The following is a 72,089-nucleotide window of genomic DNA, read 5'->3' as shown; positions in this document are numbered from 1 at the left end:
CACAAATTCGTTTTTTCTAAGAGGAGGTTGGCTGTAGCCAATCAGATGTCTCCCTCCTTTACAGCCAATCACGTGAGTGTCTCCCCCACGAGGGGTGATTATGACGTCAGTAAAACGCGCACCGCAGGCAGGCAGCCAGGTAGACCGGTAGACAGGCAGCCCGTGCTGTCGAACGTCTCTGCTGGAAGCCAGAGCGATCGCTCTGCTGGAAGCTAGGACGGCGGAGACGAAAAATGGCCTCTGGCAGTTCAAACGTAAGTAAAAAGTACTCATTTCTTGTGAATATTTTACAAAAGTCATATTCCAGAATTAATGACTGTTTAGCATGAATCGTGACGCTAAATCAGGTCTGAAACCTGTTTTCAGTGACAGAAAGTAAATTGCATTCAGCTGTATTTTTAGTTTGGTTGTTTATCGGCTGTGTTTACCATTTCGGGTGCTACCGTATGCTGGTTAGTTAGATGAATTAGTCCTCAAACACATCATACAGCTTGACATGTTAGAGTTAGCATTACAGAAGCAAGTTAGGTTGAAGTGTCAGGAGTCATTCACGCAGCGGCGTCATCGGCCGTAGCCTACGGCTCCGCTAACGTTAATCTTTCCTCTGTCCTGGACGGTGTTGGAGTTGAGATCATGTTTTATGTTAATCCCGCTACGTATTACCAGCTGTTCGGGAGTAAACAAAGAAAGATGCAGCTGTACATGCGGACAGACTGGCTTCATGTGTCACGAGCGTTCCCGTTCACAACACCTCAGCTGTCCATAGTATTCAACATGGTAAAGGGCTGAGATGAAAACGCACTTGACCCGGGGCATTATTCGCATTAATATATTTATTTTTTAATCTATCTACAAGTGGATGGAAACGTAGCCTACTGTCGGGTCGAAAGTATAGTTTTCTTCCTCTGCACATAACACCGGGCCTGTCTGTCACTCTGCGGGTGCCGCGGTCACACTGTGTGTATATTTTTCATAAAACTATATCCGATGGGCTCCACACCATGACCTTCTGCTTTTCAAACCTGCAATGACAGATGCTGAGCTCTCTGTGTCGCTGTCTCTGCCCTAAAACTTAAAATGAAGTCAGGATTTTCAAGTTTTTCTTTGTTTTTATTTAAGCAGTGTTATACAAGTTCTCACAGAGATTTATTCTGTGCAGCGATTGATCTGGTCCCCTATCTATTCAGGCAATAGTCATAAAGCTCAGAAATCAATGTACTTCTTATGTATTTACTTGTAAGAACGAGTTCATGTTGATACACACTCACATATAAAGATAAATATAACACAAAATATATAAAATAAAGATACTAACCTGATAAACATTTTTTTAAATTGATTTCTTTTTTTTAATATATCCCCTAGGAATCACTGAAGCATGACATCTTTCAGAGACTGCATGACCAACTGATCCACGTCTTGGAGAGGCAACCCCTTGACCTGGAAGGATTGCAGTTTGTTTGCCATCAACATTTTGTTTTGTTCAGTGCTCTTGTTGAACTGGTGGATGTGGGAGAGCACATCCAGACAGCACTGGCCGATCTGAATTCTCTCATCCAGCGAGAGAGAGAGAGTGAACACACATTTGCCACACTTGATGTCCAGCGGGGATCTCCTGGACGCCCACGGTTGACAGTGTCAGTAGACACTCTTTCGCATTTAATTGAAATTGGTCTGCCGTCACATTGTATTGCCAGGCTCCTCGGTATGTCAAGAGCCACACTGTTTAGGCGTATGGCGGAGAACAACCTGTCAATATCACAAACATACAGTGGCTGCAGTGATGATGAGCTGGACTCTTTGGTCACAGCAATTAAGAACACTATGCCAGATGCTGGGTGCAGAGTTGTTCGAGGTGCTCTACTAGCACAAGGACACCGAGTGCAGTGGGACAGAGTCTATGCAGCCATGCATCGTGTGGACAGTCTTGGGGTGTGTGTGTGGAAGAAAATATTCATTTTTGATGTAACAGAAGAACCTCGAGATGTAAATGCCTTCACTGTCCATCTTGAAATGCAAATACCTTTTGTAACCCCTCCCTTCCCACAACTGTATATCTGTATGCCTTGACCTTCATTCTGGGTCAGTCTATGGTTGCAGACACTCTCTGTATCATAGACTCACCGTTTTCCGGAATCCTATTAATTTCACCACACACAGCAAACTTTGGGATCAGAACTTGTGATTTTTCTACAACAGGTGCTGGCTGTCCTCCCTGGGATGTATAGTGAGGAGAACATACTCAGTCCCTTACCCCAAGTACCTGGTCCACATTGACACCAACCACAAGCTAATTAGGTATGGCTGCATGCTGTTAAGATGTAAACATGTAGACACACACTCGAGTGTTTTTCTGTTGTATTTTTTTTGTTTGTTTTTGTAATGTCATACCACCAACCTTGTCTGATTTCTGTTTAGGTACAACTTTGTCATCTTTGGGGGCATTGACGGCTACTCAAGAAAGGTAAGACTTTCATACAACAATAGATACACTGAATAAATGGATAAACAGACAGACAGTAACTTTAAAATACATCTAAAACAAATGCAACGCAAACAAAGCGCATAAAGTACATACAACTGCCTTACACTAGTGAGTTGTGTAGCCTGATTGGCCTGGTGATAAATGATCTGTCAAGTCTTTCAGTTGAACAGTTTTGGGATCTCAATTGCCAAATAATGTTCTATGTTATGTGTAGATCATGTACCTGAAGATAGCAAACAACAATCGGTCAGACACTCACTTGGCCTTTTTCACTGAAGCAGCGAATGAGCACGGGTTTCCTCAAAGGTAATTTTATATACATACTGAACAGAAATTTAAACACTTTTGTTGCTCTTTGCTCCCATTTTTCATGAGCTGAACTCAAAGATCTAAAACTTTACAGAATGAATATTACACAGGTGTCACCTGTGTAATATTCATTGTCTTATCAGCATCTTGATATGACACACCTGTGAGGTGGATGGATTATCTCAGCAAAGGAGAAGTGCTCACTAACACACATTTAGACACATTTGTGAACAAGATTTCAAAGAAATATGTCTTTTGTGTCCATAGAAAAAGTTTTAGATCTTTGAGTTCAGCTCATGAAAAATGGGATCAAAAACAAAAGTGTTGCGTTCAAATTTTTGTTCAGTATAATTTATAAGTCTAAGTTTCAGGGTAGCTGTCAGCCATCTGATGCTCAGTAGAGGTTTGGAGATGTAAACAAAACATGCCCCTAAACATTGAGGAAACATTATTTCAAAATATTACAAATAATAATTTCATGTTTTTTATTTTCAGAGTAAGGGGAGATCATGGAGGAGAGAATGTTGGAGTTGCTGAGCTAATGTTCACAGTTCGTGGCACTGACAACAACAGCTTCATTGCAGGCAAAAGTGTACACAATCAGCGGTAAGTTAACCTTCATTTTGGAAGCTTTTAGTATCACATTAAAGTTAAGATGCCTACATTTCTTAAAATATGAATCAAAACAATGTTTTGGAGAAGTTCTCAATCCACACAGTTGAATATTATTTCTGCTCCTGCTCCTTTCCTTTTACATCTCTTTCTTGGCCCCTCTCCTGCTCTTTTCCTTCTCATCTTCTCTCCTCTGCACATGTTGTGCACCTCTCCCCTTCTTCCTAGAATAAGAGCATTATCCTTTTCTGGCCTATGACTGCCAGAGACCCTTTAATTTTTAAAGTGAAGGAAATGGGACTAAATATTATGGGGAAAATAAATAAATACTTTGAAATGTGTGCAAACCTTGTAAAGAACAGTTCATGAAAAATGTCACCTTGTCCCCAATACAGAATCGAACGGCTCTGGCGTGATGTGTTCATGAGTGTAACTGGAGTGTACTACAACATCCTGCACTCTCTTGAAGAAGAAAACATGCTTGACATCAGCAACATCATACACATTTTCTGCTGCCACTACATCTTCCTCACACGGATCCAGGCCAGTCTGGACGTGTTCTGTGAGGCATGGGACAACCATCCCATCAGAACAGAGGAAAATCTGACACCTAATCAGCTGTGGCAGGTGGGACAGGCCCTGAATCCCATTGCAGATCCTGATCCCCAGGTAAATAATTCTTGTTAAAAATTAGTCTTTTTTTTTTTCTAGAAAAACGTCATTAAAATAGTTACATACAGTCTTTCTTTGTCAGGGTCTGTTCATTCCAGAGATCGAATGGGAGGAGAGTGGATTCATCAATGACATTCATCCCAGCGTCAATGTCCCTACTCTGGAAAGCCCTCTCTCAGACCCTCAAATGATGGAACTGCAGGACAACATTGACCCACTGCAAGAGTCAGATTGTTTTGGGGTGGACATATATCTAAGCACTGTCCAATATGTTGAGAACCTACTTCAGGATACATGAATGCATGCTGTAGATTGACATCTGCATCCTTTTCACTTGAGCCTTGCATACCATCTGTGAAACACAATAAATAAATGTCATTCAATGTAGTGTTTTGTTTTGTTTTTTTAAAGGGTCTCACATCAAAACTGGACAATTATATTTTTCCAAAAACATTTATTTTAGAAACATATCATGCACAAGTTAGGTGTACAAACCGGTGGCATTATTACAACCAAATATGTCACTCCCCATAAGAAACAAGAGGGGCCAAAATATCTATTCATGATCATGTCACAGTAGCACCTTAGCAGCTAGATTTAAGGTAATGACAAAATGGCAATAACTCAAGAACAAGTGCACAGATAGACAAACAGCAACTCAACATCCACATCTCTCATTAACATTTAGTAGGACAAGCTGCCAGAGAATTGGATGTAAGAAGTGTTCTGTTCGTGTTCCAAGGATGGCAAGAAAACCTCTGTAACTCAACAGTTGATGTAGGATACAGGTTTGATATTAGAATGTTGCATGAAGTACAAAAACTTTATGGAATGTGCACCTACACAAGCCCAAAGCCTGAACTAACGGAACTAGGGGCCATCATTAAGTCAAGATGGAACATCATTATTACAACCAAATATCTCACTCCCCATAAGAAACTAGAGGAGCCGAGATATCTGATTCATGATCATGTCACAGTAGCACCTTAGCAGCTAGATTTAAGGTAATGACAAATGGCAATAAATGGAGAACAAATGCACAGATTGAAAAAAAAATGTCAACATAACCAGTGTACTGGTATAAGACAAACACCAACTCAACATCCACATCTCTCATTTACATTTAGTAGGACAAGCTGCCAGAGAATTGGATGTAAGAAGGATGGTAAGAAAATCTCTGTAACTCAACAGTTAATGTAATTTAATCATGTTAATCAGTTAATCATGAATGTTTATCATGAGATCACCTACACAAGCCCAAAGCCTGAACTAACGGAACTAAGGGCCATCATTAAGTCACGATGGAACACTGTGTATGTCTGGTAGTGGCTGGGGAGCTTCAACTTGAGGAAGCAGGTGAGAGCCACAGGGTACTTTGAGGTGACAACCTCAACCACAAGTTTTTTCGTCAGCTGCTCCCACCCGACCCAGAACTTCATGAGATCACGCAGCACATCTGGAGATGCTATGGAAGAGAAAAAATTGACACCTCAAATGCATTGCACCTCATATTTCTGTGCATCAGTACTGCCATCTCAATATTGCTGCAATATGTTTGCTCTTATTCTTAGTCCCAGCATCCAAGCAACTAGGTGCAAAATTAGATGATGAATGCAATACAAGAAACAAGGACCGTTACCTTCCTCTATGAACTTCCTCAAAAATCCAGTGATGAGACTGACTTTCTCCAGTGGAACAGGGTCATCTTCATCCTCGTCGCTGTCACAACTGGGTTGTGGCCAGACAATGTGCTGGATCACAGTCTACAGGGTATCAAATACAAAGGTGTTTCATGTTAACACTGAAACAGCTGTGGAATGATTTTTTTTAAAAGTACTGATGACTTGTTTATGAATTTACACACAACTGTAACAGATTAGAAAAATTAAATTACACAGTCTTTGCAATGGGCTATCCGTGAGTTTCAAATGTAGTCCTACAACCTGCCATGTTGAGGACCCACAGGTGTTTCAAACTAATTAATTGGTCCTACACCAATCAGAAACACAACTCAAATTGAAACACCTGTGTTGGTCCTCAACATGGCAGGTGTAGGACTACATTTGAAACTCATGAATATGTCGAGCTGGCTGAAATCCAGGAAATAGTGGTACTTCCTGGTTGGTACTACCTGAATTTCAACCAGCTCCTTTATTTCCTGTCTTACATGATAGACACACATCAGTTTGCCAGACTAAAAAAAGAAATTAAAAAAATCTGACACACCTGGCTGGCTGAAATTCATGAAGTACCAACCAGGAAGTACCACTACTTCCTGGATTTCAGCCAGCTCGGCATATAGCCCATTGAATACATCCAATAGACAAGAGGGAGCTTACTTGTGAGTTAAGCTCCTCGTGTCTTGGAAAGATTATGTGATGGACATCTGGCCTTTCTGAAAGAAGTGGCCAGATTCCTGTTTGTTTAAGGCCTTTTCGGATCTGTTTGATAGGCTGTTTGATGCGACGAAGTACCTGCAGACAGATTTGACAGGTGGAAGGACAACATTCCTAATAAGGGACAATAAAAGTCTTTAGTCTAAGTCTACCACTTTATCAAGTCACAAATGTGGATTTGTGAAATGCTTACTGCATGTGTAAGGAGTTCCTGGAACAGCCAGTCATGATTGGTGGAGGTTGGAATAGGAAGATCCCAGGACAGGCAAAGATCAGTCACACAGCTGGTTTCTGCTACAGTAAGTTCTGCTTTCTTGAGCTAAATCAGGTAGACAAGACATTCACAAAAAGTAATATTTTAAGAGTGACATGCAAAGATCACTTGAAAGGTACAGAATAAACAGCCCAAATCTGGACAGGAAATGCTTTGCAATTCACATCAAGTGAGTGGTACTCACAAAACCAATAGTTTCACGATGATCAAGATCAGGACAGTCTTGCAGGGTCAGGGCTGCTGCTGCAGTGTCAGTGCTCCCGCCAGTCAACAGAGTCACCACAGGCAAACTGAGTCCTGATAAACCGATACCACTATGCAAGAAAGAATGACCCATCATCCGACCTGCCATCTCAAATAGGCTGCTTTCCCGAAGCACAGCAGCTGCAGAGGGAACCTGATGTTCTTTTTCCCCTTCGAAAATGTTTGTAAGAGCAGCAGAGCCTTAATAAAAAAGGAGAAAAGTATTTACAGATCAGTGCAGATCTTAACAGGTACTGTAATTGGAATCCTACTTTGTCATTCTCACACACTGTAGTCAAAGTATGGACTTTTACCGTCATGTCAAACAGAGTACACCAGTAACTTTTAAATAGTGTAACATTAGCAGAGGTTACAGAGGTGGTCCTGCAGTATAGAATAATGGTCTGTTTGGCTTGTGAATGCTTTTTCTGCATTATACATTTTGTGATCTTTTGTGTTCTGTCTGATCTTTGATATAATCTGTCTGTACTGTTGATTGTCCATGGATGCAATGGGTCTAGCTTAGTCCAAGTCCAAGTCCAAGTTTCCCATGGGAACAATAAAGTATATCTATTATCCAGTGCCATAACATGTTGGTCAAGCTGTTTGAAAACATGCATGATCACAATGACAGACCAAATTCTTTGGAGTTTTATCAAAATGAAGCTGAATGTTTACATGTCAATATTAGTCATTGATGAAATTAGTATCAAAGGAATAGGCTACAAGCAAAAGAGCAAACACATGTTTAAAAATGCACATATTCCTACAGAAGGTAATATGTACACTCTCTACACATACAAACCTAAATTTATATTGAAGCCAGTCTTGAGTTTCTGCATGGCCATTGACAAAACATGTCTGTTGACACCGACGCCAACTGCTGCATCTCCTTGAAAATTAAGATGATCTCGGATTAATCAAACAGAATGATATCCAATACATATATACACACACACATACAGTATATATCTTCTGTAGATTAAGGAACATGCACTCAACTCCCATGATTTAAAGTAAATAAGTATACACTTATTCCACATGACCATCTATAATCAAAGAATGGTGCACTTGTTAGTAATACCTCTCAACCTGCACTTCAAAGGAGCAGCCCAGTTAACATCATGTTGTTTATAGAATGAAATCAATGCGCTGTCCTGTTCTTCTGCATCAAACGTGTCGACTGCCAGAAAGAGATGTGGGCATTCGGCATTATGGCGCAGCAGTTCTTCTCGGAACAACTCACTAGCTTTCAAGGGGTCCAATTCATTCACCCATTCTGAAAATGTAATTTAAAAAAAAAATGAAGAAGAAAGGGGGGGGAGGGGGGGTTGGTGCAAAGGAACTTCCAAATGATACACTCACATCAGCTAACATCACTTAGAGACTACATCTGTCATATAAACAATGACAGTTGCATCTGCATTTTGAAGGATTATTACAGTATCAAACTTAATGTGTATGTTTTAGGATTACTGTTCTTAAAGATATTGGTTGTAGCTCTTTTTTGTCACCTGCTGACACTGGTGTTGGTGTTGGTAAGTGTGGAACTGAGGGTCCTGGCAATTCCTCTCCGTTGGCTGCTTCACTGTGGTCAGCAACAGCCATTCTTATGACAGACAGAATCAAATTTAAAGATTACTTGAAAACAGAGACAAATCATGATCACATTTCAGTTAGACAACTTTTGAATGAGAAAAAAAAACATTCACTCCACAATTCCCACCTCTGGAATTCACAGGATATAGGAGTAATATAGTTAGGGGTCACACACTCTACACATTCTTCATCCCACTCAAAGAAACATCTTAACTTTCCATCTTTAACATAAATCTGTTTAACTTACCCATCACAACAGGTACTTGCATGAGATGGGAGTTCATCTGTAGGAAAAAAATCCTCACAAATTGGGCAAAGCTGGAAGACATGGAAAAGGGTCAAAGGTTTAAAAAAAAAAAAAAGAAAGGAAGGAAGGATGTAATTATAATCAGAAAAATGTCATGACTAATAAACCTCTATGACATGTGATATTTGCTAAGCTAAGAAATAGTACTATGATCACATAGTGTGTCTATGACGTGAATTTGGTGAGATGTGTTGTCAGGGGACACCCTCTCTATCCAAAGCACCGCTGTTCCAAACAATGAAAAAGAAGAAGAATAAAAAAGGTATTATTACTAAATTGAAATTGCAAAGTAACATAAAACAGCACTGATTACCTGCATCTCTGTGGGTGGTGCGTCTGACAGTTCGACGTCCGGTGCGTCTGACAGTTCGACATCTGAGCTCAACATCTCCAAAAGAGAAAAGAAAGGGAAAAAAATGAAGACAGCTGTTGCTATACTGGAAAGTCATGTGCACAAACTTTAATTAAGTACATACTTATTTGACAAATGAGAGAAATATTGTAATAACAGCTTACAGTTGTTGCTACATTGCTACATTCCTCCACATGTAGAGGCAACAGCTGCAGGGGCATTTTGGTGCCACATGTTATACATCTCGAGTGTGGCATCTTGGAGAACTCTTGACAGTCATACGGCAGTGGCTGTGTGTCTAACTGCTCCTGAAGTGGAACTATATACACCATGTTTTTGCCATTGTTGGTTGCAGCTTTGAGGAGACGAATAGAGTAACCTTCTGAGTCGGTGGGAATTATTGAAAGTCTCCGCCGCCCACTACCACCTATTTTAAAATGGAAAAACACAGGTGCCCTTTAAAACCTTGCAGTAACACAATATTAGTATATAGGAGAAATAGCATGCTGTTCCATATTTTAGACCATTCTTACAACATTATAATGTTATATATCCATGCAGAACCTCTGTAAAGTTGTACAACATGAACTAAGGGGATCTGCCATGATCCACCAAAGAGATTGCAGAAAAAATATGCATAATATGTCTTCTTAAAATACGTTGTACCATGTCTGACAACTTACTCTACAACATGAAGAGTGATGTGTATGATAATTCAAGTAGGGCTTTGAATGTGAATAACATTACCTGCCATATTTTACATCAGTGGAGATTGAGAAAAATTCTACCTGTGCTCTTGTAGAACATCCACCCCCCTTTTAATGTTTTTAGTTTGGGGAACTCCTCTTCCAGTACAGCCACAAGCTATGAAACAAAGGCAAGTCAGTAAGTCAGTGAATGGGCCCTTAATGCCCCCTTATCATAAATCAGCATCAATGCTGACTTAAGGTATGGAAATTACCCACTGTACATACAGCTGTGAGGCAAAATACAGGGGACACTATTGGAACAAGGGTGTTAAAAAATGTAAAACCCCCCCCCAAAAAAAAAAAAACAGAGGGACCAGCTAGTGTCAACAACATTATGTAGTCAAGGTAACATGAAATTTAAGTGCTGTCCCATTCCCATCCCATCACAGCATTTGGACCCTTTTAGACTCTCACACTTTACAGCTGATGTCAGTTAAATCTCTGAAGGCTCACGGCCCGAGTTTTTAGGGGCAGAATAGAACTGGGCCCATGACAAGTTATCAAAAATCCAGAAGTCCATCCAACAGTCATACCCACAAAATTGTTGCTAGATAAATATTACAGTATTTTGTCAAAACTTTCATATTGCCCTACATCAAGCGTTCTACAATGCTGTATACAACATAATATGATTACCTCATCGTGTTTTAAGTTGTCTGCCATGTTTATCATTCTTTTCCCAAGGCCTGCATGGGCAAGTTCCAATTCCTCTGAACCTTTTGGGGTCAACTGTGTAGGTTCAGGGAGGACATAAATATGGAAATCCGTCTTCTTCGCAGTCGGGGGGGTGGGTGTGTAAAATCTCCTTTTCCCTCTTGGCTGATTGTTATTGAACATGCCAGGGAATTGCCTGATGTGGAAATGAGAAAAAGATTATGTTAGGTACTGTAAACCAGGCAGTCTACATTACAATGAGACAATTATAAAAATGTATGGCTTTAGTTGATGGTTTTTACTTCATTGTCAATTATCAAGATTACAATTAACTAATTAAAAGTATGCCAAACATCAATATTCAGTAGGCTACTCTAGAAAATAAAAACCACTGTCATGTTAACCTGTGTCAATTAATAAACACTACATGACCATAAGCTTCATCTACATACCAAGATCATTGTTGGACTTGCAGTGATCAATCTTTAACTATACATGCATCACCTTTTCATTGCCTGCTTCACCCTATTGTCGCTTGTTGCTGGGCTAGGGAGAGGGGAGCCTGCTGCCCTGACTGGCGTGCTCTGAGGTGGACCTGAGGTTGTGGAGGGCGAGGACAGCTCCCTCGCCAAGAGCTGTGCAATGGCATGGGCAGCCTCCTCAACTCGAGAAGATAATCCCTGTCAATCAACCAGTTCAGGTCCACTTACGTTAACTTAACTCATACTTAACTCATCATTCCCTCCCAGTGCCCCCAGTGCCCCCAGTGCCAACACTTTTGAGAATTTCTACTTTTTTTAAAACAGCCACAGAATATGTTGTGCTGTGACTAAAATGACATAGAATATCTCAATTCAAAAGGGGGGGTTCTCTTTCACCAGGAAAAAACTGAGTTTGCAGCATGTCCCACCTTTTCATTATCCTCATTATCCCCATTTCAATACAGCCTGTTTTCTCCAAATTCAGCAAGTTAAGGAGACATTTTCAAGCAGTAATAATAGGCTCAATAAATAAATAAATAAATAAATAAATAAATAAAGAAAGTAGTGTGGAGATGTAGGGTCAGACCGGAGACGGAGGTGAGTCTGTCTCCACACAACTAAAAACACAGAGGTTGCTAAGCAACCATGTAAACGCTACAGAACCCGGACACAGCATCTCATTAAAAAGGTACAAGCCCTCTGGTACCTGGGAGAATGTCTCTCCTATCTTCCTGTAGGCTACTTTTTTACAGTCTTATCCAAGTGCAGATGTGAATATGCACCAGAAACACCACTTTGGGAACAGATTTCTTTTACACACTGAATAAAAATAAAAAGCCTCTTTCATTCAAGTGTAAATTTTGCGTGATTGCGTGATCAGTGGGTCGGTGCGTTCATCCTACGGCTGGATAAACGTGAGCACATGGCTTCATCACGGTAGCCGGACGGCAGAGCCTCGTCCTCGCTGTCGCCTTCCATTATGAATGTTGCCTGGTCGTTTGTCGGATAACTTCAATTCGCTTTACCACTTCGACCGCCCAACGAGAAACCATGCTTGCAATGCTAGTTACGCCTCACATGTCTCTAATCATTTTCTCGTCACGATTCATGCTAAACAGTCATTAATTCTGGAATATGACTTTTGTAAAATATTCACAAGAAATGAGTACTTTTTACTTACGTTTGAACTGCCAGAGGCCATTTTTCGTCTCCGCCGTCCTAGCTTCCAGCAGAGCGATCGCTCTGGCTTCCAGCAGAGACGTTCGACCAAAGACGGTTTATAAACCAAGACCTTTCATGAGGAGTCAGCTTCCTGTATGCATGTCACGTGGGCTTCTGCACGGCCACGCCCCTTTAGAGAGACCAGAGGCAGCTTGGAGTGTATTGATTCCTATGGGACAATTTAATGTGAACACCGATTATGATCGGGCCTTTCTCCCCACGGTCACTGAAGCAAATTTTGGACTCATTTTTCACAAGCCACATCTCTTCTGAACAGTTTGACACCAAAATGGTAATTTTCATACGGAGAGATCCGGAGAAAATCCACTTTGTTCAAGACCTGTCTCTGTCTCTACGACACACTCTCGCGAGATTTGGCACAGATCTCCTAGGCAACGTCAAACAAACGGCCGCGAACTCCCGTGAAAATGATTTAAATTATTTTTGGCATGCTAAATATTACTGTTAGTAGTGTAAATATTTAATGTTATCATAAGAAAATATAAATATCTCACTTTCATCTACCTAAAAATTGTATAAATCCACACACACGTTCACAGACGAGGTGGGGTGACGGTTGGCCACGCCCACTTAGAGAGACAGGAAGTGTATACCATTTCATATCATTGGAGCAGCCGCTCATGGAGTATCTTTCCATTTATTGAATATCTTTGGTTCGACAGCACGGGCTGCCTGTCTACCGGTCGCAATATTTTTTTTCGTAGGATGAGTCCGGGAAAGTCCCGCCTTCCCCGCCTCTGATTGGCTGGATGAATTCTCCTTCGATTGACGTCATCTCACAACAGTACTGTAGTAAACTAAAATACACACAACTGAAATATGAAATGTAATCAGATGCCATGGCGTAGCGGTTTGCGTTTTCACCTGCGGTGTGGTGAGGTTCATTACCTTTAATTATCGGTGCAAGCTGTTGTTTGTTGTAGCTGTTGTAGCTCTGCTCCTGTTTTGGAGTTGTTGGATTGTGTATTTGATGAGTTTGATGAGGGAGAGGCAAAACTACCAGTCGCCTCCATTGCAGCTCGTGTCTCTGTCCCACAGATCTCAAAACAGCTTGCACTGATAATTAAAGGAACCTACCCCTAAGACTTAGTGATAGGCACATTTTCCAAAATGTTGAACAATCCACTTAATAGAGTTGCTATTGGCCTTTTCCTTTTTTGTTGCCCTTTGGGTGAAGTATTGCAGTGGACCAGCTGGTGGCAGCCTCTGCTCTGCTCTGTGCGAGGCAGTGTGACCATCAATGAGGAATAGGAAACAAAGCAGTCAACAGTGACTGGCTACCCTGGTGAAAAAAAAGTGTACTTTATTGTATTTCAAGTATATTCGTATTTTGAATAGTATATTGAAAATGTAATTATACAAATTGTACTTTATATAAATATATAAAAATTACACTAACATCACACTTTCACGCTAACACTTTTAACACACTTGAAAATAATTATACTATATTACACTTTATAGAAATATATTAAACTAAAATATACTTAAAGTGAAATGTGTAATTTCTAAAGTGTACTTATTTGAAATTTGTTTTCACACATACTTTTGATATATTTTAAAATGTATGCTAAAATTGTCATTGTAAAATACAATGATAACATATTTTGAAAGTATACATTTTAATATCAACACTGTAATATTAAGTTTGAGTGTATTTTAAGTTACATTTGAGTTTAATTATAAAGTGAAGTTATTTATGCATGCTTTATGCGGCTGCATCTGTGACTTGCTTGGGCAGACGTTGTTTGGTGTCACCCGCTGATTTGCATAGGTACATAAATATCTAGACCCCGAATCTATAAGACTATATGTATACAAATATGTATAAAAAATTGCGTGTATCATTTAGGGGTTTTTATATCCCTAAATGATACACGCAATTTTATGTTTACTGTTTCATTCCGTGTAAACGTTGTGTACACTGACACACCCCTCTGTATCAAAAGTATAGGTCTTTATGATTAAAATAAACTAAATGGATTTTTTTTTTACTACAACTTTGTTGGTTGGACACTCGGATGTGTCTGTGTGTGGTCTTATAATAGATCCATGGTGAGAACCTACAGTAAAATACTCCCCCACCACCACCACACACACACACAGTCCCTGAGAGCAGACAGTAAAGAGGTGAGTGAGAGAGGGACCTCCTCCCCACACACATATGCATTTCTTTATAAAAGAGGAATGTGTTTTAAAATAAAATTATTCCAACTTATATGAGGCAACTTTCCAGAGCTAGCAGATAGCTCGTTGCCTCAACAACTGAAGCAACCAAGTTAACAAGTAGCTAAATATGCTACTGTACATTATCTTTTTATCTTTGGATACTTTTTTAAGTCGTCCTCACACCTCACAATATTAGTAGGCAGCGGTATTACGATATTGTCTCATTTGAGTTGTAAAAGGTGGTGTTTTATATGTCTAACCCCCGCAGAAAGTGGATTAGCGCGCACTGTTAGCATGTAAACAAACGCTACTTCCGGTTCGCACTGGAAGCTGCGCCCATAATTCCCGCAAAGCATCATGGGGGCTAGGAATAAGGTGGATATAATACATCCATGCTCCGACCACGAGCCAATTTTGCCGAACATTTTGTGTTTCCATGGTTTCTTCCAACTTTCCGAGCTTCAACCAATCACGATTTGTGACATGCGTGACGTCATCTGCAAGTGCAGGACCCCGAGCCGATCTGGCAGCCGAGCCAATCTGGTACCTACATCGGCCCACGTAATCACACCGTGATAAACACCAGTCACCGCGGGGAGACAGGCTGTCGTTTAAAAAGTTTGCATTTGTCGGGACGAAGCTTCAGGCCGTGCTTCCACAGGCGTTCAAACACTTCCTCCAAGTGTTTGAGATGTGTGGTGAAGTCTGGTGAGTAGACAATGATGTCGTCTAAATAAACTAATAAAGAGTCTGTGATTTGGCCAGAGAGGCACTGCTGCATTAAACGTTGAAACGTTGCTGGAGCATTGCAGAGGCCGAAGGGCATGCGTTGGAACTCGAATAAACCTAATGGGGTTGTGAAGGCAGTTTTCTCACGGTCTTGTGGATCTACCTCTACCTGCCAGTAGCCGCTGGCAAGATCTAAGGTGGAGAACCACTCGGCCTGGGTCATCGAAGTCAGGGTCTCTTCAATCCTAGCAAGTGGAAAAGCATCCTTGTGAGTCACAGAATTTAACTTCCTATAGTCAACACAAAATCTCCAACTGCCGTCTTTCTTTCTCACCATAACGATGGGAGCTGCCCAGGGACTAGAACTTTCAGTTATAATGCCATTTTGTAACATACCTGCTAGTAGGGCTCGCATATCTTTATACAGCAGAGGTGGTAAAGGTCGGAAGCGTTCTCTTACAGGAGCTGCATCACCGGTGGGGATGGAGTGTTTCACAGCATCTGTCCTCCCAAAGTCTTCCTCATGTGTGGAGAAAACTTTCTCCCACTTTTGCAGCAGGGCTGTTAACTGACCTTGTTCCTCCTGGGTTAGGTCAGGCCGATCAGCCAACTTCGATACTTTGAACACTTGGTCTTCTTCTACCTCATCACAGACATCCACCAGTCTCACCTCCACCATGCCATCAGCATCAGGTATTAGGCTGACATCACGTGCTCCATGGACATCCGTTTCATCCACTTGAAACAGTCTGCCCAGCTTCTGGTAGCGCCCTAGGGAGACAGGGAAATCATGCAAATTGCGGAGGCGGACGGGAAGTCGGCCTTGCTTCAGTTCAACCAGTGTCCGGGCAACAGAAACAGCACCGGGCTCCTGGAGTGCCTCTACCAGTCCATGATAATCACGCCCTTGCGGCCCTGTCTTGGCACGGCCCCAGACCACTACTTCACTTCTCGCTGGTATCGTGACTCCTCGGCGGCAGGCTGGCCAGATGTAGCCCAGGAAACCGTCCCCTGAGGCTACAGTTATGCGGCACACAGCGAAGGCCGACCTCCAGGCATTCTGAAATCTTGGGTTCTGACAGGAAAAAGACACTGGACCATTTGGGTTATTGAACACAGTATCCCAGCATGCTCGTATCACATTCATGCCGATAATGAGGGGGTTAGTTGAAAACTCGTCTTTCACAATAAAAACTCCACGCTGGTCTAATTTATGACCCTCAATGACAATGTCCATTGTGACATAACCCAGGCACGGGATACGAAGGCCATTGGCAGCTTTAAGTTTAATCATGGCTGGGAGTTCTTTAACTGCATATTCAGGGAAATGTTGAGAAAAAATGTTGTAACAATGTGGTCTGTGAGCCCGTGTCTAACAGTCCTGACAGTGTAACCCCATCCATCTTCACTTCAACATGTGGGCATTGTCCACTTAAGGCATCAGTAGGCTCTTGTAACCTCTCACCCTCACCTAACCCCACTGCTCGAGCCTCAGTAGTGGGGTAAGTTTAGCCTCGCATCACCAGGCTCTTCAGACAAGCGAAGAGCCTGGTGTCAGTTACCTCCCAATTAGTCTGCATTCTGGTTCCTGTCAGTAGGGATACCGAAATCACCAAATTCACCAAAATAAAAGTATTCACCAACATAAAACTTATAAAATAAATATTAACTTGTAATACAATAAAAGCAAAATGTTAACTTAATGGCTCGGAGACTTTCTTGTAAATTATATTCCTTAAATTAAAGAGTTTTACCCCATTTTATTAGCTTGGTGCTTTTATTTTGAAGGAAAGGTCTGTCTCTCTCGCCCTGGATCCGTTTCCTACCAAAACAGCGAGTCAACGGCCCCAGACTAGGGTAAGTTAGTTTAAAGGTGATGTTGATTGGTTAGAGTCTCTGCAGAAACGAGCAATGTGACCCACTTGTTGACAACGTCTGCAAATAGGCTTACCATCGGCTGACCACGAGTTGGACGAAGCAGGCACTCTATGTCGTTCCGGTTCTCGTCGCTGTGTGTAGCTGGTCTGCCTTTGTGGGCTTCTTGGCCTGAGTTCGCGGACAAGTTCCTGTGTCCAGTCTTTTAACTGGTCTTTAAGTTCCATCATGATTTCTTTTTTAAGTTCTGTTTTCCAATCCGTTTCCTGCGGGCGAGAATGAGGATTATTTGCCCCCCCCACAGCAGTGCATATTACCTCTGGCCTTTTGTGTCCACATCCATCCTCCTCTAATAACAGGGCTTCCTGTCGAAGGGCATTGAAAGTCCCATCTGGGTGTTGACGGGCATATCTCCTCAATGTTTGGGTTAAAGGTCCTTCCTCCAACCCAAGTAGAAACTGTTCCTTCAAGTGGACATCGGTGGGGGCTCCGTCTGGGTCGGATTGCTGCAACTTGTAATTGAGCTCCCTTAACCTGAGAACATAGGATTGTACAGATTCATCCGGCTTCTGCCGGCATCCATAAAACTGTGCTCTGACAATTGACACTGGAGCCCGCCCACCATAAAGACCATTCAATGCATCAAAGATTTTTGCAGTTGTGTTGCGATTTTCCTCCTCCAACACATTAATTTGCCCTCTAGCTTCCCCTGTTAGTGCCCCCATTAAAACACCCACTTTCTGTTGTTCTGTCTCAACATATTGCACTAGCCCTTTTAACTGTTCTTTCCAATCCTCATATTTGAGCTCCAAATTTGGGCCCCCAAACTTTGGTACCCATGGCGCACCCGGAAACACAGGCATCATCATCATCATTTTTAAAACTGGTTAAAAGGATCCAATAATAAATAAAAATGCGTAAAACAAAAAATACCTTGGTTTCAACTCTGCTCAGGTACCTGATCCTGCCGACAACGCCAGAAAATGTCACGTGGCAATGTTCGAACTAAAAATAATAATTTAGTTAAAAGTGTTGCCGACAACGCCACCTGGGTTGAAGAGCCCAGGACTCTAACTATTTGGCACAGGTTCTTTTTAAAATCAGATTCGAGCAGAGTTAAAAACCACAGTTAAAATGAAAAGTTCACCAAGGTTTATTGTAAACAGTCCAAAGTCTCTTTGCCCGGATTCAGATAGTCCCGGAGGAATCCTTCTCAGGACCAGATGCTGATCTCAATCTTCAGAGGTGATGGGGAGGGGATGAGGCCTTTGAAAGGGACAAAGGAAACAACGAGTGGTCAAGAACAGGGTTCCGAAGTTTAAAAGGGGAAATTCCCACGGTTTAAAATCCCAATAAAATCCAAAGCTTAAAATAGGCAATAGAGAGGTACTTAACCGGGAGAGGGGTATATCGCAACAACACCCCTCTAGTATCCCACGATGCTTCCCTCTCAACTCCGGCCGTCTTCTTCCATCTATGGCCACGCGGGTCCCCTCGGATCCAGCACTCCGCCTAGAGACGCAGAACACAGCCACCAGTTCTCTGTCGACACACCTGTCCACACTCTCACTCCCTCCTCTCGCCTGGCCCTGCAGCCGGCCTTCTTAGTGTCTGCAACTCAATTGGGAAAATAACACTCACGCTTTTCCTGGGTGATAACTTTACGTCATGCACCCAGGCTGGAGTTGTTACGCCGAACAGACACAGGCTGCTGCACTTCAGGTCTGAGGGTCTTTTACGATGGTGGTCTCCTGGTGATCTGGCTGGTTCTCTGCCTGGCGTCCTCTGCTGCTTCACTGCCGCTGCCTAAATAAAAAGGTTATACCTGCACATGCCACCAGCTGCGGCTTGTTGCGGTGATTAGTCTGCTGGCTGTGTGACGTTCAAGGTCAGCTTGTAAAAAAAGAAACACCGATTCAAAGTAATCTCAAATAACGAACTCTATAAAATATACAAAATAACATAACTACTGCAAAATAACACAACATGCAATATAACAAAACACCAAAACTTCACATGCTCTATAAACTTAAATCACAGCAAGAAAACAAAGAATCAAAACATACAACACTAAAACTGACCCCGTCACATCAACTTTCTGCAGATAGTTGTCCTTCTCTGATGCTGATGAAATATTATCTGAAGTGTACAGCTCTTTATAGAAGCTAGAAAATCTTTGATTGACCAAGTGAGGGTCAGATATCATAGCACCAGTTTTTGATGCAATAACTGCTATATTTGTAAATTGATCGTTTGTTTTTAATTTATTGGCTAATAGCCGACTGGGGCGATTACCATGAAAAAAATAATTCATTCTATTTTTATGTATAACAGACTCAGCTCTCTGCGTTAGTAATAAGTTTAGTTCCACTTTTATTTCAGTTAAGGACTTAGCTGCTTGTTCAGAGTAAAGTATTTGTTGAGATCGTTCTAGGTCAGAGATTGAGTTTTCTAATACGCCAATTCTCTGAAGCTGCGCTTTCTTAAGTCTAGAAGAATATGAACTGGCATAATTTCTTATAAAGCCTTTTATTGAGTCCCAAAGATATCTAGCATCATACACAGAGTGGCGATTAATCTCTAAAAGTTCCAGTTCAAATTGTTCACAAAAATCCTGATTTTGCAACAAAGTTAAATCAAACCGCCACCTTGTGGCTCTTCTAGACAAGTTGGAGAACATCAAATGACATACATATGCATGATGATCTGTTAATGTCATATTCCTTATTTCTATGTTTTTAACCACAGAGATAATAGAAGCAGACATAAAAATAAAATCTATCCTTGTAAAGGTTTTATGCGGATTTGAAAAAAAAGTGTACTCCTTAGAAGTGGGATGATGTAACCTCCAGACATCCATAAGATTAAAATCAGAAAGTAGATGTTGTAATGCTTTAGTTGATTGTACATTAGAGTAAGAATTACTTGATTTATCCAATTTTCGATCCAATATAGCATTCATGTCCGAGCCAATTACTAACTCAAAGTCAGAGAGTTCAGCCAATATACTATTCAACTGAGTAAAAAATACCTCTTCATATAAGTTGGGGGCATATATATTGATGAATGCCACTTTTCTTTCATTATTAATACACTTCAAAAAGGCAATTCGACCATCTTTATCACCCCCTTTATCAATGATGGTTATTCGTAGTGCTCTACGTATTAATATTATAACCCCTTTTGTTTTATTTAGTGCAGAAGAGGAAGCACATACTTTATAAAGGTGGTTTTCCAGTCTATTGACATCATCTTTTTGCAGATGTGTCTCCTGGAGCATAGCTAAATCAATGTTGTTTCTTGCTAATAAATCTAAGCAGGCTACTCTTTTATTAGGACCGTTAAGACCCTTGAAGTTGCAACAAAAGATCTTCAAACTACCCATGTTGGTTTTCAAAAGCAAAAAGTTCAGGACAAGGTAATATATAAACAGAGACTGAGTAACAAAATATTTTGATAAACGCTGATTTTATGCCAGAGAGAGAGAGAGAGAGAGAGAAAATCGCCTTACTTATAGACTCTGAAGTCAATGATCACTCATGAGGAGTGGGAGAAAAAAAAATGAGAGCAAAAAAAGGTGTCCTGACCTCGTCATGACTGAAGACAGAAGCCTCTTTCTTAATCGTTGGAGGATAAAAAAAAAAGAGAAAAGAAAAAGGGGTGGTGGGGTAAATTATAAAGCAAAAATTAACTCAATAGGATTAACCCCAAGTCCAACTACACCGCGGAACCGGGGGGGCCAGGGGGGCCATGGCCCGGGTAACTTTTGTGCTCTGATTATTTTATGAATAGCCTAAAAGCTGTAGTAAAAAGTTGTATCTGTGTTTTTAAGAGCCAAGTCACCACCACCACCACCACACACCTTCACTGCTGCCGATAAAAAAAACTGTCACCTGGTGCTGCATTTTGATTTGAATCCGTGAGTCTATCAAGTGCATTGTTTATCAATACGTGAGTGTATGTGCATGTATCACGAAGCGAGCTCAGCCTACCCGGGGTTACTCTCAGCCTATCCAGCTGTCTATGAGCTGAACCTATCCACAACACTGACACTCTGGATCAGCGGTACCAGAACTAGGAAAGGTCCACATGGATGAAACTCACTCTGGTTACACATAATACTCCCATCTTTAGACTGAAAAGCAATTTTGCCTTGGGGTGCACATTGTGGCAAGTGGAACAACACAGCCCTGCCCTGAAAAGCACCCCCCCTGTATTTCTTTTTGGTTGATCCCAGCATCAAATGCTTTTCACAGTCTAGAGATGGGAGTATTATGTGTAACCAGAGTGAGTTTCATCCATGTGGCACTTTCCTAGTTCAAGTTAACCAGGGGTGCACATCGTGGCAAGTAGAACAACACAGCCCTGCCCTGCCTCTCTTATCCCAGCATCCTTTTCATTGCAGGCCACATCCTAGATCAGAATGTTATTGTTTTCGACCATTTTGCCACGTCAAATGCCTTGAAATTGCTCAAAAAATGTCATTTTGTAATTATAGCTGGGGTATATTTCCACACAATATCATGGCATAGCCTACTAAAAGGTGGCTGCTGGCAGTTAGTTTTAAGTTGAATATTTGACAGACAATCGCTCCTTCTCAATACATTAAAAATGTGTTCAAATGCAATAAAAAGAGGCTTAGAAGGCTTAGATCTTCTGTCCTGTGTTGATTCTGAGCAAATAGGTCACATGACCTATTTGGATTGACATCTCTAAATAGGCTATTCATTTATTTCATTTAAATATGAGACTTATAGCTCAATAACTCCCAGGTCATGTGACCTGTTGGCTCAAAATCATACAGGATGGTAGATCTAAGCCTGCTCTATGATACAATCCTTTGTTATTGCATTTGAACACATGTAATATGTTATATTATTTTTTTTAAATATATTTTATATTGTAAATATGAGGATTAGCTCAATAACTCCCAGGCCATGTGACCTATTTGCTCAAAATCACCACAGAACAGAATATCTAAGCCTCCTCCATGACACTCACCTGTTTTTATTGCATTTGAACACATGTAATATTTTATATTATTTTTTTAAATATATTTTATACCTCTTTTTATTGCACACATCTTATATTTTCTCTGAATTTTTAATGTATTGAGAAGGAGCGAAAACTAACTTCACTGCGGTTGAAAACGTGTTGGTTTGCGCTCCTTGTGTTGATTTTGTGTTAAGAAGAACATCGGTTAGGCTACTTGCACTCTTTGGTAGAGTTTTAAACAAGTGGAACTCGCTGCAGAACCACAACTCCAGCATCAGCCCCGCCCACCAGCATCAGCCCCGCCCACTCGCCAGCATCAGCCCCGCCCACCAGTTCCAATTTCATCTCTCTGGAGCGACTGAGCAGAGACGCACACACAGCCCATCTATCTACAGCACCAACTGCATTAAGATATAGGCTATTTTGTGAAAGATGGTGACACAGGCTGTTAGTAAATCAATTTTCATATCACATTGATTACTGTTTTAACATCTGAACTGTATGTACCGGTATATTTATAATGTATGTAGCCTACCTGTTAAATAGATAGAAGTTCAGGGTGTCACTTGTGTAATGATGGTAGCGTAGTTGGTAGGAATGTTAACTTGATAAATATGGGATCGGTGTTCGATCCCCAAGGGAATTTTTTTTTTTAAATTGCATTTTCCATTTTGTATCTATATATGTATATACTTGTGCTGTCAAAGTTAACGTGTTGATTTTGGAGATTAATTTTAAACATTTGACGTGTTAATTAATGCAATTCACGCCGTTTTGTTGGTGGCTGACCCGTTATGTGTGCAGGCAAAAGCATGTACCGGCTGTAGCGCTGTTTTATTCTTCACTTTATTCGGTTTTAATATTTTTTCATGCGAGTAAGTAACCGTTTAGATGACCAATATGCTGTTAGTTTATCCACATGATGATGAAGTTTGCTCCGACGACGGAGCAGTGACGCTCCACCAGCAGCGACCAGCGGAGCATCACGGAGGCAGCAGCTCAGCGGAGCCGGTCGGCCGGGTACACAGCGCCGTCCCCGGGGTAAGTCAGAGTGAGAGCCGAGCAGCGACCGTAGCTTAGCATCACAGAGGCAACAGCCCCGGTCTGCGTAGAGATTAATTCGTTTTTTGTTTTTTTAAATCTATTGACAGCCCTGGTCTGTTAAATAAATAGAAGTTCCAAGTGCCTTACTGTTCATATTACTGTGTAGGCTAATGCACATTTACCAAAATCACTTTTGCCTCTGTGATGCTCCGCTACGGTCGCTGCTCGGCTCTCTGACTTACCCCGGGGACGGCGCTGTGTACCCGGCCGACCGGCTCCGCTGACCGGGCTGCTGCCTCCGTGATGCTCCGCTGGTCGCTGCTGGTGGAGCGTCACTGCTCCGTCGTCGGAGCAAACTTCATCATCATGTGGATAAACTAACAGCATATTGGTCATCTAAACGGTTACTTACTCGCATGAAAAAATATTAAAACCGAATAAAGTGAAGAATAACAGCGCTACAGCCGGTACATGCTTTTGCCTGCACACATAATGGGTCAGCCACCACCGGAAGTAAACAAAACGGCGTGAATTGCATTATTTTTTTTAATGCGTCAAATGTTTAAAATAATCTCCAAAATTAACACGTTAACTTTGACAGCACTAGTATATACATATATATTATAGAGACAAAATGGAAAATGCAATTTAAAAAAAAAAAAAAAAAAAGGTTCTGTTGGGAATCGAACACTGATCTCCCAGCTACCAAGGTAACATTCCTACCAACTACGCTACCAACATTTCACAAGTAATTCCTTGAACTTCTATCTATTTAACAGGTAGGCTACATACATATATGTTATAAATATACCGGTACATACAGTTCAGATGTTAAAACAGTAATCAATGTGATATGAAAATTGATTTACTAACAGCCTGTGTCACCATCTTTCACAAAATAGCCTATATCTTAATGCAGTTGGTGCTGTAGATAGATGGGCTGTGTGTGCGTCTCTGCTCAGTCGCTCCAGAGAGATGAAACTGGAACTGGTGGGCGGGGCTGATGCTGGCGAGTGGGCGGGGCTGATGCTGGTGGGCGGGGCTGATGCTGGAGTTGTGGTTCTGCAGCGAGTACCTCCTCGTTTTAAATAGTGTAACGAACCAATGTCATTCTCTTCTATTCCCTTCACAAATAATAAAATCACGAGGCAGCATTTCCCCCAGTGTTTGTTTGCGATATTCAGGCGAATTGCTTCACTTTTCCAACAGCGGAGTGGCTTAAGCGCGCTCCCGCGAGGGGGTGCTTTTCACGGTAAGGGTGCATACGACGGCACAACACCTGTCTGACGGTCTGACTGTTGTTGACTGCTTGTCAGGAGGAACTACTCCTCGCCCGAATGCGGCATCTACGTATATCTATGTACAGCCCTCATGTGGCGACAATCCGCGGTCGTCTAAACACGGTGACAACACGTAATTTAATTTAACATGTTAACCAGCTAATAAGTAGCATACTTACCCAATCAATCCACTCCTCTTCCTGTTAACACGTTATTCTTGGGACTTCAGATGCTCCAGGATGGTCTGTGTCTGCGTAAATTCAGAGAACAGGGGAGGGACGAGAGCGTTCAAGCAAACTGCTACACGACTGGGCCTGATTATTATGAGGCAGCCTGACGGTGGAGGTCTGCAGCTTGAAACGATCAGTCACTGAGCTCATTGACGTGCAAGTTGTAAAATGCCAGAAAGCGGATGTGCGTCACTGCCGATCCTACGTTAGCTTAGCGGTGGTTAGCCGACCTAACCACTGATACTGTTACAGCTGTGAGCAACCATATAATTCGTGAATGGTCTTGAAATAATCGGGTTAACCGAAGCTTTCTAACCACGTATAGCATGGGACGTTCAGAACAAGTTGTCGCTACCGCCCAACTTCCGGGGCGGTCCGTGGGCGGGCGGAACGACAGAAAGTGTTGAGCAGCTGCAGGATCATTATCCCTGCCAGGGTAGTTCACCCTCCGAAGCTGAAGGTGGCGCTAATGCGCATAATACACTGATTGCTTACCGCTCTTTGGAAAACAACATAAGAGGAGGGTTTGACCCTTGACCCAAGGCGAGCAGTGGTTAGCAGCAACAGCAAACACAGCACGGAGGAAGCGGAGGACGCGGAGGACGCGGAGGACTGCAGCCAGCATCACCGGACTTGCTGTAAGTTTTGAATGTTAATATTAGTATATTGTTAACATACTAACATTTATTGTGGGTGCGTGTCTGTGTTTTTTTATGTGCTCTGCCGCTCTCCGGAAGGAAACGTTGTGCTAGCATAGCAGGGCTGCAGCAGAGGTAACGTTAGCTACGGTAACTGAACTGTCTGCAGTGAGAGATAATGAGAGTGCAACAGGTTTTTTTGGTAGGAGCTTTTCTGGTTGTCGAAGCAACAGTCTTGACATGTTTTCGTTTATTTCGGTCATATTATGCTGTAGAAAAGCGGTTCAACTACCGGGGGACTTTCCTCTTTCAAATACACCCTACACTACGTTATTCGCAGTTAGTATAGAGCATGGCGCAGGCACACTGCAAGTCTGACTGTGTGCGTCTTCTAGGGGCGCTTGTTTTAAATTCTGTGTGAGCACCAGGTGAGCACTGACACACGGAGATTGCTGTTAACACATGACACAGGAAGAGTAGACGCCGCATCGAACGCTGGGGCGCGGGAAATGCGGCCGCCATCTTGGACCGGTCATTCAGTTGAGCAGCAGAAGTAACAGGATGCCAGAACACTGTGCTTATTATTTAACTTACCTTCCAATCAGCAGACCATCGAAAACAGCTGGCTCTGCCTGAGATTGTAAAACAGGCAACATCAGTGACCAAAAATAAGTTAAAAACTACGACGCTGCTCAGTTTTGGTGGACTCAAGAGGTACACTTACCCCTGCCTGTAAATGTTGATATTGACCAACTCCTTCATGTCACACATGCATGCAGAGAAACATAATTTGTTCATTTCGGGGGCAACTGTGTGTCTTTCTGCAAAGGTTTCACAGTTACTGTGTAATGAGTAGCGACGAGTTCCTGGGGTGACGTTACAGCGCCCATTCCCTATTGAATTACTTTTCACAAATAAGGTTGAACATTACTATTGGTTGCATTTTGTGAATCGAATATTTATTTATTTATTCTCTCTCTCGCTCTGGTTTACATATATTTTCATTTTGGTCACCTTGGTGTCTCGCACTCTGTGTTTCCGCAGATCCGCCGGAGCTCCATCTCTCTGCACCAGCCGCTGCCTGCATCGACCCCCCTCGCCGCCTTTCCCCCTGCTGTTAGACTGGCCTGGCCTCCCTTCTCATGGACCAGCGTGCCACCCAGTCCTCCCCATTGAGCTGGCCAGCTCCCCCTGCCTGGGATTCAGGTTTAAAAGGTGTGTTCGGTTGTGTTTTTTTTTGACTGTGGAAGTTACCACATGGTTCCTGAGGATACAGAGCTGGCTGTTAACATTTCACTGCATTACATGTATGTGACACAGTCTCAGCTCAACTCGTAGCCCGCACTCAGTGGCCCAGTGAGCACAGACTTTGCAGAGTAATCAATCGGAATACAAGTCACTTGTTTTCCGCAGCTGGGGCTTCGTGGGCCGTCAGGCACCCCGTTCCCTTAAATACAGATACCGATCCCGTGGGGGGTTGATCACGTGCAGTGATGTGGTGCATGTCAGTCTCTGTTCGGACCCGGGCCACAACAGAGGCGACTGCACTTACAGCTGGACTGGTCTTCCTACTACAGGCTCGGGCAGTACGAGATGTCTGTCATAGTGTCCAAAGGGCTTCTCTGGATCTCTCACTGTTCCTTATTCACTTCCTTACGCCCTCCACATTCCCTTCCGGGGCCAAGTACGTGGGGCACATACTCTCTGTTTGTTTCCGTGGTACTGGTGCTTTCGCCTGGGATTCAGGTTTAAAGGGTGCGTTTGGTTGTATTTTTGGACTGTGGAATTTACCACATGGAGATGTTCCTGGTCACTGTTCAGAGTACTCAACCCTGCACTAAGCGAACTCTACTCTGTCTAGAACTCACTAAGGTCACTTGGGATACAGAGCTGTCTGTTGAGCTGAGACTGTGTCACATACATGTAATGCAGTGGAATCTCAACTCATAGCTCTCTCTTCTCAGTACATTTTTGAACTGTCAATTTCTGTTGTACTTTGTAGTTTGGCCTTGGTGTCTCGCACTCTCTCTCTGTGTTTCCGCAGATCCGCCGGAGCTCCATCTCTCTGCACCAGCCGCTGCCTGCATCGACCCCCCTCGCCGCCTTTCCCCCCTGCTGTTAGACTGGCCTGGCCTCCCTTCTCATGGACCAGCGTGCCACCCAGTCCTCCCCATTGAGCTGGCCAGCTCCCCCTGCCTGGGATTCAGGTTTAAAAGGTGTGTTCGGTTGTGTTTTTTTTTGACTGTGGAAGTTACCACATGGTTCCTGAGGATACAGAGCTGGCTGTTAACATCTCACTGCATTACATGTATGTGACACAGTCTCAGCTCAACTCGTAGCCCCGCACTCAGTGGCCCAGTGAGCACAGACTTTGCAGAGTAATCAATCGGAATACAAGTCACTTGTTTTCCGCAGCTGGGGCTTCGTGGGCCGTCAGGCACCCCGTTCCCTTAAATACAGATACCGATCCCGTGGGGGGTTGATCACGTGCAGTGATGTGGTGCATGTCAGTCTCTGTTCGGACCCGGGCCACAACAGAGGCGACTGCACTTACAGCTGGACTGGTCTTCCTACTACAGGCTCGGGCAGTACGAGATGTCTGTCATAGTGTCCAAAGGGCTTCTCTGGATCTCTCACTGTTCCTTATTCACTTCCTTACGCCCTCCACATTCCCTTCCGGGGCCAAGTACGTGGGGCACATACTCTCTGTTTGTTTCCGTGGTACTGGTGCTTTCGCCTGGGATTCAGGTTTAAAGGGTGCGTTTGGTTGTATTTTTGGACTGTGGAATTTACCACATGGAGATGTTCCTGGTCACTGTTCAGAGTACTCGACCCTGCACTAAGCGAACTCTACTCTGTCTAGAACTCACTAAGGTCACTTGGGATACAGAGCTGTCTGTTGAGCTGAGACTGTGTCACATACATGTAATGCAGTGAAATCTCAACTCATAGCTCTCTCTTCTCAGTACATTTTTGAACTGTCAATTTCTGTTGTACTTTGTAGTTTGGCCTTGGTGTCTCGCACTCTCTCTCTGTGTTTCCGCAGATCCGCCGGAGCTCCATCTCTCTGCACCAGCCGCTGCCTGCATCGACCCCCTCGCCGCCTTTCCCCCTGCTGTTAGACTGGCCTGGCCTCCCTTCTCATGGACCAGCGTGCCACCCAGTCCTCCCCATTGAGCTGGCCAGCTCCCCCTGCCTGGGATTCAGGTTTAAAAGGTGTGTTCGGTTGTGTTTTTTTTTGACTGTGGAAGTTACCACATGGTTCCTGAGGATACAGAGCTGGCTGTTAACATCTCACTGCATTACATGTATGTGACACAGTCTCAGCTCAACTCGTAGCCCGCACTCAGTGGCCCAGTGAGCACAGACTTTGCAGAGTAATCAATCGGAATACAAGTCACTTGTTTTCCGCAGCTGGGGCTTCGTGGGCCGTCAGGCACCCCGTTCCCTTAAATACAGATACCGATCCCGTGGGGGGTTGATCACGTGCAGTGATGTGGTGCATGTCAGTCTCTGTTCGGACCCGGGCCACAACAGAGGCGACTGCACTTACAGCTGGACTGGTCTTCCTACTACAGGCTCGGGCAGTACGAGATGTCTGTCATAGTGTCCAAAGGGCTTCTCTGGATCTCTCACTGTTCCTTATTCACTTCCTTACGCCCTCCACATTCCCTCCGGGGCCAAGTACGTGGGGCACATACTCTCTGTTTGTTTCCGTGGTACTGGTGCTTTCGCCTGGGATTCAGGTTTAAAGGGTGCGTTTGGTTGTATTTTTGGACTGTGGAATTTACCACATGGAGATGTTCCTGGTCACTGTTCAGAGTACTCGACCCTGCACTAAGCGAACTCTACTCTGTCTAGAACTCACTAAGGTCACTTGGGATACAGAGCTGTCTGTTGAGCTGAGACTGTGTCACATACATGTAATGCAGTGAAATCTCAACTCATAGCTCTCTCTTCTCAGTACATTTTTGAACTGTCAATTTCTGTTGTACTTTGTAGTTTGGCCTTGGTGTCTCGCACTCTCTCTCTGTGTTTCCGCAGATCCGCCGGAGCTCCATCTCTCTGCACCAGCCGCTGCCTGCATCGACCCCCCTCGCCGCCTTTCCCCCTGCTGTTAGACTGGCCTGGCCTCCCTTCTCATGGACCAGCGTGCCACCCAGTCCTCCCCATTGAGCTGGCCAGCTCCCCCTGCCTGGGATTCAGGTTTAAAAGGTGTGTTCGGTTGTGTTTTTTTTTTTGACTGTGGAAGTTACCACATGGTTCCTGAGGATACAGAGCTGGCTGTTAACATCTCACTGCATTACATGTATGTGACACAGTCTCAGCTCAACTCGTAGCCCGCACTCAGTGGCCCAGTGAGCACAGACTTTGCAGAGTAATCAATCGGAATACAAGTCACTTGTTTTCCGCAGCTGGGGCTTCGTGGGCCGTCAGGCACCCCGTTCCCTTAAATACAGATACCGATCCCGTGGGGGGTTGATCACGTGCAGTGATGTGGTGCATGTCAGTCTCTGTTCGGACCCGGGCCACAACAGAGGCGACTGCACTTACAGCTGGACTGGTCTTCCTACTACAGGCTCGGGCAGTACGAGATGTCTGTCATAGTGTCCAAAGGGCTTCTCTGGATCTCTCACTGTTCCTTATTCACTTCCTTACGCCCTCCACATTCCCTTCCGGGGCCAAGTACGTGGGGCACATACTCTCTGTTTGTTTCCGTGGTACTGGTGCTTTCGCCTGGGATTCAGGTTTAAAGGGTGCGTTTGGTTGTATTTTTGGACTGTGGAATTTACCACATGGAGATGTTCCTGGTCACTGTTCAGAGTACTCGACCCTGCACTAAGCGAACTCTACTCTGTCTAGAACTCACTAAGGTCACTTGGGATACAGAGCTGTCTGTTGAGCTGAGACTGTGTCACATACATGTAATGCAGTGAAATCTCAACTCATAGCTCTCTCTTCTCAGTACATTTTTGAACTGTCAATTTCTGTTGTACTTTGTAGTTTGGCCTTGGTGTCTCGCACTCTCTCTCTGTGTTTCCGCAGATCCGCCGGAGCTCCATCTCTCTGCACCAGCCGCTGCCTGCATCGACCCCCCTCGCCGCCTTTCCCCCTGCTGTTAGACTGGCCTGGCCTCCCTTCTCATGGACCAGCGTGCCACCCAGTCCTCCCCATTGAGCTGGCCAGCTCCCCCTGCCTGGGATTCAGGTTTAAAAGGTGTGTTCGGTTGTGTTTTTTTTTTGACTGTGGAAGTTACCACATGGTTCCTGAGGATACAGAGCTGGCTGTTAACATCTCACTGCATTACATGTATGTGACACAGTCTCAGCTCAACTCGTAGCCCGCACTCAGTGGCCCAGTGAGCACAGACTTTGCAGAGTAATCAATCGGAATACAAGTCACTTGTTTTCCGCAGCTGGGGCTTCGTGGGCCGTCAGGCACCCCGTTCCCTTAAATACAGATACCGATCCCGTGGGGGGTTGATCACGTGCAGTGATGTGGTGCATGTCAGTCTCTGTTCGGACCCGGGCCACAACAGAGGCGACTGCACTTACAGCTGGACTGGTCTTCCTACTACAGGCTCGGGCAGTACGAGATGTCTGTCATAGTGTCCAAAGGGCTTCTCTGGATCTCTCACTGTTCCTTATTCACTTCCTTACGCCCTCCACATTCCCTTCCGGGGCCAAGTACGTGGGGCACATACTCTCTGTTTGTTTCCGTGGTACTGGTGCTTTCGCCTGGGATTCAGGTTTAAAGGGTGCGTTTGGTTGTATTTTTGGACTGTGGAATTTACCACATGGAGATGTTCCTGGTCACTGTTCAGAGTACTCGACCCTGCACTAAGCGAACTCTACTCTGTCTAGAACTCACTAAGGTCACTTGGGATACAGAGCTGTCTGTTGAGCTGAGACTGTGTCACATACATGTAATGCAGTGAAATCTCAACTCATAGCTCTCTCTTCTCAGTACATTTTTGAACTGTCAATTTCTGTTGTACTTTGTAGTTTGGCCTTGGTGTCTCGCACTCTCTCTCTGTGTTTCCGCAGATCCGCCGGAGCTCCATCTCTCTGCACCAGCCGCTGCCTGCATCGACCCCCTCGCCGCCTTTCCCCCTGCTGTTAGACTGGCCTGGCCTCCCTTCTCATGGACCAGCGTGCCACCCAGTCCTCCCCATTGAGCTGGCCAGCTCCCCCTGCCTGGGATTCAGGTTTAAAAGGTGTGTTCGGTTGTGTTTTTTTTTTGACTGTGGAAGTTACCACATGGTTCCTGAGGATACAGAGCTGGCTGTTAACATCTCACTGCATTACATGTATGTGACACAGTCTCAGCTCAACTCGTAGCCCGCACTCAGTGGCCCAGTGAGCACAGACTTTGCAGAGTAATCAATCGGAATACAAGTCACTTGTTTTCCGCAGCTGGGGCTTCGTGGGCCGTCAGGCACCCCGTTCCCTTAAATACAGATACCGATCCCGTGGGGGGTTGATCACGTGCAGTGATGTGGTGCATGTCAGTCTCTGTTCGGACCCGGGCCACAACAGAGGCGACTGCACTTACAGCTGGACTGGTCTTCCTACTACAGGCTCGGGCAGTACGAGATGTCTGTCATAGTGTCCAAAGGGCTTCTCTGGATCTCTCACTGTTCCTTATTCACTTCCTTACGCCCTCCACATTCCCTTCCGGGGCCAAGTACGTGGGGCACATACTCTCTGTTTGTTTCCGTGGTACTGGTGCTTTCGCCTGGGATTCAGGTTTAAAGGGTGCGTTTGGTTGTATTTTTGGACTGTGGAATTTACCACATGGAGATGTTCCTGGTCACTGTTCAGAGTACTCGACCCTGCACTAAGCGAACTCTACTCTGTCTAGAACTCACTAAGGTCACTTGGGATACAGAGCTGTCTGTTGAGCTGAGACTGTGTCACATACATGTAATGCAGTGAAATCTCAACTCATAGCTCTCTCTTCTCAGTACATTTTTGAACTGTCAATTTCTGTTGTACTTTGTAGTTTGGCCTTGGTGTCTCGCACTCTCTCTCTGTGTTTCCGCAGATCCGCCGGAGCTCCATCTCTCTGCACCAGCCGCTGCCTGCATCGACCCCCCTCGCCGCCTTTCCCCCTGCTGTTAGACTGGCCTGGCCTCCCTTCTCATGGACCAGCGTGCCACCCAGTCCTCCCCATTGAGCTGGCCAGCTCCCCCTGCCTGGGATTCAGGTTTAAAAGGTGTGTTCGGTTGTGTTTTTTTTTTGACTGTGGAAGTTACCACATGGTTCCTGAGGATACAGAGCTGGCTGTTAACATCTCACTGCATTACATGTATGTGACACAGTCTCAGCTCAACTCGTAGCCCGCACTCAGTGGCCCAGTGAGCACAGACTTTGCAGAGTAATCAATCGGAATACAAGTCACTTGTTTTCCGCAGCTGGGGCTTCGTGGGCCGTCAGGCACCCCGTTCCCTTAAATACAGATACCGATCCCGTGGGGGGTTGATCACGTGCAGTGATGTGGTGCATGTCAGTCTCTGTTCGGACCCGGGCCACAACAGAGGCGACTGCACTTACAGCTGGACTGGTCTTCCTACTACAGGCTCGGGCAGTACGAGATGTCTGTCATAGTGTCCAAAGGGCTTCTCTGGATCTCTCACTGTTCCTTATTCACTTCCTTACGCCCTCCACATTCCCTTCCGGGGCCAAGTACGTGGGGCACATACTCTCTGTTTGTTTCCGTGGTACTGGTGCTTTCGCCTGGGATTCAGGTTTAAAGGGTGCGTTTGGTTGTATTTTTGGACTGTGGAATTTACCACATGGAGATGTTCCTGGTCACTGTTCAGAGTACTCGACCCTGCACTAAGCGAACTCTACTCTGTCTAGAACTCACTAAGGTCACTTGGGATACAGAGCTGTCTGTTGAGCTGAGACTGTGTCACATACATGTAATGCAGTGAAATCTCAACTCATAGCTCTCTCTTCTCAGTACATTTTTGAACTGTCAATTTCTGTTGTACTTTGTAGTTTGGCCTTGGTGTCTCGCACTCTCTCTCTGTGTTTCCGCAGATCCGCCGGAGCTCCATCTCTCTGCACCAGCCGCTGCCTGCATCGACCCCCCTCGCCGCCTTTCCCCCTGCTGTTAGACTGGCCTGGCCTCCCTTCTCATGGACCAGCGTGCCACCCAGTCCTCCCCATTGAGCTGGCCAGCTCCCCCTGCCTGGGATTCAGGTTTAAAAGGTGTGTTCGGTTGTGTTTTTTTTTTGACTGTGGAAGTTACCACATGGTTCCTGAGGATACAGAGCTGGCTGTTAACATCTCACTGCATTACATGTATGTGACACAGTCTCAGCTCAACTCGTAGCCCGCACTCAGTGGCCCAGTGAGCACAGACTTTGCAGAGTAATCAATCGGAATACAAGTCACTTGTTTTCCGCAGCTGGGGCTTCGTGGGCCGTCAGGCACCCCGTTCCCTTAAATACAGATACCGATCCCGTGGGGGGTTGATCACGTGCAGTGATGTGGTGCATGTCAGTCTCTGTTCGGACCCGGGCCACAACAGAGGCGACTGCACTTACAGCTGGACTGGTCTTCCTACTACAGGCTCGGGCAGTACGAGATGTCTGTCATAGTGTCCAAAGGGCTTCTCTGGATCTCTCACTGTTCCTTATTCACTTCCTTACGCCCTCCACATTCCCTTCCGGGGCCAAGTACGTGGGGCACATACTCTCTGTTTGTTTCCGTGGTACTGGTGCTTTCGCCTGGGATTCAGGTTTAAAGGGTGCGTTTGGTTGTATTTTTGGACTGTGGAATTTACCACATGGAGATGTTCCTGGTCACTGTTCAGAGTACTCGACCCTGCACTAAGCGAACTCTACTCTGTCTAGAACTCACTAAGGTCACTTGGGATACAGAGCTGTCTGTTGAGCTGAGACTGTGTCACATACATGTAATGCAGTGAAATCTCAACTCATAGCTCTCTCTTCTCAGTACATTTTTGAACTGTCAATTTCTGTTGTACTTTGTAGTTTGGCCTTGGTGTCTCGCACTCTCTCTCTGTGTTTCCGCAGATCCGCCGGAGCTCCATCTCTCTGCACCAGCCGCTGCCTGCATCGACCCCCCTCGCCGCCTTTCCCCCTGCTGTTAGACTGGCCTGGCCTCCCTTCTCATGGACCAGCGTGCCACCCAGTCCTCCCCATTGAGCTGGCCAGCTCCCCTGCCTGGGATTCAGGTTTAAAAGGTGTGTTCGGTTGTGTTTTTTTTTTGACTGTGGAAGTTACCACATGGTTCCTGAGGATACAGAGCTGGCTGTTAACATCTCACTGCATTACATGTATGTGACACAGTCTCAGCTCAACTCGTAGCCCGCACTCAGTGGCCCAGTGAGCACAGACTTTGCAGAGTAATCAATCGGAATACAAGTCACTTGTTTTCCGCAGCTGGGGCTTCGTGGGCCGTCAGGCACCCCGTTCCCTTAAATACAGATACCGATCCCGTGGGGGGTTGATCACGTGCAGTGATGTGGTGCATGTCAGTCTCTGTTCGGACCCGGGCCACAACAGAGGCGACTGCACTTACAGCTGGACTGGTCTTCCTACTACAGGCTCGGGCAGTACGAGATGTCTGTCATAGTGTCCAAAGGGCTTCTCTGGATCTCTCACTGTTCCTTATTCACTTCCTTACGCCCTCCACATTCCCTTCCGGGGCCAAGTACGTGGGGCACATACTCTCTGTTTGTTTCCGTGGTACTGGTGCTTTCGCCTGGGATTCAGGTTTAAAGGGTGCGTTTGGTTGTATTTTTGGACTGTGGAATTTACCACATGGAGATGTTCCTGGTCACTGTTCAGAGTACTCGACCCTGCACTAAGCGAACTCTACTCTGTCTAGAACTCACTAAGGTCACTTGGGATACAGAGCTGTCTGTTGAGCTGAGACTGTGTCACATACATGTAATGCAGTGAAATCTCAACTCATAGCTCTCTCTTCTCAGTACATTTTTGAACTGTCAATTTCTGTTGTACTTTGTAGTTTGGCCTTGGTGTCTCGCACTCTCTCTCTGTGTTTCCGCAGATCCGCCGGAGCTCCATCTCTCTGCACCAGCCGCTGCCTGCATCGACCCCCCTCGCCGCCTTTCCCCCTGCTGTTAGACTGGCCTGGCCTCCCTTCTCATGGACCAGCGTGCCACCCAGTCCTCCCCATTGAGCTGGCCAGCTCCCCCTGCCTGGGATTCAGGTTTAAAAGGTGTGTTCGGTTGTGTTTTTTTTTTGACTGTGGAAGTTACCACATGGTTCCTGAGGATACAGAGCTGGCTGTTAACATCTCACTGCATTACATGTATGTGACACAGTCTCAGCTCAACTCGTAGCCCGCACTCAGTGGCCCAGTGAGCACAGACTTTGCAGAGTAATCAATCGGAATACAAGTCACTTGTTTTCCGCAGCTGGGGCTTCGTGGGCCGTCAGGCACCCCCTTAAATACAGATACCGATCCCGTGGGGGGTTGATCACGTGCAGTGATGTGGTGCATGTCAGTCTCTGTTCGGACCCGGGCCACAACAGAGGCGACTGCACTTACAGCTGGACTGGTCTTCCTACTACAGGCTCGGGCAGTACGAGATGTCTGTCATAGTGTCCAAAGGGCTTCTCTGGATCTCTCACTGTTCCTTATTCACTTCCTTACGCCCTCCACATTCCCTTCCGGGGCCAAGTACGTGGGGCACATACTCTCTGTTTGTTTCCGTGGTACTGGTGCTTTCGCCTGGGATTCAGGTTTAAAGGGTGCGTTTGGTTGTATTTTTGGACTGTGGAATTTACCACATGGAGATGTTCCTGGTCACTGTTCAGAGTACTCAACCCTGCACTAAGCGAACTCTACTCTGTCTAGAACTCACTAAGGTCACTTGGGATACAGAGCTGTCTGTTGAGCTGAGACTGTGTCACATACATGTAATGCAGTGAAATCTCAACTCATAGCTCTCTCTTCTCAGTACATTTTTGAACTGTCAATTTCTGTTGTACTTTGTAGTTTGGCCTTGGTGTCTCGCACTCTCTCTCTGTGTTTCCGCAGATCCGCCGGAGCTCCATCTCTCTGCACCAGCCGCTGCCTGCATCGACCCCCCTCGCCGCCTTTCCCCCTGCTGTTAGACTGGCCTGGCCTCCCTTCCCATGGACCAGCGTGCCACCCAGTCCTCCCCATTGAGCTGGCCAGCTCTCCCTGCTCCCCCCCCCCCCCCCCCCCACTCACCAGAAGCTGCCTTGATCAACTCTTGCTACATTTCCATGTTTCCCACATTCTGTGTCATAAACTGTAAACAGTTTTGTCTTGTCTGTAACAACATCTATTGCACGTCTGCCCGTCCTGGGTGAGGGATCCCTCCTCTGTTGCTCACCCTGAGGTTTCTCCGCTTTTTCCCTGTTAAAGGGGTTTTCTATGGAGTTTTTCCTCAGTCGATGTGAGGGTCTAAGGGCAGGGGATGTTGTTATGATGCCATGTAAAGCCCTTTGAGACAAACTGTTTGTAATAAACGGGCTATCCAAATAAAATTGCCTTGCCAATTGCCTTACTCTGTCTAGAACTCACCAAGATAACTTAGGATACAGAGCTGGCTGTTAACATTTCACTGCATTACATGTATGTGACACAGTCTCGGCTCAACTCATAGCCAGCACTCAGTGGCCCAGTGAGCACAGACTTTGCAGAGTAGTCAATCGGAATAGGAGTCACTAGTTTTCCGCAGCTTGGGCTTCGTGGGCCGTCAGGCATCCCGTTCCCTTAACTACAGATACCGATCCCGTGGGGGGTTGATCACGTGCGGTGATGTGGTGCATGTCAGTCTCTGTTCGGACCCGGGGCCACAACAGAGGCGACTGCACTTACAGCTGGACTGGTCTTCCTACTACAGGTTCGGGCAGTACAAGATGTTTGTCATAGTGTCCAAAGGGCTTCTCTGGATCTCTCACTGTTCCTTATTCACTTCCTTACGCCCTCCACATTCCCTTCCGGGGCCAAGTACGTGGGGCACATACTCTCTGTTTGTTTCCGTGGTACTGGTGCTTTCGCCTGGGATTCAGGTTTAAAAGGTGCGTTCGGTTGTGTTTTTGGACTGTGGAAGTTACCACATGGAGATATTCCTGGTCACTGTTCAGAGTACTCAACCCTGCACTAAGCAAAATCCTCCTGCTGACTTATACGGCTCTTAATGATAAAGCTGTATCCTATCTGAAAGAACTAATCATTCCTTACTGTCCTACCAGCGCACTCCTCCCAGAATGCAGGTCTGTTAGTGACTCCAAGTATCTCTTCAGTTACCGGGCTCCTTTACTGTGGAACCAGCTCTCTCCATGGGTCAGAGAGGCAGACCCTGGTGAAAAAAAAGTGTACTTTATTGTATTTCAAGTATATTCGTATTTTGAATAGTATATTGAAAATGTAATTATACAAATTGTACTTTATATAAATATATAAAAATTACACTAACATCACACTTTCACGCTAACACTTTTAACACACTTGAAAATAATTATACTATATTACACTTTATAGAAATATATTAAACTAAAATATACTTTAAGTGAAATTTATGTGTAATTTCTAAAGTGTACTTATTTGAAATTTGTTTTCACACATACTTTTGATATATTTTAAAATGTATGCTAAAATTGTCATTGTAAAATACAATGATAACATATTTTGAAAGTATACATTTTAATATCAACACTGTAATATTAAGTTTGAGTGTATTTTAAGTTACATTTGAGTTTAATTATAAAGTGAAGTTATTTATGCTTGTAGCCTACTTCAGGACATTTTGGAAAGTGGTATTAGCCTATGCACCTAAACCCGTTTATTAAATTTTGTGCTGTGTGTTTGGCAAAAAAAAAAAAAAGATAGGCTACAACCTTACACGCATGAAATCACATGAAACAATACACTTAATTAACACTTAACAATCATCCACAAGAGCGTTGTAGAGTTGTTGGATTGTGTGTTTGATAGTCTCCGTAGCGGTAGCTGAGCAGCTCATGTCTCTGCCCCGCCGATCTAAAAACAGCTTGTAGGTTACCGTCAATTACAGTAAAAGTAACGAACCCTATCCCTAAGACTAGGGATTAACGGGCAAATCTGCCAAAATGTTGAAATATCCCTTTAAGCACATTGTTTTAAAGGTGTACAGAAATGGCCGTTTGTCCCGTTTGTCGCGCCGAGTTTTCACGAGCTGCAACACGAGTTTACCCGAGTAAGGAAAATGAATTTGATTGGTCGTTATCGAGCGGGCGGGATATTCAAAGTTTGGGGCGAGCCCGAGCTCCGTGTGTGTGTGCGTGTCTCAGACGTTTGAATGACGGATTACGGATCCAATATCAGTGGCTAGTGAATCGTGTACAGGCTGACGTATAATCCGTGCGCCTGCATTATCCAATACGAAAAAATAAACTACACTAAAATACACACTTTCATCACGGATTTACTCAAAAATAGAATTTTGCACAAAGTTTGGCCTATATCGTCTGATAGATGAGTTATTACACTAATTTTATGACCCAGAGTGGGCTCAAATTCAATTTTCTTTTCTGTACACCTTTAATGTTATAATGTCTGTTGTAACCAAGGTTAAAAGTCTGTATTAAAAATTAGTTGATTGCATATTAAAACAGCTGAATTCATATTTAAAAAGTTAATTAATAAATACTAAGTTATGTTAATAATTAAAAACAGATACTTACCTATAAAAAGAAATTGAACAGTGATAAAATATTTTTTTATACGTTTATTTTGAAAGAGATTGGCTGGAGATGAGCTGTCAGCCAATCGGGAAGAAGCTCCCGCCCCTTGACCTGCTCAGAACAAGGTTCACTTCCTCCGGAGCCGTTGTCAGGAGAGCGAGCAGCCCCGCATCGAGCACGACACTTAGCTTGTGAAGAGGAGACACTAGTAAAAGTTGATAAAAGTGATTAAAAACTACGGGATAACTCCGGTGACGCCCTGGACCTGTGAGAGTGAAGCTAGAGGGACCCGACATCTCCACCAAGAAGAAAACGCATCGGTGAGAAATCGTTTTTTCCATGCTAAATGCTAACCGCCAGTGCTAATCAGTGCTAATACCAGAGACCTTACCCACTCGTGTGAATCACTAGCGTTAAAGCTAGCACTAGCTTCATTTTGAAGGTGCAATATGAGACGTTTTGAGAATTTGTTGCACACTGAACTGTAAAATCTGATGATTTAGCACAGTATCTGCGTTTTTAGCACGCCGAGTCACTATTTTATGCTAAGACATGGCAGAAGGTGCACACTGTACGTCTTCTTACTGGTATTAATGTTATATTTGCATGCTTATTACTATGTGAAGACGTTATTTTTATATTATTGATGTGGAGAAGTTATTTTAATAACTTAATCTCTGATATTTTGAGAATGTTGCTATGATATTATTGGGTGTGGTGTCATATTACAATGTTTATTCAGTTAAAAATATTCTCTGTGAATTGAGTGGATTTAACATGATTTATATATTGTATTTCATGATTGAGAGTTGAGAGAATTAAGAGAATGTTCTGACATTACTCATCATAGGTCAGGTTTTCCTGTTGGATCCTTTGAACCTTGGACCTACCCGGATGTTGGAGCCTGGATCGAGACGTTTGATGGCGAACCACAGCCTGGAGGACAACTAGAGATATGGTGCCAGCAAAGAATCAAGAACCTGGATCCTTTCATCACTTCATTACACACACACACACATACACATATCAGGGGTGCAAACTTGTCACCTTTCGGCGAAATTCGCCGTTTTGGATCCCAAATTGGTCATTTGTCATTTGTGTGATTCGTGTAAATCCGCAATAAAAAAAAATTTGAGAGGGGGGGGGGGGGGTCCGGCGAGGCAAGCCCAGCCGAGCCGAGCCAATGCATCTGTCTCTTTAAGGGCGCGTGCACCTTATCTGGATGACAAGTGGTGGCAGCGCTCCTCTTCTGTCCAGCAATACACACCTGAAGCTTCTCTTTTAAAGGCCCTTTCACACCGCGGACGTAACGAATAAACGACGCGAAATTGCGAAATATTCGCGGCCAAATATTTCGCATCAAAACCATACACACCGGCGGCGACGCGAATATGCGACGATGCGACAATTATAAACCAAAGTTTCGCGCCGCGAGAGTTCATTCAGAAAATGATGGATTCAGCAACATCCTCAAGTGATGATGAGCTTGTCCTCCGCCTCCTCACCTCCAAAAAAAAGAGGAGATTTTGGATCCATCCACTCCTACAAGCCAGGGAAAGAGATGGGGAGTTCCACTGCCTTGTCCAAGAGCTCAAGCTGTATCATGACCGGTTCCGGACATATTTTCGGATGTCTGTGGGACAATTTGAGACGCTTCTCGGGCTTCTTGCGCCGCACCTGAGGAAGCAAACCACTAATTACCGGGACCCTGTCGATCCCGAGCAGCGTCTGGCAGTATGTCTGAGGTAAGGTAGGCTACAAAGCCGTAGCTAAATACTATAGTAGCCTATGTTTGCTACATTATATTGTAGGCTATTATGTAGCAGGGTTTTCCCTGTTTGTTTGTTTTTGACATCGGCTTCCTTCTCCTTTCAAATGGGGCAGAGCTCCGTGGGAAACATTACTAGAGACATAGCATTATATAAGCCTACATTATATTATATTTATTACATTGTGGAGACGTAAAGTTATAAAGATGAGACAGGAGGGGGGGTTACGCTCCACAACAACACAAACAACTCTGGCATATCCCATAAACCCTTGCTCTGGTGTACATCTCTCCTAGCTTCCCTGCAGCATTATATTAATTTGCTATATTTTGATTGGCTTGTATCAAATATTGATGTTACAGACTGTCATCTTTCACATCCTTATCTGTCTATCAATCAATCAATCAATCAATCAATCTATTTGACAGTCTGTCCACTACTGCCATCTATTGTATTAACTCCCACACTGCCAGAGCCCTGTGAGGTATTCAGTTTAAATTTGATATCTGCTCATTTTTGTCTCAGCACCAGCCTTTTTTCAGTTTGTGCATTCCTATTTCTCCTACCAGAACACACACATATAGCCTATAGGCCTATATACATGTGTGTGTGTGTGTGTGTGTGTGTGTGTGTATATATATATATATATATATATATATGAAGAGTTCATTTGCAAAAGCAGATAACTCCAGAATATTCATTTTTAATTTTTAATTTACATAAGGTGATATCAGTCAAACCAAAGTTGAGTGACTTTGAGATGTAACAAAAAAGACATATCTCAAAAAAAATAAAGTTTTATTGAAAAGAATAATTAGCAAAGAATAATTACAAAGCCTCAGCTCATTTTTTTCAAAATGGCACTTATCTGCTTTTGCAAATGAACTCTTCATATATATATATATATATATATATATATGTGTGTGTGTGTGTGTGTGTGTTCTGGTATGAGAAATAGAAATATAGAAAGAATATATGAATATATATATATATAGCTATATACTGTATATGTGTGTATGTGTTGTATAAAAAAATGATTGGCAGTATGTGTATTCAAATGTTACTCTTCTCCCACCTTCCCCAGATTCCTCAGCACAGGGGACTCCTTCACAACGATAGCCTCCAGTTTCCGGCTTGGAGTGTCAACCGTGGCTGGGATTGTGAAGGACACATGTGATGTCATCTGGGAACAGTTGAAGGAAAGCCACATGCCAGTTCCAAATGAGGAGCTCAGGAAGAGCACGGCTAAAAGGTTCCAGGAAAGGTGGAATTTCCCGAACTGCATTGGTGCACTTGATGGCAAACATGTCATAATACAGGCACCTGCAAATTCTGGGTCACAGTACTATAATTATAAAGGCACTTTCTCGGTTGTCCTCCTTGCGCTGGTGGATGCCAGCTACAGGTTTCTGGCTATTGATGTGGGAGGATTTGGCAGCAACAGCGACGGTGGCATTTTTGCCAACTCCCGTCTGGGGCAGGCCCTCCAAGGTGGGAACTTAAATGTGCCACCACCATGCCTACTCCCCTCAGCACCGGAGTTGGGGCAGGTCCCATTTGTCATAGTAGCAGATGAGGCCTTCCCAATGAAAACCTTTCTCCTCCGCCCTTATCCTGGAAGACGTCTGCCAGAAGATCGCAAGGTCTTTAACTACCGTCTCTCCAGAGCCCGGCGCATCGTTGAGAATGCCTTTGGCATCCTCAGCCAGTGTTGGAGGGTGTACCAACGCCGGCTGCAAGTCTCTCCTTGCACTGCAGACAGTATCATCAAAGCCACCTGCATCCTCACAAATTACCTCCGTGGTGCTGATGGAAGCCAGAGTGCTGATGTCGATGGTTCCGATGCTGTGGATGGTGCCAGTGGCCTTGGTGCCATCAGAAGTCTCAGAGGAAACAGGGCATCAGCTGAAGCACTGAGGGTGCGGGATACGTTCCGCCAGTACTTCACTTCACCTGCTGGCCAAGTCCCGTGGCAGTACGACCATGTGCAGCGTGGACTCCCTTGACTGTGCTGAATTATCTGGTTGCAAAAATACCCTTGTAAATATTATTTGATCTACTGTAAATATTCATAATTTGTAATGATTTCCATGTGCAACTGTTCTTATTAATTTTAAACTTGTTATACCTGTTATATCAAAAAAGGGGGCTCCCACACACTGCATCACTCTCCATCTTTTATTGTGTAATGTAATGTTTCGGTTATACAATAAAAGATGAAGAGTGATGCAGTGTGCAGTAGCCCCCTTTTTTGATGTTTGACTTTTGTTTGCTCCTCGGCCCTCCTACTACGCACCTGCAGTTCCAGGTGTGGTGAGACCTGTTCTTACCTCTGAAACTTCAGTGTTATAAATTCTGTCTTAACTTAATAATTGCTGCTTCAAATAAATAATTATTTATTTAGACAATGTCTCGTTGAAATGATGTTCTTATTATATATCTAGGATTTGAAGGTGTTGACAAGGAAAGATATACAGGGAGAAAAGGTTACTTCACCAGATGAAATTTATTTTTTAAACAGAACTTTCCACCAGGAACAATGGTATGGTCAATCACAGCTGTGTGTAATGTGGTTGTTCAGGCTCTGAACCTCCGAATTCAGCTTGGAAGACAAGCTCCTGCATTTTCATTTTTACCCAAGCTTGTTTAGACAGTGACAGCCTTCTCATGGCCGGCGCAAGACTCACAAGAAAATTCTGAATATCGTCTCTTTCCTGACGCTCTTTAGCACGCTCCTGCTCCCTCTCTTCTTTTCTCTCAAGATACTCTTGAAGGAAATCCCTGCTCCTCCTTTTAGGTACCCTAGCAGAAGCAGCAGAAGCAGCAGAAGCAGAAGTAGCAGCCTCTCCCTCACTCTCCTCTGTCTCTTGCTCTGTCTCCTCCTTCTCCTCATCCTGTGGGGGGTCCAGACTGCTGTGCACCCTGTCCAAACATATGATAAGTGTCCTCCTGTCCTGTGTCAGCTGAATGAAGTCCAAAGGAGGACTGTGTACCCTCCATCCAAACCTGTATTAACTTGTGTGATAATAACTACATAAATGAATAAACATGTTTTTTTCCTTTTTGTGTAAAAAAAAAAAAACAGAAACAAAAAGGAAAATTCACTTATGTCTCAGCAATTTATAGAGATAATAAATCAAAACGTATTTTTCATCGCTGTGTTTTAGCTTAATTATCTGATATGCTGAGGCATATCAGGCTGAAAATGACTACATTGTGCAAAAGCAGTGAAGAATATAATCAATTCAATAGGTATAAAGTGTGTGTATGTAGCCCAACGAGGTGGACAGTGTCTTACAACACCAAACAAAACAATGTAAACTACATTGCATATTTGTTGAATCTAATTATCACACAAGTTGAGAACAGCTTTGGACAGAGGGCACATAACATTAGTGCACAGTCAGTTTCAAATTACACAACTTAATTTTAATGTACAAATGATGTACAATACATCATTGACCCACATGATACAAATGAAAAATAATGTGTATAAATTAACAGACCATAGGAGAAAGACTATTTGAAAAGAATTTAACTACCTGTGGACACCCTGCTTGATTATGAATTACAGGTAAACTAAATACCATTGTGTTACCTTCTGAAAGCTGTGGATGTGTCCAAGAAAGACATCACATCCATATATTTCCACTTCTTCTTTGTTTTCCCTGCCTGCCCACTCTTTGTCTCCTTCTCTTCTCTCTTCTTCCTCACATATGTGTCCCTCAGGTTTTTCCAAAGCCTCTTTGCATCCTCAACTAAAATCATAAAAGGTACAACGTTAAAATTAGCATTGTGTGTCTATTTACCTCCCGTCGAGAACCTACTCTGATTATCCCTCACGTATAGGCTACTCCGGTTTATCTCAAAGGCATTTTAAATCAAAAGCAACTGGACTTGGTTATTTGTCTAGGAAGACGTTTCACCTCTCATCCAAGAGGCTTCATCAGTTCTGGCGTAGGCAGAATTTTAATTTTGGGTGGGCCAGTACAAAATCGGATGTGCCATCTTTTCTCAGGACAGTGCATTTCTAGCCACATCACTGTTAACCATTTTATTGCACAACTTTTTTCTTTTTTTTGTAACTTGCTCTTGACCAACACAATATTTGATACATACAGATTAAAAGATCTTTCCTGCCACTATGATGATAAACTGTATTTAACTGTAGGCTACCTATGTAAACAATAAAACTCAGTAACCAATCACACAGCAGCTCCATGTTGTTCCTGTGTGGTGTTCAGGGACAGGTCAGGACAGTCTGAAGACAGACAGCTCTGAGGTTGAAGTCCTATAAAAATGAAATGCACCTGTGACTGTGAGGTCTGTCTACGTCTTGACCACATGTCAGCTGATCAGCTGTAGTAGAGGAAACTCCGCTCCACCGCGAGGAGCGCTTTTTATTTATTTATTTTTTTAATGAAGCTCCGGTAACGACCGGCTAATATACGAGAGGATAGGCTACTGTAAACCAGCGCAGATCAGCTGTGTTATCAAAGCGTCACCGTGCTGAAGCAGCGGGTCTGTTTGAGCTGCGTTCATGAAGTTAGCGGCTGCTTTCAAACTCTTCAGGCAGTGATCAGTTATCAGTGTCTGCAGCTTTTTGGCTCGTAATCACTGGTCTCGGTGTTTTAGCGACCGTGCTGAGTCTGTTACAATTGGATATGTTCTGGGACGTTATGTACTTTGTTTTTATACTTCAATGACGTCGTGTATGTTTTGAGAAATCATGTATTCTAATTTAGTACTTGAAAGCACATAACCTGATAGCTATTATACCAGTAGCTATTATACAACAGGTAACATTGTCTCTTTTCCCCTCCTCTCTCTCTTGTGTGCTGCACCAACGTTTTAAACAGAGATCCGCTACATCTGTTGGCTTTGTTTGTTTATATTTCAAAGAACAACTCCCATTGAACACGGTCGATTAACTGCAGTTAATTTAATTTAATCAATTACATTTTTCTTCTTATGAAACGTACAGGCGGGCCAGTGATTCGTGTGGGCGGCACTGGCCCGGCCAGGCCCACTCCTACCTACGCTCCTAGACAAATAACCAAGTCCAGATGCTTTCGATTTAAAATTCCTTTGAGATAACTATGAGCGGGACAAATGAGATTATGCACAGGCTATACTCCGGTTTGTTTACGTTAGCAAAACCCCGGCCGCTGCCGTCTTGTTACCAACTCTACTACATCCAACAACAACTCACTGTCTTGATAGCCAAGATGATCGGCAATACTTTGCCACACGTTGTCCTTCAGATCATTGTCCTTGTAATCTTTGTGTTGTTTGTCAAACAAGACAGGGTAATGAGAGACACAGACTATCAACAGATCCGCCATTGTTGTCAGTGTTGTGACGTAGGGGTTGTGACGTACCTCCTTTTCACGCCACATGATTGGTTGATGCGTTTATTCGCGGGGCGAAAGCTCGGAAAAATCGACCGCACGACGAAAAAAAATTATGTCGCTTTTTCGCCGCGACACATGCGCGGTCGGTGTGAAGGGATCCGTGATGAAAACCGGGGTTCGAAAAAAAATATTGACGCGCGAATTATTCGCGCGAAAAATACGTCTCCGGTGTGAAAGGGCCTTTATACAGACTAACGCGACTTTTTGAGCATGGCGAGTGAAAGAGTCGGAGCTAGAAGATGCGCCAGCAGCGTTGTATAGGTGCTGTATGGGACCGCGTGTGTGTGATGATCGCGATCGCGGCCAATTAGCGATTAGCGCGTTTAGCTTTTATTAGCTCCAGTGTCTCCCTCTTCTCTGGAGGAGGGTCTGGCGAGCGAGACTAGCTCCAGAGCGACCTGTGCAGGAGGAGGAGGAGGTTGACTGACTGTGGCAGGACTCCTCTGCCTCTGTTTCACTTTATGTTGCTGGTAAATAATGTGGTTGTAAAAGTAGTAGGCTAAAGTTATATTATTTTGTATGCACTAATTAAAGGGGCAGAGCTTTAAGAGACATTTTAGCTTTTATATTTTATAAGATATATTTTTTGTAAGAACCACAATTAATAAATATCTATATTTCAGTGAATATCTAATTGTTCTCAGCATTTGTTAGATAACTTTATTTGCCCAATAAATTAAAACATGTTGGAACTATGAATGTCTCCTCCCTTGCAGCCAGAATCTCACTACTTTTAACCTCAGACTGTCACAATGATGAATCAGATGTCAGACTGCCTCATTCTTTCAGTTTTAACCTGAATATACAAGACATGATTGATTTTCCCAACGATCAAAGTAAACCAAACCGAACCGAAAACCATGACCACAAAACCGTGAACCGAACCGTTTGCTTGAACATCTTTTAAATACATATTGCTGCTTAATATGTTTTATGTAGCCTATGGCATTTTTAAGCTTCATGTGTGTTATTGGACAGAAAGAGCAGCGCTACCTCGGAGCATAGCCTACGTACAGCAAACACATTTACATCAATAAATAAATGTTTCACAATGAACCAATCAGTCTGTATTAAATTTCATTTAGTTTGAAGGCAAGGTTTGCAAGGTTCATCTGATGGACATAAAGGGACAGATTCTCCCAAGTTTTGCACAGCTTTTGCTCATGCTAAACCTGCAGAGGCTGAAGACCCTCTTCACGTGTTTCAAAACCAAACACAGAGAGACAGCTTGTGCAGGTTTAACAGGAGCAAAAGCTGTGCAAACCTGAGTAAATCTGGACCCTAGTGTCATGCTAAAATTGACTGTAAATTCACCTTTAAAGTTGGTTTTAAAAAAAAATTCCCCGGGGGAGCATACCCCCGGACCCTCCTAGGGGGTCGGTATCTTGTCACCTTTTTTACCCCTGATGAGTTTGCACCCCTGCATATCCAACACATTCAACCATGCGGTAGGATAGATCCTCTTCACTTCCTCAGTGGACTGAACATTTCATACTGGGAGTGACTGAAAAAAGAGGTGACTTGAACTTTCAAACATAGCTGCAATTTTTTTTTTTTTTTTTGTTCCTACTTACCTGGGTAAGAATTGTGTTACACTGTGTATGTACATGTGTTTTGCTTATCCTTCTTTAAAGGACAATTCCAGGCAAATTCAACTTGAGGGTGTATGTTCTTATCATTTTAAGTCTAAAAGAAGGAATGTGAAGATTTTCAGTTTAACGTCTCCTGTTTTGCGGTAGCTGCGTCTGTCCCCGCATCGCTACGGCAGCAATGAATGGGAGTGGATGTAAGTTCCGCTGGTTAGGCTGTTTACATCCCTCAAAGCCGCAATTTTTTTCCACAGACAGCGTCAGATGGTTACTCAAACATGCACTGAGAAGTTTCTTTACTTCAAGCAAGCCGACATGCTTGTAAAACTAGATCTAAATTCAAAGTCTCACGCGAGACCCTGTTGCCGTGCTCGGTGCATTCAGGGGTAGTCAGAAAGCTACCGTTTGTGTCATAAACACAGGAATATCGACTCTTGACTTGCTTCAAGTAAAAAAAACGTATCGGCGCATGTTTGAGTCGCCACCTGACGCTGTCTGTTGAAAAAAATGTACACTTGAAGCAAGTAAAGAGTCGATATTCCTGTGTTTATGACACAAAAGGTAGCTCCTACTGCACCTGAATGCACCGAGCACGGCAGCAGGGTCTCGCACAAGACTTTGAATTAGATCTAGTTTTACAAGCATGTCGGCTTGCTTGAAGTAAATAAACTTCTCGGTACATGTTTGAGTCGCCATCTGACGCTGTCTATGGAAAAAAATCTGAAAAAAATGCGGCTTTGAGGGATGTAAACAGGCTAACCAGCGGAACTTGCATCCACTCCCATTCATTGCTGCCGTAGCGATGCGGGGACAGACCAAGCTACCGCAAAACAGGAGCGATTAAGCTGAAAATCTTCACATTCCTTCTTTTAGACCCAAAATGATAGGAACATACACCCCCAAGTTGAATTCACCTGGAATTGTCCTTAAAGGTTTATTTGTAATGTTTAGGTCTGCTGCCTGAAATAAACCTATTTCTATTTTCTATTTCCTATGTACGAAAGAAGCAATATTTGAAAATGTGTTATTAAAGTTTTCCTTTGAAAATGTTTAAAAGCCATATGTAAATGTTTATACATTTAGAGATAGTACAAGTTTCTGTATTATTTGCAATGTATTATTATAATTTGGATGTGGTTTAAATACATTAAAGTATGTTTTTTTACCTGGAAGTAGTCCCACAAGTCTTTCAGCCTTTAGTATACTTGTAACACATTTGCATGAAGGTAGAAAGTAGTATACCAAAAGTATAATTAAGTATATATTTTAATACACTAACATCTAATTTTTAATGTACTTATAATACAAACAAAGTACACTTTAATTTAACTAATTAGGCATGTATTAGTACATAAAAGTCATGTACTTGAAGTGCACTAAATATACTTTAAGTTGTTCCACTTTAGCACACAAAAGTACACTAAATACACTTTAAGTTGAGCTTTTCTACAATTTAATTACAATTTAAATATACTTAACACAAAATTAGTTGTTCTAATTTAGCACTCTTCAAGTTAACTAATCATAAACACACTTGAAATATAATTATGTTTAGTGTGGCTTGAAGTACACAAAAGTATGCTAAATTTTAGTACACTTAGTACATTATTTTTTCACCAGGGTACCACAAATAAGTCGTTGGAAATGATTAAAACATTGATGTCAACTTCATAATATAATATATAAACTAATCATCACTATCAGTTGGCTAAATGCAGCTGCTGCTTCCAGGTACGGTAGGTGTTGCAGATCTCAGCTGATTCTCATCAAAAAAAAAAAATGGATTTGTATAAAAAAAAAAAAAAGAAGTCTGGTCAAATAACATATTTGGTTGATTTTCTGACACCAACAGAACTACAAATCTGACAAAGCACAGACAAAACATGGACCACTGGGTCACTGTTCTTCAGTGAGAACCACGTGTATGGAGTAAAGCTGATGTTCTACTTGTCAGAGAGCATCATTACAGTAGATGTGGAATCACTGTGTGGTTTGCAACCTGACGGTGCAACTGAGGAACAGGTTTGTCAGCGTGCACAAACGGCACTGAGGATGATGGGAAAGTCAGAAGATATTCCAGCCTCCATCTACTAAACTTCATGGGAAGTGAGCAAAGTGCATCAAACACACAGGCACTTTTTATTCACCTTAATGGGCGGCAGTGGCTCAGGTGGTAGAGCGGGTCGTCCTATGATCAGAGGGTTGGCGGTTCGAATCCCGCTCTGTCCCGGTTGCTGCCGTAGTGTCCTTGGGCAAGACACCTTACCCACCTTGCTCCTGATGGGTCGTGGTCAGCGCCTTGCATGGCAGCTACCGCCATCAGTGTGTGAATGTGTGTGTGAATGGGTGAATGCGATGTACTGTAAAGCGCTTTGGGTATCGTTACAGGTATAGTAAAGCGCTATATAAATACAGACCATTTACCATTTACCATTTAATGTCACTGTGGTGTTGTGTCTATCTGTCACTGTGTAACCATCATGTTTCACATGTTTTGAATGTTTTGTCAAACTGAGTGGTCAACTGGCCCTTGGTAAGGTTTATATTTATTTCTTTTCACCTAAAAAATAAATAACATAGGTGATAATACATGTGATTGAAACTTTGGAATAGTCATTTTTACTACAAGAAAAGCAAAAAAGAGCCTCACGCCCAGCTGTTGATAGACAGACAACCGATGTATGATCAACTACAGCAGCACCGTGGAGAGCATCCTCTCCTACGGCTGCACGATCTGGCACAAGGAGCTGCACTGCTGAGAGGAAAAGTCTGCAGAAAGTTATTAAAACAGCTCGGTGGATAGTTGGCTCTCCCCTCCCCTCCCTCGGTGACATCTACCAGAGCCGTATCCACAAGAGGGCCGCCCGGATCCTGATGGACCCCTCCCACCCTGGACATGGCCTGTTCAGCAGGCTCCCATCAGGCAGGCTGAAACCCAAAGGTTAAAGAACAGTCTGCTCCCCCCAAACCACACACACATGCACACACAACATGACCTGGTTGATATTGCCTTATCTGTATATTATGTAGTTCATGTCTAATGACTCCTTGGTGTGCTTTATGTTTTTAACTTAAAAAAAAGAATCTAAAAAAAAAAAGTTTTGCTGCTACAGGAGTCAAACGAAATGTCGTTGTATATGCTTATGTAATGACAATAAAGGAAAGTTAAGTTGTGTAAACACTGCTTGTCGGAGCAGCTTTACCCATTATTGTATAACTTTAATTTGTTCGTACAAATCTATTTTACTGTGTAATTGTTGACAGTTTCATATGAATCTAAACTGGTTTTCATCAGATTTTAAATGAGATTCTAACAAAACAAAAAAAACACATCTTTAATTCATTTATTCTTTCTTTTTGTACAGTGTGTTTATACAAACAGACGTTAGCATGAAGGAAACATCTTTTGGAATATCACAATATACTCTTAATTCCTTGTTCTTGTTTCTTTATCTGCACTTTCACCATGACAGTGTGTTCCTGTCAGTTCTCTAAAATAAAAGCTGTTAATGACTGGTGTTTATTTTTATCAGCCATTATAATCAGCCGTTGCCATGAAAAAGACTGAACTCATGCTGTAGCAACAATGATTATCAGATGATCACTTGCGATTGCCAGTTTGAGCAAACATCGGATGCATTTACTCAACATCGATGTCAGTTTGTAGCAGATGTTTCAGCCCGATCACAGCCAAAATTAAACAGACTGAGATGACATGCAGATTGTTTACTGTTGCAGTCTGTTGCTTCACATCACATTGCAAAGACTAATCTAAAATCTTGCATCCTTCTGTGCATATGAAAGCCCCACCTTGAAGACATTGAGTAGTACCTTCAAACTGTTACGACATACTGTTTAGTGATTTGCATAAAAACGACTTTATGGTGTTGTTGAAAAGGCCTCTTTACAAGTTCTAGTGGCAACATTTTACACAAATTGAGAAATGAACTGAAAGGTGAAAAAGCCCAAACCAACTGGAATCTAAGGATGGAAAACGCTACTTACAAAAAGATAGGATATTCAACTTTCAAGTGAAATCTATGGAAAATGTAAAAAGTTCATACTACAGTGATGTTATATCATGAAAGTAGTGTATTTAAGTACAAGTATGAAATTGTAATTTCTTCATCTCAAACAATGTACAAAAGCTAACAGGAGTGGTGGGTTTACCACAACAAAAACTGTCAATGTGTCTCTGTCCAACCTGCTGTGACACTCCGAGCTCAGTGGACACTTCCCTCTGATAACATCCCATCGTCTGAAGCCTCCATGTGTCCAGGTAGGGGAGACCGGGGATGGTTGCAACAGCATCACTTTCACCAATAAGGGATACCATTAGAGTTATGTGTTCAATATCATGTGTGTCCACTCACTCCCTGATATTGCATGTGAATTTGCATGGCTGTGTCAATAAGAGTTTAGGTTTTTACAGCCAATAAACTTTTTTTTTTTTTAGGTCAGAAACTAATATTTTGGACCAAGTTTAAATTTTGACAAGTATCGATACAAACAAGAGGTCAAAAGCACAGGAATACATATTTTCAACTGAATACATTTGGGTTTGGAAACATACTATATGAACATGCAAACACCTTACTTTGGGCATTTATCTTTGTTTTCTCACATTTTATATGATGCGACTCAGTGACATTAATAAGGAATACACCAAACATGTGTCATCTGCATTTGGAATATATGTGCTACTTTTTTATTTTTGGTTGCCAGTTCAACAGTGAATCCTCCATCTCTGATTTGTAGCTGAGGTTATGTCATAAGAATAGGTTTTAAAGCTGTTCAGTTAAACAATTTTAAAGAGAGATTTTCTTGAGCAGAGCAGATAGTTGATGAGAACATGCTGAGAGAAGCTGCTTTGCTGCGACGTGTTCATTCTTCCTCTTCCTCGTCCAGGACTTCAAATTTAAAGGGAATCAAAAATGGATTTTCACACTTTATCTTTCCCTGTGGTGGCAAATTGACAAGAGAGAGGGAAAAAAAGTTGAAATTGACCTCAATATATAATCATTTGTTTTACAGTCATCAGAATGTAACAGCAGCTGTGTGGAAGCTGCTTCTCACCTGTTTTATCAGCACCTTGATCCATTTTGCGTCTGGATGGATGCACGCCTCGTCCCCATTCACCAGCTCAAGCCTGGAAAACAGGAAACAATGGGCTGAAACAAACAAACCTCTGAAGCACTTCTCATTAAGAGTTATCAACATCTTTAGTTTTGGGAATCAAACATTTTTCATTTCCAGGCCTCTGGTGACAAAGTGATGATGTAGATGCTTCCGTGTGAGTTCAATGATCACACCGTGTCTCTTCAGACTGTAGTTTTATTGAAACTCCGGGAGCATGGAGAGATAAACTTGCACTCAGCCTAGCAGGCATAACCAACTGAACCCCGATAACCCAAATACCCACAAATACACACAGAGGTGGTGCGACCCCTACTGGGCGCAACGGGGATCATCATGAATGATCTACAGATGAGGTTTTCAGTTTTTTTCAGCAGATGAGATGATGATAGAAAGATTTGACTGAGGAACAGTATTTGTGTGTGTCTCACCAGTAGGCACGATTGGGGCACACGTCTTCAGTCTGAACCCAACAATTCTCAGCAGTTATGGTCATGCGCTGTGGCAACAGATCAACACACAAACAGAAAGAGAGAGAGATGCTGCCATTATTCAGGAATGACATTAAGTAGTAACACAAAACGATATGTAACCTCAGAGGAATGTAAAGGTCAAAGGACAGGTTCAGATGTACTGATAGGAAGTTGACAATGTTTTTAATTAGAAATATCTTTGCTGAGACTGAATCTAAAAGATAACCCCATGTTTCTCAAACTGCTGAGCTCTACTGTTGATTTTCTTTTAAATTTTGTCTTTGATGTTGAAATCAACTTGATGCTGTTTGAGCCGAGAATTCCTCAGCTGAAGTTTTTAGTTGTCTCACTGTGTTTTGAAGCTCATGCTTGGATCAAACCTGGTGGATGAATCTGACTTTTAGATTTTTAACAAATGAAGCAGTTTACTCAGTCAAACCGTTGTTACAGTAAAACTTTCCAAATTAGTATTTTAAATTATTCTAAAACGTCTTATTCAAGAAGTTATTCAAGTAAAAAGATACAAAAACAAGTGGTAAAACACCACAAAGAGGAAGTGTACCTCCTGATTCAGAGAGCAGCATCAGGACTCCCAGGGTGAGCAGGAGGATCCAGCGGCTGGCAGAGAGAGGCGTCCACATCTTCAGTCGCTGCACGGCACAAACACTGACTCTGGATCTGCTTAGTTCTTCAATCACTGACTAACTAGGCTCTTCCCAGTCAAGTGGTGAGTGCACCACAGAGGTGTGCTCTATATACCACAGATAGGGGAACCACCACTGAAATGGTCTTTAGTTCTTCATTGTGGGGGGTGACAGTTTATGTGGAGATAAGAAGACACACTTCTGATTGGCACACACCTCAGTGGGTTGTGTAATTGGTCCATTATGTCCCTAAATGTTCATGTTTGTTCTAAAAATCTCATACTAGTTTACAGTTTTTCTTGATTGTTTACACACATTTTCTGAAAGCATGCCTCATACTCTCAGAACTCTACACACAAATCCAAAAAAACACACACAGAGCAAAACCCCTCACTTCTCCTGCAAAATGAAACTTTACATTCAAAACAATGTTACTTATTCTCAAAATGCTATTTTAGTCTCAAATGACACACACAAACCATCATATGACTAGACATTTATAAGAACCAGTTGAACACTGATGTGCTCAGTGTAAAACACTAGGATGAATGGAAAACACTTCTACTCCATTCATCATAATGACTTTTTTTTTCTTTTCTTTTTCTTTTTTTTTTTTTACAGTAACTACAGACAGTAGGCTATATAAATGTATTGTAAAATATTTTAGAATATTGTTTTTATACTCAGAACACTCAAATGCACCGTAACAAATGAAATGCGTGAAGACGCGACCGAGGTGGTCGTGTGACGATGCAGCTGTGCTGATGTGACCACAAAAAAAAAAGAGTCGGTCGGGGTCAGCTGGTTACAGTAATGGCCGGACAATTTTGAAAGACTGAACACATAATTTTGATGGGATGAGACTACTGTAACATGTGGCTCACCTAGTAGAGCAGCCCTCTTTGTAGTCAAAAACTTTGTTCTAGTCTGGGTTCAAATCCTTGCATCAACATGCAATTTTGGTGATCAATGCATTTTCTTTTCTCATCATCATTATGATCACTGCTATATATATATATATATATATATGTGTGTGTGTGTGTGTGTGTGTGGTCTCTCTCTCTGTTTGGTTTCTCTCTTTTTGGTGTCAGTCCATCACTGCCTGTTATGCTGCCCTTTTTTGCTAAAGCTCTGATTGCTAATTGTAAAACTGTGTGACAGGTGTTTACCCATGTGATGAGTCAGTGTGCATAGTAGGGAAACTAACTTTAGAATATTGAATATCAGTGTGTTACTCGTGTAAACAAGAGATTTTCATCATGAAAATTGTGCCAAATGCAGAGAATTGTGTGTAGTGTTTTGAAAAAAGTGTGTTATAGAACTGCAAATTGAGTGTAAAGCAGGAATTGTGCTTGTAGTTTAGCAGACTTGGTTCAGAGGGTTGGTGCATGAGGTAGATGTTGAGACCATTGTGCCTCAAGAACCAGAAATTGTGTGTAAACAATCGAGAAAAACTGTAGTCCTATTTCGATGGGGTTTCAGGTTGAACAGTGACTTCTCAGACCCATAATAAGCAGCCTATTATATTAGGGCTGTCAATCAATTAAAAAAATGTACGATTTTTTTTCTGTATCATGATTAATTGTGATTAATTTATCAATTCATTTATTGCATTTGTGCACTTAAGACTGAAGCTTATAACAAATATTTATTCATGTAAAATCATCAAATTAATGTAGAATAAGCAAAACACATCTTTATCTAAACAGACTTTTAAATTGTAAAAATGTGACATCTCTATGGTCTTATTTTTTATCCCAGTGTATTTTTTGAAATGCATTCTGCTTTTTGGTTTTGTTTACCGTGTTGTAATGAACCAGGCTTTAAGTGCAGAGATCAGACTGAAGGCCGCAGTGGGTGGCAAATGTAATCAACAAGTCAAAATACTAAACTAAAGGTCAAGGACACAGGAACAGGAGAGCGTGAGAGAGCTGGGAGCTGAGGAACATTGAACCTGGCAAGGTGGGTCTGGAACACTGGAGTGAATGTGCCGACTGGTTGATTCAGGATTACAAACAGGCGTGCGGCTGATAAGGAGGCAGGAAAGCTCACAGGAAGTGGACATGTAACAAGGATGTGACAAAGCATGAAAGCATGACACTTATTGTTGCTCCTTGTATTGATCTGAATGTTTTTATCTCTCTGGTATAACTGCGTTGTGCTGTGTTGTGTTGCGTTGCGTTGCGTTGCGTTGCGTTGCGTTGCGTTGCGTTGCGTTGCGTTGCGTTGCGTTGCGTTGTGTTGTGTTGTGTTGTGTTGCGTTGCGTTGCGTTGCATTGAGCTGTGGTTGTGTTGTGATTATAGACTGGGCCTTACCCAGAGGAATTTTCCTTGTAAGGATAAATAGATTTTCTGAATCTGAATCGGTTTGCCTGTCCACCTGCTGGCCCTGTGTTGCCCCCCAGGTAGAGGCTTATGCACCCAGGTCTACCTTTGCTCTCGACGTGACCAATGGAAGCCTCAAATTGACGACATCTCTTGTTTTTATCTGAACTTTGTATTATAAGTATTTTAACCTATTTATTGCACTCACTTTCTTTTCTTTCTTTCTCTTTTCTTGGTGTATGTTTGCCATCGTTACTGTTGTATATTCTGGTGTGTATGTATGTAGGCTATATGTACAAGGCAGTTGTTTCTTACGGCGCTACTTGCCCAAGACAAATTTCCCTTGCGGGACAAATAAAGTTCATTTGATTTGATTTGATTACAGACTGGGCCTTACCCAGAGGAATTTTCCTTGTTAGGATAAATAACGTTTTCTGAATCTGAATCTAACCTACAAACTAAATTGTAGTGATCCCTATTGACATTTGGTTGATTAGTTCAATTAGGGGATCATCAGAACATTAACAAGCAACTTTTAATAATCATGTAATTGTTTTTAATAAAAGTACCAAAAGTACCAAAAGTACCTTCCTTGGTGGCATTTTCTTCACTGTGGTGATTTCCAACTGAATATATTTGGGTTTTGGAAACATATATGACCATTTTATATGATGTGACTCTGTGATATTAACAAGGAATACACAAAACATGAGTCAGCTACATTTGAAATTCATGTGATGCTTTTTATTTTTGGTTGCAAGTTCAACAGTGAATCCTCCATCTCTGGTTTGTAGCTGTCAAATGAAAGTTATGTCATAAGAGTGGATTTTAAAGCTATTCACTTAAACAACTTGTGAGCAGAGCAAAAAGTAAGTCAGAACATGCTGCGAGAAGCTGCTTTCCTGCGATGCGTTTATTCTTCCTCTTCCTCTTCCTCTTCCTCTTCCGCATCCAGGACTTCAGATATGGGCGCACCGTCAAACATATCAGGACACTCTATTTTTCCCTGTGATCGAGAATTGCAAAGAGAGTCAAAAAAAAGAAAGAAGAAGTTGAAATTGACTGAGTATGAGCATGTCAGCAGCTGTGTTGGCTGATTCTCACCTGTGCTATCAGCTCTTGGAGCTCTTTGATCCATTCTGCTTGTGGGTTGATGCACTTCCAGTCACCACCTTTTGGTTGAATCCTGGAAAACAGATGGATGAAACAAACAAACTTCTGAAAGCATTTCTCATTAAACTTTACACTGGATTCAGGGATAGTGTTTGTGTGTGTTGACGTGTTCATGTCCTGCACTGCTCACCAGTAGGCATCTATCTCGCACACGCTTGATGATGTCTGCTTCAAACAACTCCCGATGTCCTCGATTTCTACCTTTTCGTCCGTAAGCTCAATACAGCAGTCATGTTCATTCGCTGTGGTAACAGACCAACACACACAGAGAGAAGAGGGAGAGATGCTGCCATTATTCAGGAACAGTGCTTGTTACTCCAAAATGGTAATAAATAAATTACTCATTACACATTTCAAAAGTAATACTATTACTTTATTTATAACTCAATGAGAAAAGTAATTCATTACTCGTTATATAACTTTCCATTAGTCTCCCCCCAAAAAATCCCCATCCCTGTTCTGTTTGTCCTGAAAATTAACCGTTACAGGCTATGAACAAGTGCTGTCTGTATGCTGTTATATTTGACTTAACAAAAATGTGTCAATCTTTCAAGCTGGCTTGCTGCAGGGTGATGTGCACACAAAAATGAGTCCAGCTGGGATTTCTTCACATTTAAGTCCAGGCTTAAAACCTTTCTCTATGACAGAGCTTTTAGTTAGGGCTGGCTCAGGTAGCGCTGAACCATTTTATAGCTACGCTGTGATAGGCTTAGGCTGCTGGGGGACACATGAGGTCACATAGTCCGCTCTGCTCCCCTGAAGTTTCTCCAATTTTTCCTGTTAAAAGGGTTTTCTTGGGAGTTTTTCCTCAGTGGATGTGAGGGTCTAAGGGCAGAGGATGTTGTTATGATGCTGTGTAAAGCTTTTTGAGACAAACTGTTTGTAAAAATGGGCTATACAAATAAAAAGATGTTTTTGGAAGGGTAACTGTAATATTATTACTGAATGATTTATTAGTAATTTGTTACACTACTCTTTACTAAAAAAAAAAAGTAAAATTATTACAGTAATGTGTTGAAGTAGTAAACACAGTGTTTTCCATTGTAATGGCAGGATAACAGCAAAAAAAATTACAGTTCCTGTTCAACTCACCAGCAAAACAACAAAAAGACAAAACAAATACAATATAATACAAAAAAAATGCAACAAAATGTTGCTTCAACAGAATATAAATGTCGAAGGACAGCTTCAAATGAACAGGTAGGAAGTTGAACATCTTTTTAATTAGAAATGTCTCTCTGAGACTGAATCTGAAAAATGACCCAATTTTTCTCAAACTGCTGAACTCTACTGTTCATCTAATTTTTAAAATTTATTTTATCTTTGATGTTTAAATCAACTTGATGCTGTTTGAGCCGAGAATTCCTCAGCTGAAGTTTTTAGTTGTCTCACTGTGTTTTGAAGCTCATGCTTGGATCGAACCTGGTGGATGAATCAGACTTTTAGATTTTATCAAATGAAGCAGTTTACTCAGTCAAACTGTTGACTATAATAGAACAAATTCACACATGAGTATTTTAAATTATTTTATATAAAACTGCATAAAAAATGTAATTCAAGCTAAAATGCAGACAAGTGGTAAAACACCACAAGTCAGAAGTGTACCTCCAGAGTCAGCGAGGAGCATCACGACTCCCAGGGTGATCCAGCGGCTGGCAGAGAGAGGCGTCCACATCTTCAGTCACCGCACGGCACAAACACTGACTCTGGATCTGCTTAGTTCTTCTATCACTGACTAACTAGGCTCTTCCCAGTCAAGTGGGGAGTGCACCACAGAGGTGTGCTCTATATACCACAGATAGGGGAACCACCACTGAAATGGTCTTTAGTTCTTCATTTTGGGGGGTGACAGTTTATGTGGAGATAAGAAGACACACTTCTGATTGACACACACCTCAGTGGGTTGTGTAATTGGTCCGTTATGTCCCTAAATGTTCATGGTTGTTCCAAAAATCTCACATTAGTTTAGTCCTATTTTGATGGGGTTTCAGGTTGAAAAGTGACTTCTCAGACCCATAATAAGCAGCCTATTATATTAGGGCTGTCAATCAATTAAAAAAATTTACTGATTAATTGCACAATTTTCTGTATCATAATCGTGATTAATTCATCAATTCATTTATTGCATTTGTGCACTTAAGACTGAAGCTTATAACAAATATTGCATCTTGACACTCACTCACTCCCTGATATTGCATGTGAATTTGCATGGCTGTGTCAATAAGAGTTTAGGTTTTTACAGCCAATAAACTTTTTTTTTTTTTAGGTCAGAAACTAATATTTTGGACCAAGTTTAAATTTTGACAAGTATCGATACCGTTTGATATCTCTACGATGTCTTATTGTTCAGTGTTCTTTTTAAAATACATTTTACCTTTTGATTTTATTTATTCCTCTCTACTGACTAGGCTATAAGTGCAGAGACCAGACTGAAGGCTGCAGAGTTCAGTAATGCAAGGACTTTATTCTAATACAGGAAGGGTCATTCACAGAGAGGAAGTCTACGAGGCAAAAGTACAGTCCAATAATCCAAAAGCACTGGCAAATGTGTTCAGCAAGTCAAAATACAAACAAGAGGTCAAAAGCACAGGAATACATATTTTCAACTGAATACATTTGGGTTTGGAAACATACTATATGAACATGCAAACACCTTACTTTGGGCATTTATCTTTGTTTTCTCACATTTTATATGATGCGACATGTGTCATCTGCATTTGGAATATATGTGCTACTTTTTTATTTTTGGTTGCCAGTTCAACAGTGAATCCTCCATCTCTGATTTGTAGCTGAGGTTATGTCATAAGAATAGGTTTTAAAGCTGTTCAGTTAAACAATTTTAAAGAGAGATTTTCTTGAGCAGAGCAGATAGTTAATGAGAACATGCTGAGAGAAGCTGCTTTGCTGCGACGTGTTCATTCTTCCTCTTCCTCTTCCTCGTCCAGGACTTCAAATTTAAAGGGAATCAAAAATGGATTTTCATACTTTATCTTTCCCTGTGGTGGCAAATTGACAAGAGAGAGGGAAAAAAAGTTGAAATTGACCTCAATATATAATCATTTGTTTTACAGTCATCAGAATGTAACAGCAGCTGTGTGGAAGCTGCTTCTCACCTGTTTTATCAGCACCTTGATCCATTTTGCGTCTGGACGGATGCACGCCTCGTCCCCATTCACCAGCTCAAGCCTGGAAAACAGGAAACAATGGGCTGAAACAAACAAACCTCTGAAGCACTTCTCATTAAGAGTTATCAACATCTTTAGTTTTGGGAATCAAACATTTTTCATTTCCAGGCCTCTGGTGACAAAGTGATGATGTAGATGCTTCTGTGTGAGTTCAATGATCACACCGTGTCTCTTCAGACTGTAGTTTTATTGAAACTCCGGGAGCATGGAGAGATAAACTTGCACTCAGCCTAGCAGGCATAACCAACTGAACCCCGATAACCCAAATACCCACAAATACACACAGAGGTGGTGCGACCCCTACTGGGCGCAACGGGGATCATCATGAATGATCTACATCCCTTTCCTTAAGCTCACATCCCAAACATAAATGATTGAGCACTGGATAATGAAAACACTGTAAACATTTATAATATTACACTTTTAGCAATAACTTAAGCTGCACTTGGATGAACTGGAAACAATCCAATATTGAATGAAATATGAATGAATATAGGAGTTCTTAACCTGAAAGACATGCACAATGAATTATGATTACTTGGTCAAGCAATTACTCATCCTAACCATACATGAACAACTGCACGAGGATTCTTTTTTTTTCATTACATGTATTTAGGATTTGGTCTGCAGATGCGACCTGAACGTGTTGTGTAGTATGTACTGCTGTTGTCTGTGGGCAAATGTGTAGTGCATGTTACCTGGGAGGGGGATGCTTGTTCTGATTGTGTGATGTTTGCATTTGGTGTGTGTGTGAGAGGGGCATTGTCCACAGGGTGATGACTGGTGGCGAGTGAGTCTTGATCTTCTGAGTGGAGCTGTGGTGGTTGCTCTGCCACAGGAAGAATGTGTCGTCGGTTCCTCCTGTATGTCCTCCCGTTTGACTGGATGACATATGAGCGGGGCTCCTTGCTCCTCTCCCTCACAATTCCCAGCTGATCATATCCTTTGGGTGTTTGCATGCGAACCACCTGTCCTTCTGTTAAAGGCTGCAGTGGATGACTTGACTTGTCATGCTGGTGTTTCAGACTGAGCCTTTTGTTGAGGAGCTGGGCCCTGACTTGCTGGCTGCTTTTAGGTGTTGGTTGCAGCAGTTCGGTGCAGACAGGAACGGCTGTGCGAGTTTGACGCGACATCAGGCGCTCTGCCGGGGAGCCCAGCGTTGAATCCCGGGGGATGTTTCTGAGATTCAGGATGCTGAGGAAGACATCTGACCCATCTCTGTGAGACTTTTCCATCACCTCTTTGGCACTGCGCACTGCTCTCTCTGCGAGCCCGTTCGATTGTGGGAATTCAGGGCTGCTGGTGGTGTGGATGAAATCCCATTGTTTGGCAAAGTTCTTGAAATGCTGACTGGTGTATTGTCTCGCATTGTCAGAGATGAGAATGTGTGGCGTGCCATGGACTGAAAAGTGTCTCTTTAGTTTGGAGATCACAGCTGATGATGTTAGCTGATGGAGCAGGTCGACCTCAAACCAGCCAGAATATGAGTCCACGAGCACTTGATAGTGTTTGCCGTGCCACTCAAACATGTCTGTGGCCACGATGGACCACGGGAGATCTGGAACAGGGTGGAGTTGCAACGGTTCCTTTTGCTGGTGTGACTTGGTGCTATTACACACAGCGCAGGTCAGTAGCTCTTGAGTGATGTCTTTAGACATTGCAGGCCAGAATACAATGCCTCTGGCTCTGCGTTTGGTCGCTTCAATGCCTGGGTGGCCTCTGTGAGTTATGGTGATGTACTCTTTGCGCAGAGAGCGCGGGATGACTGCTTTGTGGCCTTTCATGATAACACCATCATCCACAGTGAGTTCGTCCCTGTAGGGAAAGAAGGGAACGATGGCGGGCTTGAGATGGCTTTCTCTGGCAGGCCATCCTTTCCTGATGACCGTACAGAGGGCTTGCAGTTCTTCATCCTCTGAGGTGTGCTGCCTGAGTTCATCCAGGCGAGCTGTGGAGATGTAACTTACTGACATGACCTCATAGGCTTCCTCCACATCCAGGCTCTGGGAAGCTTGGGCACACGGAGCTCTGGAGAGTGTATCAGCCAAATACATGTGTTTACCTCTTTTGTACACTAGGCTGATGTCAAAGCTCTGCAGGCGAAGTAGCATCCGCTGGAGACGAGCAGGGGCAGTGTGAATGGGCTTTTTTAATATTGTCACTAAGGGCTGATGATCAGTCTCCACAACGATGGACTTTCCATACACATAGTCTTTGAATTTTGTACAGCCAAACACCACAGCCAGGAGCTCTCTCTCTATCTGTGCGTATCGCGTCTCCGTGTCTGTGAGAGTGCGTGAGGCGAACGCAACAGGCTTGCCGTTTTGCATGCACGCTGCTCCGAGCCTGTAGCATGAAGCGTCGCAGGTGAGAGTGACTGGTTTCTTGACATCGTAGTATGCCAATACTGGTGGGTTAGCAAGGCATGACTTCAGGCGATCAAAAGCCTCTTGATGCTGCTGGAGCCAACACCACTCAGTGTCCTTGTGTATCAGTGTTCTCAGTGGAGCTGTGATGTCACTGAAATTGGGAATGTATTTCGCCAGGTAGTTTCCCATGCCCAGGAAACGTTGCAATGATGTGACATCAGTGGGGACTGGCATGCTGGTGATGGCAGCAGTTTTGGCAGGGTCAGCTTTGAGGCCCTGGCTTGTGAAGATGTGGCCTACATACCCCACTTGATCCAGGCGAAACCTGCATTTCTCAGGATTGAGTTTGAGGTTGACCTCTTTCACCCTCTCAAGCACTTTTTTTAGGTTGGCGTCGTGTTCAGCCATGTCGCGGCCTCCGATGATGATATCATCGACGATGACGGAGCATGGGTAGCCGGTGAAGAGCTGCTCCATTGTTCGCTGAAACACCTCACTAGCAGAGTTAATGCCAAAGGGCATGCGCAGGAATCTGTAGCGCCCAAATGGAGTACTGAACGTTGTCAACATTGAAGATTTCCTGTCGAGACAGATCTGCCAGAAGGAGTTCTTAGCGTCCAGGACAGAGAATACTGCAGCCCCGGACATCTGGACTGCCACCTCCTCAACACAGCGCATAGGGTGATGAGGTCTTTTGAGTGCTGTGTTGAGGTCCTTTGGATTGATGCAGAGCCTTATTTCTTGCTTGTTTTTCTTATGTGCTACCACCATCGAGGAAACCCAGTCTGTGGGCTCTGTGAAAGGTGTTATGACACCCATGCTTTGCATGCGATCCAGCTCTGCTTTAACTCTGTCTTGCATTGCTACAGGTATGCGGTGAGCTGGTCGGACCACGGGTTGTGTGTTGGGATCCAGTGTCATCGAATACGTGACTGGAAGCTTTCCGAGCTCGTTGTTGAAGACATCTTTGTACTGTCTGAGAGTCTGTGTTCTGAAATCCGCATTGCTGTCCATGGTAACGAGGTGAACATCAGGACTCATCCTGACGATTCCCATATCCACACATGCCCGAAATCCAAGCAATGGCTGCACATCTGAGTCCACTATGAAGAAGGGTATCGTGTAATGCTGCTCATTCAGACTGCATGACAGTGTAGCGAGGCCCGTTGTTTCAATCCTGGTGCCTCCATAAGCAACAAGGTTAGCAGCAGTCTTCAGCAGGGTAACTTCCTCCCCTTTAGACACTTGTGCAAAAGTCTTTTGGGAAAGCACATTACACTTCGCTCCAGTGTCCACTTTTAGCTCGGTAGTTTTACCATTTAGTTTTACAGTGACAAATCCTTCATCTTTCTCGCAATCCTGAGAGTTAACACTGTTGATGCTGATGCCATCCACATAAAACGTGTCAGGAAACAATGGGCTGAAACAAACAAACCTCTGAAGCACTTCTCATTCAACATCTTTAGTTTTGGGAATCAAACATTTTTAATTTCCAGGCCTCTGGTGACAAAGTGATTTGACTGAGGAACAGTATTTGTGTGTCTCACCAGTAGGCACGATTGGGGCACACGTCTTCAGTCTGATCCCAACATTTCTCGATACTCTCTGGTTTTAACCTGTGCGTCTCAAGGTCATCTTCTAAACAGCAGTTATGTTCATTCGCTGTGGCAACAGATCAACGCACAAACAGAAAGAGAGAGAGATGCTGCCATTATTCAGGAATGACATTATCCGATTTAGACTTATTAAAGTAGTAACACAAAAAGATATGTAACCTCAGAGGAATGTAAAGGTCAAAGGACAGGTTCAGATGAAGTAAAAAGATACAAAAACAAGTGGTAAAACACCACAAAGAGGAAGTGTACCTCCTGATTCAGAGAGCAGCATCAGGACTCCCAGGGTGAGCAGGAGGATCCAGCGGCTGGCAGAGAGAGGCGTCCACATCTTCAGTCGCTGCACGGCACAAACACTGACTCTGGATCTGCTTAGTTCTTCAATCACTGACTAACTAGGCTCTTCCCAGTCAAGTGGTGAGTGCACCACAGAGGTGTACTCTATATACCACAGATAGGGGAACCACCACTGAAATGGTCTTTAGTTCTTCATTGTGGGGGGTGACAGTTTATGTGGAGATAAGAAGACACACTTCTGATTGACACACACCTCAGTGGGTTGTGTAATTGGTCCGTTATGTCCCTAAATGTTCATGTTTGTTCCAAAAATCTCATACTAGTTTAGTCCTATTTTGATGGGGTTTCAGGTTGATTTTTTTTCTGTATCATGATTAATTGTGATTAATTTATCAATTCATTTATTGCATTTGTGCACTTAAGACTAAAGCTTAAAACAAATATTTATTCATGTAAAATCATCAAATTAATGTAGAATAAGCAAAACACATCTGTATCTAAACAGACTTTTAAATTGTAAAAATGTGACATCTCTATGGTCTTCTTTTTTATCCCAGTGTATTTTTTGAAATGCATTCTGCTTTTTGATTTTGTTTACCGTGTTGTAATGAACCAGGCTTTAAGTGCAGAGATCAGACTGAAGGCCGCAGTGGGTGGCAAATGTAATCAACAAGTCAAAATACTAAACTAAAGGTCAAGGACACAGGAACAGGAGAGCGTGAGAGAGCTGGGAGCTGAGGAACATTGAACCTGGAAAGGTGGGTCTGGAACACTGGAGTGAATGTGCCAAGTAAAGTACCTTTACCAACTGGTTGATCCAGGATTACAAACAGGCGTGCGGCTGATAAACAGGCAGGAAAGCTCACAGGAAGTGGACATGTAACAAGGATGTGACAAAGCATGAAAGCATGACACTTATTGTTGCTCCTTGTATTGATCTGAATGTTTTTATCTGTTGCCTCTGGCATAACTGCGTTGTGCTGTGTTGTGCTGTGTTGTGTTGTGTTGCGTTGCGTTGCGTTGCATTGAGCTGTGGTTGTGTTGTGATTATAGACTGGGCCTTACCCAGAGGAATTTTCCTTGTAAGGATAAATAGATTTTCTGAATCTGAATCGGTTTGCCTGTCCACCTGCTGGCCCTGTGTTGCCCCCCAGGTAGAGGCTTATGCACCCAGGTCTACCTTTGCTCTCGACGTGACCAATGGAAGCCTCAAATTGACGACATCTCTTGTTTTTATCTGAACTTTGTATTATAAGTATTTTAACCTATTTATTGCACTCACTTTCTTTTCTTTCTTTCTCTTTTCTTGGTGTATGTTTGCCATCGTTACTGTTGTATATTCTGGTGTGTATGTATGTAGGCTATATGTACAAGGCAGTTGTTTCTTACGGCGCTACTTGCCCAAGACAAATTTCCCTTGCGGGACAAATAAAGTTCATTTGATTTGATTTGATTACAGACTGGGCCTTACCCAGAGGAATTTTCCTTGTTAGGATAAATAACGTTTTCTGAATCTGAATCTAACCTACAAACTAAATTGTAGTGATCCCTATTGACATTTGGTTGATTAGTTCAATTAGGGGATCATCAGAACATTAACAAGCAACTTTTAATAATCATGTAATTGTTTTTAATAAAAGTACCAAAAGTACCAAAAGTACCTTCCTTGGTGGCATTTTCTTCACTGTGGTGATTTCCAACTGAATATATTTGGGTTTTGGAAACATATATGACCATTTTATATGATGTGACTCTGTGATATTAAAGCAGAAGTAAGTGGTCCGGTCGTTTTGGCTAATGCTGCGTTCCAGGCAGGCTTTTGAAATCGTAAATTACAGCTTCAAGTCACAACTTACGACTTTGTAGCGTTCCAGGCAACCCACTCGTGTTTTTCCGACCTGTTTTACCGGTGAAAGTCACTATAACGGCCACTCGTAACTTCCGACCGGTGAACTCGTACCAGATCGAACTGGTACCACTTCACGGTCGGAAAAATACGAGTTTCCTTGAACGCACCATAACAGTCCTCGTCCCTACGTCGCCACATTCACGGCGTCCCTTGGCTGCACACACAGCCCTGCATGCCGTTCTCTCTCCTCATTGGATAAAAACTGTAGGATATGATAAATGTTTTCTCCTCGGCTCAGAGCAGAGCAGAGGGACTGACAGACCCGTGTTTCAGACCAAACACTCTATGTAAGTGATCGCTGTCGGAAGATATAACTATTTAAGACTTATATTAACACAAATATATCACTTACTTCTGCTTTAACAAGGAATACACAAAACATGAGTCAGCTACATTTGAAATTCATGTGATGCTTTTTATTTTTGGTTGCAAGTTCAACAGTGAATCCTCCATCTCTGGTTTGTAGCTGTCAAATGAAAGTTATGTCATAAGAATGGATTTTAAAGCTATTCACTTAAACAACTTTAAAAAAAACTTGTGAGCAGAGCAAAAAGTAAGTCAGAACATGCGAGAAGCTGCTTTCCTGCGATGCGTTTATTCTTCCTCTTCCTCTTCCTCTTCCTCTTCCTCTTCCTCTTCCGCATCCAGGACTTCAGATATGTTTGGCGCACCGCCAAACATATCAGGACACTCTATTTTTCCCTGTGATGGAGAATTGCAAAGAGAGAGTCAAAAAAAAGAAAGAAGAAGTTGAAATTGACTGAGTATGAGCATGTCAGCAGCTGTGTTGGCTGATTCTCACCTGTGCTATCAGCTCTTGGAGCTCTTTGATCCATTCTGCTTGTGGGTTGATGCACTTCCAGTCACCACCTTTTGGTTGAATCCTGGAAAACAGATGGATGAAACAAACAAACTTCTGAAAGCATTTCTCATTAAACTTTACACTGGATTCAGGGATAGTGTTTGTGTGTGTGGACGTGTTCATGTCCTGCACTGCTCACCAGTAGGCATCTATCTCGCACACGCTTGATGATGTCTGCTTCAAACAACTCCCGATGTCCTCGATTTCTACCTTTTCGTCCGTAAGCTCAATACAGCAGTCATGTTCATTCGCTGTGGTAACAGACCAACACACACAGAGAGAAGAGGGAGAGATGCTGCCATTATTCAGGAACAGTGCTTGTTACTCCAAAATGGTAATAAATAAATTACTCATTACACATTTCAAAAGTAATACTATTACTTTATTTATAACTCAATGAGAAAAGTAATTCATTACTCGTTATATAACTTTCCATTAGTCTCCCCCCAAAAAATCCCCATCCCTGTTCTGTTTGTCCTGAAAATTAACCGTTACAGGCTATGAACAAGTGCTGTCTGTATGCTGTTATATTTGACTTAACAAAAATGTGTCAATCTTTCAAGCTGGCTTGCTGCAGGGTGATGTGCAAGCAAAAATGAGTCCAGCTGGGATTTCTTCACATTTAAGTCCAGGTTTAAAACCTTTCTCTATGACAGAGCTTTTAGTTAGGGCTGGCTCAGGTAGCGCTGAACCATTTTATAGCTACGCTGTGATCAGAGGAGGCTGGTCCATTGAGGCAGAGGAGGTTGGTCCTCCTCTATTTTTGAGAGGCAAAAGGAAAATTTATTTTTTATTTAAGAAAGAGTAACTGGTTGAAATAAATCATTACCAAATCTCAGTATAATTTATAAAATATTATATATGTATTTTATCATAAAAAAAGTTTGTTTTTTGGAAGAAAATCCACTTAAAACGGCTCAACTGCGCCGCCAGCAGGCTCAGGAGACAGAGCAGGCTGTGTGAGGAGCAGGGAGCAGGAAGGTGGGGGCTCTACGGAGGTGGCAAGATTCCCTAACTGGCCTCGGGGCGGGATCTTCTTCCATTGACTCAATGCATTTAGGATGTCTTCATCCTGACCTGTGATTGGCTAAGACACGTAAAATGACGTCATGACGGAGGAGGCTCTTCTGTACCAATCAGCAATCAGAACACAAGATTGACAGCAGGTTGGTCCAATAACAGTTCCCAAATTTCATTCTCACATTTATACAGCTGTAAACAGGAAATACCGCTATGTATTTTACAGCTTTCACTACCAGCTATGCTCGGACAAGAAATATGGAGTTTTCAGCGATATTGGAATCGGTTGGAGGACATAATGTTAGCGGCACGACCGGGACACAATACGGAGCAGCAACGAAGTTGTTTTGTTGTGATATGCTGCTGTCGTGTAGTTACTCTGACAGCTGCATTCGCGTTGACTGTCACAGCGGTAACCTGGGGTCGAGGCGCGGAAGGAGAAGATATTTAGCGGCACAACAGCGGGACATAATACGGAACAGCAACGCACTTTGTCTTGGGCGAGTGTACTAATGAGTGTTGTGTGATGTGCTGTGCTGTCCTGCAGTCTTTGTAAACTGCTGCGGTAGCGTAGTGGGTAGAGCAGATGGCTGGCATGCCGCGGTGACTGTCCGACGGTCCGAGCCCCACTAATTACCGTATTTTCCGGACTATATGTCGCACCTTAGTATTAGTCGCATCTGCCTAAAAATACGTCATGAAGAGGAAAAGAACATATATAAGTCGCACCGGTTTATAAGTCGCATTTATTTTTCAAACATTTAATTAATAGCCGGGTGTCATATAATGACCAGGCTTTGTTTACACGAAAGGCCGGCACCTATAGCGCGCGCTGCTGTTATGCATGCGCGTTTCTCTGTGGTGTGTAGCCTATGTGTGTGTGAGGATGCGGAGTCAAAGTCACTGCTCCTCTCATGGTCCTGATGTCAAAGTCACTGCTCCTCTCATGGTCCTGATGTCAAAGTCACTGCTCCTCTCATGGTCCTGATGTCAAAGTCACTCTGCCTTGTGGCTTTACAAATTCTAAAGAAAAGGTGAGTACTTAATAGTTCAATTATTTTTTTCCTCAGTGTTTTTTCCAATTACTATGAAACTGACAAAGTTTGATTTCTGCTCACTCTGCACCTCTGATGTTGTCAACAGGATCTCTGCTCCTCTCATGGTCCTGATGTCAAAGTCACTCACCTCCACTCATGGTCCTGATGTCAACAGACTTTTATCATTTAATAAAATGTTTTTTTAAAGAAGTCTTGTACGTCATTGTTTTATTACTCAAATTAAATCGAATATAAGAAAGTAGAGATAGGTAGTTGACTAAAATAACATGACACCGTGGACTGGTTTTCCTCCTGTCCTCCCCAATTTTTTCAGTCACCAGCCGCCACTGGCTGTGATAGGCTTAGGCTGCTGGGGGACACAGGGAGACACTTGGGAGTTTTTCCTCAGTGGATGTGAGGGTCTAAGGGCAGAGGATGTTGTTATGATGCTGTGTAAAGCTTTTTGAGTCAAACTGTTTGTAAAAATGGGCTATACAAATAAAAATATGTTTTTGGAAGGGTAACTGTAATATTATTACTGAATGATTTATTAGTAATTTGTTACACTACTCTTTACTAAAAAAAAAAAGTAAAATTATTACAGTAATGTGTTGAAGTAGTAAACACAGTGTTTTCCATTGTAATGGCAGGATAACAGCAAAAAAATTACAGTTCCTGTTCAACTCACCAGCAAAACAACAAAAAGACAAAACAAATACAATATAATACAAAAAAATGCAACAAAATGTTGCTTCAACAGAATATAAATGTCGAAGGACAGCTTCAAATGAACAGGTAGGAAGTTGAACATCTTTTTAATTAGAAATGTCTCTCTGAGACTGAATCTGAAAAATGACCCAATTTTTCTCAAACTGCTGAACTCTACTGTTCATCTAATTTTTAAAATTTATTTTATCTTTGATGTTTAAATCAACTTGATGCTGTTTGAGCTGAGAATTCCTCAGCTGAAGTTTTTAGTTGTCTCACTGTGTTTTGAAGCTCATGCTTGGATCCAAACCTGGTGGATGAATCTGACTTTTAGATTTTTAACAAATGAAGCAGTTTACTCAGTCAAACTGTTGACTATAATAGAACAAATTCACACATGAGTATTTTAAATTATTTTATATAAAACTGCATAAAAAATGTAATTCAAGCTAAAATGCAGACAAGTGGTAAAACACCACAAGTCAGAAGTGTACCTCCAGAGTCAGCGAGGAGCATCACGACTCCCAGGGTGATCCAGCGGCTGGCAGAGAGAGGCGTCCACATCTTCAGTCACCGCACGGCACAAACACTGACTCTGGATCTGCTCAGTTCTTCAATCACTGACTAACTAGGCTCTTCCCAGTCAAGTGGTGAGTGCACCACAGAGGTGTGCTCTATATACCACAGATAGGGGAAGTTGTAGTGCGGGAAAGTAACTATTCTGGGGGGATGACGGTGCAAGTAGAGATAAGAGAACACACTTCTTAGTGACACACTCCTCAGTGGTTTGTGCAGTTGGTAGGAATACATGTTCAGGTTTGTTTTGCATCAAAGACCAAGTTTTCTCCTCCTGTGCAAAAAGTTAAACAGTGTGATAAGAGAGTGTTTATGTGGACAGTATCTGCATCGCTCCCAAAAATCCCTTATCAGTTTAGTCCTAATAGGATGGGGTTTCTGGTAGGCTATGTGACAGGTTGAACAGTGACTTCTTTGGTTGTCAGGGGACCATGTACAATGTGAAGCATAAAAGTTGCGATTTAATGCATTGTACCAGAATTAGCCTGGAGCTAATTCACATCTGAAATCCCTCAGCAGATCACATACAAAAAAAGCAACGACTACAAATAACACACTCAATTAGCACAAAAGAGTACTTCTGTCAGTCAGATACATTATAGCATTACAGAGTAAGTGATGACAACACAGAGTTCTTTAGAAAAGTCTTTATTTCAATTTTAAGCTGGAAATCAAGCTTCATTTTTTATCAGGGAGGGCGATCCATTGAGTTGATGCTCTTACGCAAAAAGCTGATTGCCCAAAGCTATTTTGATGAAAGGGTATGGAACAATCTCCTGCTGACAATATTCTACCTTGCAGAAATGAACAAAGTCTTGTTGTGGAGATGCATGGGCCAAACCATTTAAGATCTTATACAACAGGCACAAATCTCGACTCAGAAGACAATGTTTTTCCAGTATCCGACAGTGATGCAGTGATTGCATTGATTGTTTTTGTCCAGAACTTTTAG

The 72,089-nt window shown here is 42.8% G+C and overlaps 1 protein-coding gene and 1 long non-coding RNA gene across 2 annotated transcripts; one reads left to right on the top strand and one right to left on the bottom strand.

Annotated features, from left to right (window-relative positions):
• The first annotated feature begins 40,667 nt into the window (after positions 1-40,667).
• LOC146980328 (uncharacterized) lies at positions 40,668-42,813 on the top strand. The gene is made up of 2 exons (XM_085788657.1): positions 40,668-40,783; positions 41,892-42,813. The coding sequence occupies exons 1-2, from the start codon at positions 40,668-40,670 to the stop codon at positions 42,811-42,813; spliced, it is 1,038 nt and encodes a 345-aa protein (XP_085644783.1).
• A 14,377-nt stretch (positions 42,814-57,190) lies between these two features.
• On the bottom strand, positions 57,191-57,793 carry LOC146980327 (uncharacterized). Its single transcript, XR_015036786.1, has 3 exons — positions 57,692-57,793; positions 57,493-57,574; positions 57,191-57,382 (listed from the first exon to the last, which is right to left on the bottom strand). It is a non-coding gene; the product is annotated as an uncharacterized LOC146980327 (long non-coding RNA).
• Between the last annotated feature and the right edge of the window lie 14,296 nt (positions 57,794-72,089).

The sequence above is a fragment of the Trachurus japonicus genome, chromosome 10, assembly GCF_045865225.1.
Source record: "Trachurus japonicus isolate A0001 chromosome 10, Traja_1.0".
Lineage (NCBI taxonomy): Eukaryota > Metazoa > Chordata > Actinopteri > Carangiformes > Carangidae > Trachurus > Trachurus japonicus.
The sequence above is the reverse complement of the archived record's forward strand: the minus strand, read 5'-3'. Positions and strand labels throughout refer to the sequence as shown.

What these genes read in the sequence shown, in the direction of transcription:
- LOC146980328 (XM_085788657.1), top strand. Translation starts at nt 40,668, where the DNA reads ATGTCTGTGGGACAATTTGAGACGCTTCTCGGGCTTCTTGCGCCGCAC. An exon ending in CGTCTGGCAGTATGTCTGAG is followed by an intron (nt 40,784 to 41,891) that starts GTAAGGTAGGCT and finishes CACCTTCCCCAG; the next exon opens with ATTCCTCAGCACAGGGGACT.